General features: G+C 37.0%; 3 protein-coding genes across 6 annotated transcripts; 1 reads left to right on the forward strand and 2 right to left on the reverse strand.

The window, feature by feature from the left end:
• Window positions 1–19,211: 19,211 nt before the first annotated feature.
• LOC130998413 (uncharacterized) lies at window positions 19,212–25,007 on the reverse strand. Its single transcript, XM_057923828.1, has 2 exons — window positions 23,757–25,007; window positions 19,212–23,678 (listed from the first exon to the last, which is right to left on the reverse strand). Exons 1-2 carry the CDS (start codon window positions 24,690–24,692, stop codon window positions 19,251–19,253), a joined length of 5,364 nt encoding a protein of 1,787 aa, XP_057779811.1. The 5' UTR covers window positions 24,693–25,007; the 3' UTR covers window positions 19,212–19,250.
• A 21,205-nt stretch (window positions 25,008–46,212) lies between these two features.
• On the forward strand, window positions 46,213–49,290 carry LOC130996574 (uncharacterized). Of its 3 annotated transcripts, XM_057921869.1 has the most exons (7): window positions 46,213–46,370; window positions 46,875–46,970; window positions 47,269–47,346; window positions 48,235–48,300; window positions 48,391–48,456; window positions 48,535–48,786; window positions 48,902–49,290. In XM_057921869.1, the coding sequence occupies exons 1-7, from the start codon at window positions 46,266–46,268 to the stop codon at window positions 49,130–49,132; spliced, it is 894 nt and encodes a 297-aa protein (XP_057777852.1). In that variant the 5' UTR covers window positions 46,213–46,265; the 3' UTR covers window positions 49,133–49,290. The 3 variants fall into 3 exon arrangements, with proteins under 3 accessions (XP_057777852.1, XP_057777851.1, XP_057777854.1); XM_057921868.1 differs by having other exon boundaries at window positions 48,535–49,290; XM_057921871.1 differs by lacking the exon at window positions 46,213–46,370 and adding an exon at window positions 46,674–46,799 and having other exon boundaries at window positions 48,535–49,290.
• Window positions 49,291–49,321: 31 nt separating this feature from the next.
• LOC130996573 (uncharacterized) lies at window positions 49,322–55,214 on the reverse strand. 2 transcript variants are annotated; one of them, XM_057921866.1, is made up of 14 exons: window positions 54,908–55,214; window positions 54,689–54,812; window positions 54,561–54,601; window positions 54,393–54,486; window positions 53,317–54,122; window positions 52,579–52,707; window positions 52,228–52,300; window positions 52,003–52,042; window positions 51,798–51,870; window positions 51,018–51,083; window positions 50,325–50,399; window positions 50,069–50,247; window positions 49,806–49,852; window positions 49,322–49,728 (listed from the first exon to the last, which is right to left on the reverse strand). In XM_057921866.1, exons 1-14 carry the CDS (start codon window positions 55,186–55,188, stop codon window positions 49,387–49,389), a joined length of 2,370 nt encoding a protein of 789 aa, XP_057777849.1. In that variant the 5' UTR covers window positions 55,189–55,214; the 3' UTR covers window positions 49,322–49,386. The 2 variants fall into 2 exon arrangements, with proteins under 2 accessions (XP_057777849.1, XP_057777850.1); XM_057921867.1 differs by lacking the exon at window positions 54,908–55,214 and having other exon boundaries at window positions 54,393–54,481; window positions 54,689–54,814.
• Window positions 55,215–72,089: the final 16,875 nt, after the last annotated feature.

The following is a 72,089-nucleotide window of genomic DNA, read 5'->3' on the forward strand; positions in this document are numbered from 1 at the left end:
TCGGTTCGGTTTTCGGTTATCACTTAGGTCCTTAATCAGTTCGGTTAACCGGTAAATCGATTCGGTTATAACCGAACCGGACCGATTACCAGCCTTACGTGGGACAAACCAAAAAGGAAAGTGGGTCATGCTTCGTGGGACGGAGGGAGTATAATTAATGTATAAAATAAGTTGGTGCAAAGATGATATTTAAATATTATTTGAAGTGAATTTGTATATAAAGTGAGGTGAATCCATCACTTAATAAAATTATAGTAAATGATTAATTTTTTACTAAAATTGATATGAGACATTAATAGAGGGATGTCCCAATATAGTAATCGAGAAATTACTAATGGGACGGAGGGAGTATATAGTTTTAGCTCGAATTCAATACGAATGAAAAGAAGAAAAAAAAAAGAATTCAGGTAAATCTTATAGACTATTGCAAATTCTCTTATGAGATTGAGTGTAAGGGTGAGACAGATCGGATTGGGTTAGGCTGGAGCGGGGGTTGGTGACTCATCCAAAAACACCTAGCGGATGGACTCGAATTTGTACGAGGTCGTCCTAGGGCGGTAAGGTGACTCAAGTCGTCTCACACGGAAGGCTTAGCAGGGCTTTAATTGTATTACTCACACGAAACGGAAAGGAAACCTAAACACTCTAATCGGGTAGTTGGGTCTGGCACTATCTCTCCGATTAACTAATGCATAATTAGAATAAAGCATATAAATCTATCTAGGCGAAAGATAGGAAGCAGATTAAGAACGCAGGAAACTAGTAAACCTAGGGTTCTAAACTAGCAATCTAGAAGGCACAAGTTAATTCAACAATCATAAAGCAACGATTATCTAGGCGAGATAAAAGAACAAACAATTCATTAAATCAACTCGAAGCAACAATAATCTATGCAAAGGAAATAAACTAGCATTCAATCCAATAAGAAACATAAACCGAGTTCTTACAGCGAGTACGATCTAAATCTTCAATCCAATGTAATGGAAGCTAACATAATCTTCAATCCACAAAGCCAAAAGATGTTTGTTGATATTTTAACTACTCTAAATCTAGGAAAACAAAGGTAAAATCGCCTGGAGGCTACTAGGGTCGAGAATGGGGTGAAAAACCCTAAAAATGGGCTTTTAAAAGGAAAAAACGTAATTGCCGAACTTCCAGGGACGACGGCCGCCGTGGGTGCCCTTCGCTGCTCACTCCAAGGAATTGCACGGCGCGCGCTGTGGGACGGCGGCGCCGTGAACGGCGGCGGCCGTGAGCTCGACTTCGAAACATGCTCCAAACGATGCCAAGATGCTCAAAAACTCCCGAAACCTGCGCACGACAGTAGGACACCCAAATAACATCGAGCAGGTGAAGGATAGAGCAAAAAGATACGAAGCATGCTCGAATGCACAACAAAAAGACCCATAAAATCATCACAAAATAGGGCTAAACAGTTGGAGCGGGTCCAACTATCCAATATATATGTTGAGAACTTAATGAAATATCATATCCCTAGTTTTGATGATACCAAAACTCCTAGTTCTTATTGTAATAGACTAGAATTTTTCGAACTCAAAGTGTTAGAATTCATGTTTTCTAGTTAGACTGCTGAAGACTGAAAAAAGAGGACCTCAACTGAAGATAGGTGTGAAAAGACAAAGATAAATACTGATGATGTATTGAATGGACGAGAATCTCACTGAACTATCAGTGATGACTGAAGTTTTAATGCGGACCACGTGGAATTAGCGGACTGATACTCATGACAAGTATCAGTTGACATTCTTCATCGGACTGAAACGATGAAACATGCATTAAATGCTCCTACAATCGCATTAAATGCGGAGATTTAGAAGATCGTCCTTTCTCTGCAGAGAGTTCCTATTTGGTGCAAACTTTTCAGAGGCGCCCTACCTGTTGTACCTTGTGACACCGTCCTTCACCAAAATAGGAACCTCGAAGATTGTAGCCTCAGCCAAATTCAAATTTACTATCACAACGGACGAACTCTTGAAGATCATCTCAGCCAACGGATCTATTCAAGACCTCGTCTATAAATAGAGCTCGAAGAACACTGCAATCTTTACCGATTCAAACGAACAAACTGAACCTCTGCCAAATTTGCAACTCAGCCTGCAACTGCCTTCAAAATTTTGAATTGAAGAAGAGAATTTTCAAAGCTTAAAACAGTCTACTGATTTCATATATTCTCTTATTACCAACCTAACCACTACCTCAGCAAATTGTCTAGCATATAACACAGTTGGAAGCATACGAACATTCTCCAAAAAATCAATCATATTGTATTTGGAGAAGGAAGAGCGATCTACCTTGCGCTCCGAAAAATATGGACGTGTGCTATAGCATTTCCATCGCCGTTTATGCTCCACTGTGTCAAATAGCCTAGTTTTGGCTCTGCTGGCGTCAACCTTGGAGTCTGATTTCGAGGCTTTCTCTGCTGGACCTTTGGCTTTTGAGGTTGCTGGTTCGGTTGTCGGGCTAGATGATCCAACATCCTTGCGAACATTATTCTTTGGTGATCGTTTGTAAGTCTGTAGAGAGGCTTGAGGAATCTCGACTTCCTCTTCAGTCTCGGCTTCATCTTCTTCTGCAGCAACTTTTTTCTCACTTTCAGTGTCTTTAGCTTCTGATCCACTACCCTCACCTAGGATTTCTTTCTCTTCCTTTGCTTCCAAATTCACAAGAGTTGGTTTTTGCTTTTTGTTCGGATTATAGACAGGATATACTCCTTTAGAGATAACCTTATTGGAACGCGTTTGAGGAATAGAAGAAGCCACCAAAGCTTTCCATTTCCTCTTTTTCGGAGTAGCGGGAGCTTCTTTCTCAGATTGGGCTTTTTCTTCAGCCCTTATCTCGCTTTGGCCTTCGGCCGACGAACCTAAAACCACTACACCTTGAATAGGTGAGGGTGGATGAGAAATTGGTCGTGAGGAGTGATGCATCTTCGACTTTTGGGCTATTTGACCCTATTTTTTCCCTTTCACTACACCGTAATAAACAGCCAGCCAAAGCCAGAAAGGAAAGTCCAATCTAGAAGATTTGATGGAAGATTGCAGGAGGATGAATGAGAGACTAGAAGGATTGAGAAAGTGATGGAGTTGACTCATAAATGCAGTTGGAAGAGTATCTTCAATCAGATCAATCAAGGATTGGGCTAAAGAATGAAAGAAGATCATGATCAAGATATAGAAGCCAGAGCAGCTAGGGTTTGCCCTTCACCAGTTCCCAGTATTTAAGGAAGAGAAGAACACTTGCCAATGAGCTTGGTACTTAGTTACGAACTTTTGCACCACTTGTTTTTATCACATTGCATCTAGAAACAATTTCAATTATGTTTTGCTTTAGTTCTTAAACACTTTATCGTTTTAAGTAGTTGTAATCGCAAGGACAATATTCTCGGGCATCTTTGTTCTGAGTATTTTATTATCTATTATCTTTCTATGTTTTTCTATTGTCATGAATTCATTTCAGTTTGTGTTTGTGCATTTCATTATGTGTGAGTACTGAGTAGTTCTTTTGGTGAAATTTGAGGGAAGGAAATGATTATTGTCGATATGTAATTGTTCGAGAGGCAATTATGCCTTCGATTGGGTCCAGTGGTTCTGGAAGGATCTGTGCCGAATCATGGACAGTAGGGGCCTAACGGGTGATCTCTTTTCGGTAAAAGACTGTCTATGTTAAGCAAAGGCTAGGGTATACCAGGGCGTGACAACCGGTATACCCACGACCAAGTTCCTAAGCAGTGTCAACAAAAAGTATTGTAGATCCGAAAGGCGAGGAAAGAATTTATGGGATAGATTGTCCTTCCTCGGTCTTGGGCTTCTCTAGCAACTACCCGTCAACTGTGACAAGGCATAAAGCCATGGTTATCAAACAAGGAAAGCACCGAACGCATCTGTAGGTGTATCTATGACTGGTTGGACGCAGTTCCGGAAATAAATAGCCTAGGAGATATATCTTCTGAAGGTGCGAAGCCGGGGACCTTGGGCGAGAAGATTGGTGAGGGTCATACTTGGAGGATATCGGGTATGACTATTACCTAAGGAAAAATGAAGCACTGCCTTGTGACCGAGGAATGTGTGACATTCGGACCAAGTGACTACAAGGGACTCAACCATCCCAAGTGTGAAGTGTAATCTCTTGAAATGCCCCAATGTCTTTAGGCTACGTCTTGAGATTATACGGAGCATGGAAGGATCTTTAGCATGCCTATGACCGAAACCAATATCGACAATAGTCAGGACCTAACTCAAATCTTATCCCTTGTTATATTTGATCTTTGTTAGTTTAATTGCGCAGGTTTACACAGGTTGAGAATTGTGACACCTCAATTTGTACGCTGAGAACAAAGTGGTTCCTCACTCCTTGTGGGATTCGACCCTACACTTAACACTAAGACTAGCCAGTCAGTTGTGGGTATAGGAGCGTGTACTGTCCGTCTAGGGCATACACAAGTATTTTGATCGTACCATACAACGGGTGCGTGTCAAGGAGGTGGTGGTTTGAAGAGACTCCGGAGGGCTTGAGGTGTGACACCCAAATCCATTTTAAATTTACATGACAACGCACGCGGAAAAATCATGACTATAAATAAATATTTAATGTGAAAATAAAGAAATAAATATTTTATTTAAAATACTTTACTCAATAACATCTTTAAGTAAAACTAAATTCTAAACATTTGATTCGCCATTCGACCTTCCACGCGCCTCCGGTCTTTAAAACCTGAAAATGTTAAATATGGGGTGAGCATACAGGGTACACTCAGTGTGGGAACATGCAATCATTGTCCACGTTAATAAAATGAGAATCACATATGATCAATACATTCGTAACTGAAACTCGCACGGTGGCATACCAAAGACCTTTCCGTCCTGGACCGATTTAGCCGGCCCCTGGCGACTGGTTGCAACCATAACTTTAACATAATATCGCATTGTGGCATACCAAGGATCTTTCCATCCTGGACCCATTCAACGGGCCCCTAGCGATATAATTTAATGCAACTCACATATGGTAAACACATAATATTAAAATGGACAAAGATTAACCACAGCATGTACTGAAATAAATCTCACACCTGATATTTGAGCTTTAGAAAATAACTCGAGCAAATTCAAATCAAAGTCACATCGCACGTAGTTTCATAAAATAGATAAATAATTTATAAAGATAATTAAACTTAAATATTTATATGTGTATATATATAGTAGAAAGTTTTCTGATCGAGGATGAGAAAATACAAAACTAACGCCATGTATATATAGGAAAGAAAAGTGAATAGTATGTAGCTAATATGAATCAAAAGTCTACTGTGTAGGCTTAATTACTCAGCATTTCATTTCCTCATATGTATGTGACACGTGGGAGGGTTAGGCTATAGCCAAGACAACTCTTAAAATTTATATATAAATTAGTTGATCATTATTTTGATTAAAATAATAACTATGTCTACATATATTGTAATTCCATTTATATGTATTTCCGATACTAAAATTCAATGAATGCATAAATCGAACAAAAGTATTAATTTAGTAATGGTATATGTGTGTGTGTGTGAGTTTCGTATATATATATATATGATTCAACTTATATAACTTAAAAATTCAATTTATATAATTTCAAATTTGAAATGCTATGAATCGTACAAATACATAGAACTAAAATATTTTCTGCAAATTTTATAGCTTAAAAATATAATAATTTTCAAATAAATTATATAAGGAAAATAAATGGTTTTAGGCTGTGACATGAGGCTTCCTTGCATGTAGGGACATCCTTCGGCGATGAAGTCTCGCTCCTCCCAAGTTGTACTTCCAGCACCTGAGACGGTGTAGGGAGTGGAAAAGAAGGATTTTGGATCGTGTTTGGGGAAGATTGGGAAGGTGAACTGGAGGTACCCAAATGTAAGAGTTCAGGATGACTCTGGGCGATAGCTTTGAGGATATTTGCAAGAAAATCGATTTGAGAAGGGTCATGGGGATCAACGGTGAGAATGAAAGGAAATCAGAGAAGAGTGGGAAAAGAGAAAAAAACTAAATAATGAAGATGAGGGGTTTTAGGAAAGAAGGGATTGAGAGAGAGAATGTATAAACACTTTTGGAAAAATGTGCATGGACAAGATTTGAAAAGAGGATATGAAGAGATTCCGTCATATTTTATTTTTCAGCCCTTCATGATCAAAGATTTGAAAAATAAAATATGACAACAAGTTATATGCCAGGCAACATATTAATTCATTGTTCAGTAAATTGTTCCAACATTTAAATTTAACATGTTATTAATCCACTAATACGAATAATGAATACATAATTGCATAAAATCTTAAACTAATTCAGAAGCAATCACAATTTCATATAATTTTGTAAGGTAGTATTGTTTGTTACAAACTCTTACCCCTTACTACTTAGATACTTTTGTATTCAATTTTAAATTTTTATGGATTAAACACACATTTAAATTTAAGTTAATTGGATATTTTACGCGAATAATAAACTAATATTATTATGAACAAGACATGTAAGCAAAAAAACAAAACACACACGTTCTGTTAACCCCCATTTATCTATCTATCTATATATATATATATATATATATATATATATACTTATTGTACATGTCGTTGTATTCCAGACAACATTATAGTAAGTATACGTAAAAGGAAAAATTCTAAGCCACAAACATTTCTTAAAAAATAAGAAGTTTGGTGAAAAAGATATTAGATCAATATAACTTACATGATCAAGCTTCACCACTTTCTTTTCCAAAAAATCGAGGTTGATATCCTTCGAGTACCAAAACTTTGGATTGGTTGTGCGGCTATATAGCAAATTATCCTGTTCATCATTGATCGATACAATGTTGGATCAATGTCTTTAACATCACTATGCTTGGACATTTTCTGTGTTGTCCTCGTTATTGTTTGCAAGTGCTTTGCATTTTCAAGTTCAATTTTACAAGATTCTTAGCATATTTGTTTTGTTTAACCTGCAATTCAAGAAAGTAATTGAGCTCACCCACTGTATTCACTTTAAATGTTGAGAACATTGCTTCAACAAATTCGTCCAACATTTGCTTGTTGGTGTATCCGAAAACTATGTCATCAATATAGGTTTGAGCTATCATCATGTCTTCTTGGATGGTCTTGGTGAACAAGGTTCGATCCGCCATTCCTCGTATAAAACCAAACTCGAGCAAGAACTCCATTAGCCTCCCATACCAAGCACGAGGGGCTTGGTTGAGACCATAAAGTGTTTTGTTTAGCTTGTAAACATGATTTAGTTTATGAGGATCTTCGAATCCTTTAGGTTGTTCGACGTATGCTTCTTCACGTAGTATGCCATTGAGGAATGCGCCTTTTACGTCCATTTAGCGAAGAGTGATTTTGAGATGACACGTGATTGCAAGAAGATGTCGGATTGATTCAATTCTTGCAACAGAGGCAAACGTCTCATCAAAGTCGACTCCTTCGACTTGTGTGTATTCTTGTGCTACAAGGCGTGCCTTGTTTCGTGCAATGTTGCCATGTTCATCAGTTTTATTTTTGAAGATCCATTTCGTACCAATAACATTCTTATCATTAGGCCTTGGGACCAATGTCCAAACATTATTGTGTTCGAATTGGTTCAATTCATCATGCATGATGTTATCCAGAAGTGATCAATCAATGCTTGTTTAATATTTTTGGGTTCCATTTCGGATATATAAGAAGTATATCTCACTTCATTGCACGTAGAAGTCATACACACTAGTTTCACCCATTCTTGTTGATTCATTAGCGCTTTCTCTCTTGTTCGTACTCCTTGCATGTTTTCTGTTATTTGAGAAATAGGATGACTTTTGCTGATTTGCTCAGGTGGATCACGTCTTTGGGTATTTTGAAGTTCTTGAATGATATCTTCTTCATTGGAATTTTCTGCCTCCTCCACTGTTGGCTCAGAAGTTGAGACATTGGTGTCAACATTTGTTCTTCCTTCAGTTTCTGGACCTTGGGCACTTTCTACTGGCCTTCCTCTTTCAACATAGTCTTCTATGTTGTCTTCATCTATTCTACCTGCCATGTCAGTGTAATCATCGAAGACAACATTTACCGACTGTACTACAATCTTAGTCCTAAGTTGAGGATACGATAGGCATGACCTTTGAGGGAATAACCAACAAAAATTTCTTTATCACTCTTAGAGTCAAACTTCAAGAGATGATCTCTATCATTAAGAGTATAGCACACATCCAAATACATTGAAATACTTGAGATTGAGCATTCTTCCATTTAAGATTTCATGAGAAGTCATGGAAGTCCCCGGTCTTAAGTTTATCCTATTTGAGATGTGATACATGGTATTTGTCCGCTTATTTTTTTACACGACGCAAGTGCACATGTGCAATTGTGTATAGGCAAGTAAGGTCGAATCCACAGAGACTAATTAAAACTAATTATTATCCTAAATCGCTATTCTCTATCAGGAAAATAAATAAAGATGGGTTTTGATTTAAAGCAATGTAAATAAATAACTGGAAAGAAAAATAAATCAAGCTGCAGGAAAAATCAAATGGAAATAAATTATCCCAAGGTAAATGTTTCAACAGATTCAGATATCCAACAGATTCAATTCAATAATCAAGATAAATTCTCCTAAGACAATCATAATGCTAATCTATACCCACTCCCGTGGCATACAAACTGTTGATTACATGCAAGGCTATCGTCCCCGGATCACACTCTTAAACATGCAACTCCCAAAAGTTCTTAGGATTAATGTCCTCACACTTATCTCAACTTTATCTCGAATATCAATAAGTATGTTTTATGCTTTTAGTTCAGGTAATAATTATCATCTTCCGATATCAAATTAAAACCTAAGATTATGCTAAATTGGTGGCCAATCAATTAAAGCAAACAACAAGCATAAGAACATAAAAAGGAAAATAAATCTTGATAAATTAAATCAAATAAAGTTGGGAATCCAAATTTGTTTACTTCCTAAAACTCTAGGATAAAAATGTTCTAGCCACACGTAGACATATGAACTAGAACAAAAATTTCAAGAAAATAAATAAGCATTCAACAAATAAACCGTAGTGAAAATATGAGAATCTTCAGTTCTTGCTCTTGAGGTCTTCTCCGTCTGTCTCTGCACCTCTCCAGAAAATAAAATAAAAGTGAAGTCCCGTTCAAAAATATTTTGGGGTTCTTTTATATGCCATAGGTCTTCTGGCTCTTTTTGCACTCCAAAAATCATGTTTTAGTTGAAAAATTTGGACTTGGGCTCGAAAAGGCACTGAACCCGCGGTCGCAGGCTGGACCGCGATCGGCGCCGAGTATCGCGGCTGCAGCCTTAGCCAGTGTTGTCTCCGGAAATTCCCTGAACTACGCCGCGGTCGTGGCAAGCGGCCGTGGCCCTTGCCCGCGAGACCTCGTGAGGCGTGGTTAGGCATGCAGTCGCGTGTCTTCGCGACACGCGGACTTCCCGATGTCCGTTTTCTATCGTCCGACATCCGATTTGAGCTCCGTTTGCGCATATTTCAAATACTATCGTATTTACCATTTGTTTTAGATTCACCCATATTTCTACAAAAAACCAAGATTCTCATCCAATACTTTATCCTTTAAAAAAAATGATAAATATAAGTTTTTAGCCCATCATTTGGGCATTTTCTCAAATATATCCCACCCTAAGTATAATTACAAACAATACCCATCGTTTCATTTATAGCCAGCAAAAATATTCCGATTATCGGTAAATGACGTGTTCCAACCAAGTGCCATGTCAGTAGTACACGTGGAACTAAAATAAAAAATAAAAAAGACACGCACGTATAATAGAAAATGTGTTCTGCTTTAACAAAATCACGTTTTCATCCTATTCCCCCCTAATTGAACCCTAACCCACCAGCTATCTCCTCCACTACTGATTCATCCCACCCCAGCCATCTTCTCCGGCTGTTCCTCCCTCCCCCGCAGGTAATGCTTCCTTATTGTCGATTTACCGCAACTTTATAAGAATTTCACCAATATTGCACAAGAATCAAATCAAACACGACATAACAGATTTCACCAATACTCCACCAAATCAAACACGGCAGAACAGAATTTCACAAATACTCCACCAAATCAAACACGGTAGAATAGATTTAACAAGTTGTTGGGGGTTTCACGTCAATTAGTGGAATAACTAAAAGTAATCGCCTATTGAAACCTTCTTGTTGGCGACAATGCTCCACTTAAGGTCATCGATGATTCCATCACAGTCATAGGGTATCTACTCATCTGTCATCTCTCTCTTGATACTTCATCTATCTAATCTCTACATATTAACGCGGTAGAACAGATTTAATACGCAGAATACTTATAAAAAAAACACCAAAATTCAAACACAAACTGAAAGGTGTCGCTCACAAAAGTTGAAGGTATCCAAGAAGTCAAATACTATTTATTTCGTAAATTAATGGGCAAGGTTTCCAAACTTACATGGTTATATACGCGGATGGCGGCGGAAGAAATGGTGGTGGTGGGCAGGGGACAGCGAAGGACATGGCAGTGGGTGGGCAGGAGGCGGAGGAGATGGCACCTTCAAATGGGGCGAGGGAGATGGCCCACTACAAGAAACAGCGCCTGTAACGACCGAATTTAACGACCGAAATTTTCGGTCTTTAAAAAGGCAGTCGTAACTACCGAAATTAAATATTAACGACCGTTTTCTTTAAAAAAAATTTTATCTACGACCGAATTAAACGGTCGTTAACTTTTAACGGCCGTATCAACGACCGATACGGTCGTTAGTTATTTTTTATTTAATTTTGATATAACGACCGTTACAAACGGTTGTTAACTTAATTTCAGATATGATATTTTTATTTTTTTGGAAATATTTAACGACCGTTTATGGAACGGTCGTTGTTTTTTAATTATAAAATTATTTAATATTTACGACCGAAATTCGGTCTTTATATTAGAATTAAAAAAAAAATTAATAATTATTTTTAACGACCGTGTTTCGGTCGTTGTAAACCAAAATTTTAAATATTATAATTAAAATTTTTAACGACCAAAAAACGGTCGTTATATTAAGATTCGGTCGTTGAAGTTGCCGATTTAACTTAGGTTTTCTAATTTTTTCCCCATTTTCTTCTCCACCTTTCCTCCTCCGATTCTTCGCCTCCCGCCGCCGATTTCGCCATTACCGACGAGATAGTCGCCGTTCCCGACACCGTCGCCTCCGTCCAACGAACGCCCACCTCCACCGACGCCGCCGCTGTTGCTCCTCTCCATCCGACGCGACCGCTGCTGCTACATAATTGAAAATAGGAATATAAATTCAAAACAAAAAAATAGTACTTAAAAAATGATCGAAATTCCGGTCGATAATTGGAAAACGGTCGTTACGAAATAACGGCAAAAAACAGAAAAAACGACCACTAACAACCGAAATTATAGAATTAACGATCGAATTTCGGTCTTTAAACAACGACCGGGGGAAAAATGGTTGTTAAAGATCTCAGAAGATCAACGACCGTTATATAACGGTCGTTGAACTTCTGAGATCTTTAACGACCGTTTCCTCCCGCTCGTTGTTTAAAGACCGAAATTCGGTCGTTGCATCCAGAAATTAGTCGTCACGGAAAGCTTGGCTACGGTTTTAAAGACCGAATAAACGGTCGTTATAAATAAATTTCGGTCGTTAAAATTCAACGACCGAAATAAAACGGTCGTTGTAGGCCGCACGACGAACAAAACGGCGACCACAGTTTTCGGTCATTAAGTCTGTAACGATCGAATTTTCGAGTTTAACGATCGAAAATTCAGTCGTTAGAGCCGCGTTTTCTTGTAGTGGCCCGGGGGGTGGAAGAACCAACAGAGGAGATGGCGGGGGAGGGAGGAATCGACGGTGGAGAGGGAAGCGGCGGAGGAGGAGTCGGGCTAATGTGTTGATCGACATAGGGGTTGATTCAGATGGAAAAATACGCATGGGGAAGAAGGACGCAATTTTAAAAGATTAAAGATGAACCGTTGTCTTTTAAATGGCGTGTATTCTATAAGTATTTTTGTTTTATTTTTTAATTTCGCGTGTACTACTGACATGGCATTTGGCCGTAACACATCATTTATTAATAGTCGGAATATTTTTACGGGCCATAAATAAAAAAAAATGAAACGATGATTATTATTTTATAATTATACTTAGGGTGAAATATTTTTTAAAAAACGCTCAAACAATGTGCCAAAAACTGATATTTACCCTTAAAAAATTACTAATATATATCAATAAAAAAGTCACTGTGCCTGCATGTATTTCAATAAAGTACTAGAAATTTATTGTGTATTATTTCTGAGCTATTTGTGGTGATTAAATTGTTGCATCACTCTCGCGAATCTATATCTAAATAATATAGCAACGTATTTGGACAAATATCTATTACCTCTCATCCTACCTTTATTTTCCACCATAGAATACGAGTAAGAAAGTTAAACAGAATCCTTGTCGGTTCTTTAAATCTTTATTCCCTCGAAATGATATATGATCTCACCGAATATATTGTGAAGTAAGTTTAGGCATCAAATCCACAAGTTGCTTTGATTTTTGAATTTGTCGTGTTACTGTTCCACAAACTTAATTGAGGAAGTGTGAGTATAAAATGTTTTTCGAATTTAAAAGTTGTTTCGATATTTGGGTTTGATTTGTTGATCATAACTTATTGATGGAACAATGCTTTTTAAAGTATTGTGTCCTGAACTAGCTGATAATGAGTTAATTTGTTTGATGTGTATCTGTTTAAATAATTTTAAATTAATTGAAATCTTATGGACTGAAAGTTGGGTTCTCAATATTTGCATTATGTCCTTACTTGCTCCTTCTTAATTAGTCTACTTTTAGAAGCATTACTATAATAATATAAGAGAGGAGAGATTAAGTTAAAAAATTAACTAAATGAAAAGCATGTCGGGTATACTACAGGCCATATAACAATGCCTCTTAAATACCAACATTTTAAGAACCTCCATTCCACGTTAAAGAATAAGCATGGGACATGAACATATGTTCCATATTATATATATAGAGAGATGGAAAAATTTAAAATATAAATTTGAAACTGTTTACAAGATTTAGATCATCAAGATTTACGATTAATTTATCACTTTGTTAGATGAATTCAAAAATTTTGGTTCGATATAGGGAGCAAAAAATTTAATTTCAAAATTCAGACATTTATGTAGCGAATTCAGATGTATTATACTCCCTTCATCCATCAATTCGTGTTCTAGGAGAAGGGGGCATAGATTTTAAGAAAAAATGTACTCCCTCCGTCCCAAACGAAATGTCATGTTTTCCTTTTTGAGCTTTCCCAAACGAAATGTCTTGTTTCCTTTTTTTGGCAATACACTCTCTCTCTATACTTAATATTTAAATAATTTCCATCAACCCACTTTATCTACTTTATACACATTTCTTAATCTCCATGCCGAAAAGAAATAGGACATTTCGTTTGAGACAGAGGGAATTATTATTTATTTGTTGAGTGGAGAAAATGACACGACTTTTTTAAGAAAAAATAATTTATTTGTTAAGAAAATAATTACTAAAAATAAGTATGACACGAATTGATGGACAGATCAAAATGACAAATTAAAACACGAATTGGTGAACGGATAGAATATATATAAAATTGAAAGAAATTCAGAGGTTCGTAATTTGTATTTCAATAGGGATTTGTAGCCTAACCCCGACCCTCTTTATATATATACACGTGTATACATATTCCAGTTCTTTACTAACATTATCCCCTTCTATCTTGAATAAAAAGCATTTAATTCATTAAAATATTAATTTTAAAATTAATCTTAAATAATACTCTATTCGTCCACAAAAAAAATAGTTTATTTTTATCATTTTAGGATGTTCATAAAAATTAGTCTCTTTCCATTTTGGAAACTATCTATTCCATGGTGAATCCTATTTTTTACTCACAAAATAATTAATTATCATTATATATAAACACTACTTTTTAAGTAAGATCATTTTTCCACTCACAATATAATAATTATTTTTATTAAAATTCGTATCATCCCTTACTATGATTATTTTTTGTGAACGAAGGTAGTATGCTATAAATATACAAGTCCAATCACAACATATTAATGTTTTCTTTTTTTGAAAATAACTAGCCTGTCAACTTCGGCAATTAATTACCAAATATTTAGAAGAAAAAAAAAACTAAAATAACTCTTGGTCAATTTTCAATTGAGTTGGCAAATCGGAATCACGCGGAAAACAACTAAACTGATAAAGCAATTTGAGATAAATCTTGTTTTTTGATGAAGATAGAAATAAAGATTGATCAGTGATGCCAAACAGGAAAAAGAAGAAGAGAATGTGTTCGTGTGTTTTATGCGAAGAAAATAGAAAAAATTAAAGCCTCGGGGAACAACAATTTGCAGTGAAAAAGAAAAAAAGAAAAGAAAAAAGGAAAGAACAACTCGGGGAATGAAGAAATCTCACTAAAGAAAAAAATGGAGTATATATTATGGGGTCGATGAGCACTATTCTTGGTATTTTTATTACTTTAGTGCATATTGAAAAAATATGTTGGGAGAAATGAAGAATGAATCTAAGAATCTCATGTTTTTGTTTCTTATTACTTTGTTTTATATTATTAGTACATGTTTTCATATGGTGGCACAATCTTTTCCACAAAAAATGGTCGTGCAGTAGATAATTTGTTTGGATTTAGGTCAGCTTTATTAGGTCGTTGGATTATTCTATTATGGATAATTTGAGTTGTAATTTTTTTGAGTTTGAAATTTTTTGGGCTTAATAAATTATATATATATATATATATAATATATATTTATCTTAATAATTTTAAAATTATAACAAACGAATATTCACAATAAATGAGTATTATTTTAACACCGACTTACATAATAATTAATCGATAATTTTTAGAGAGATAAGAATACGTATATTTTTCCTAAATAATTATTATTTTTAAATTTTTACATCTAAATATTTTATTTTAAGCGTTAAAATAAAAATAGAGTATGAAATAATGAATATAACTTTTTAATATTGAATTAAATACATTTCCAAATATCTGGATTTATTTTTTATTTTTCCTAACTTTCAAAAAGTTTAGTAACATAGTTTGAAAACCAACCAATGACAAAAATTCAATTGATCGAGTCAACTCATTCATTTCCGGGCCTGCCCTATTAGATTAGGGTTATTTTCCGGCCAACACTATAGGATCGCGGGCTATTTGATTATGGGCTATTCGAGTTGTAATTTTTTCGAGTTACAAATTTACAACCCTAATCTTACAGAATTGTCGATCTATTCGGGCCAACCTACGAGTTTCAACCTAGATTGTCATTTGTACATAAGAGGCACCAAAATCTATTAATCATCTTATTGTAAAATTATATTTTTAAGGATGTTTGCCTTTTATGATTGATAAAATATATGATTAAATATTTTCTAGTGTGATTTCTTTAATTTCACATGTCCAGATCAACTTGCGCTCGCCCACGACCCTAGCCCATCCGATAAGGTATCATTTATTATTATTATTAAAAGTGTTATTTTCATGCATTAAAAGTATAATTTGTAATGTAATTTATTTTTATACAATGTATCATTTATTTTTAATATCAATTGCTGTTAAGAAAGTACCCCCCCCCCCTCTCCCCCGGTCCAAAATAAGTGTGGTGGTGTGGATGGGTTGGCACGAGTTTTAAGAAAATATTGTGAGATGTGTATAAAGTGTAGAAAGGATTCCACCAAATTGATTTGTTAGCTAATAACTAAATGGTTTGTGAAGTGAGTTTTTTGTAAATATTGTATGTGATTGAAAGTATAAGGGTATATGTCATAAAATAGAAAGACCACACTTATTGTAGACGGACGAAAATAGTAAAAAGACCACATTTATCGTGGACGGATGAAATCTCATTTTCTATTTGGTGCGTCGTTTTACACCAAAAATATCCGGCAGTCAGCCGGTATGCCCACACTGCGCAGACAGCAGTAAGCAAGATCGTCTCCCAAGGGACTGGCGAGAATTTCTCTAATTAAAGCCTGCAAGTAACCCACGAAATTTTGAGAAGAAAATATGGAAATTACTTAACTTAAAATTAAATAAATAAAATCCGAATAAACCAATTTTTCTAATTAACCAAAAGATGAATAAAAATTCCAACAATTAATAAAAAAATTCCAGCAATCAATTAAGTCCACCCTAGCTCAATTATTCCGATCATGGATGCAAAAATAACTTTAAATCATGCAAACAAACCAGTTATAACCACCGAAGACGCTTCTGACGTGATCTTATTTCTCCTTAATTATTCGGTAACCAGGAAGACGCTTCACTAATTACTATCCTAATCGACTGACAACCGTAAGAGACGCTCTATAGGTTTAATGAGCCGACAGCATTAATATCTAGAGAAACCCGATTCAAAACCAATAAACTCTGACGCAGGATTATTGAATTAAGACTGCTTTTCCCTTGACCCTGATGTGTCAATTTACCACTAATCAAACCTAAACCACAATTACGGATGGCCGGTTCAATTGGCTATATAATTAATTCTAATCCAATAAATATTTGCAACTATCTAATGGATTAAAACAATTAATATCATTAAACATGGAGAATCGCAGATGCAAGCATAAAATAAAGTATAAGAACAATTCGATCTCACAGAATAATTTCGCTAGTGCTTCCTTAATCGTTGCCGGAATAAACGAATTTAGCTAGAAAACATAATTAAATAACACAAGAAATAAATAAATAAATTGCAAGGGATGATGAAAGAAAATAAAAAGAACTTGAATTGCTCCAAAACTTGCGTCCAATCTGCTCTCTCAAGATTGGAGTGAATTATGATATGTCATGTCTGATATGAAAAACAAACTCACTCCTAATATATATATAGCTAAGAAAGTAAACCTAATAAGACTAAAATGGCGTGGGCCTTAACTAATTAAACAAAACTAAACACCTAAACTAATAAGAAAAACTAATCTAAACATAACTAAAGTTGGCGCTGGGACCAAACTAACAAAATAAAGTAACCAAAAGTGGCGCATGAAAGTCCACAAAATACCATCAAAATATGGCAGCCTTCATTGATTCATTTTAGTCAAACATGGCAGCCCATAATTCAAAATTCACCCGCCCCTCTTCTAGACAAAATTTGTCTTCAATAGTTGCAATTCAAACAGCAATTCAGGTTCTATTCTCCACAGCCTCAAGCTTCAAAATTCTTCTCAAAATCAAATCTTTTTCTCCAAAACCTATCAAATACCATCAAAATACATATAAGATCATAATCATATCCTAAAGATGATATTTAATACAAATTAAACATGGAAAACATAGAAAAATCCCCCAAATAAATGCGTATAAATACGCCCAATCAAATCCCCCCACACTTAAACAAAGCTCGCCCTCGAGCACCAAAAAGAACAAAACGACAGGGAAGGAACAAAAGAAGACTCAAAACAGCAAAAACAAAGCTTTGGCAACAATATGATAGATAATACTCAAAGTCTTGATCAAGATACAATCATCCATAAACCACTAACTATGCTCTTGCTCAGAAAATTATGCCATGTTCTTCATTCAAGTCAAAATTGTGCAAATTCAATCCTGCCTCACCAAGTTCACTCAATTTCTCTCAAAAGATAAATATGGACAGAAAAGATTCACACAATTCACAACTTAATGCCTTCAAACACAGTTTGCCCTTATGTCACTATCTCCACCAAAATATGGAACCAATGCACAAATCAAAAGGTCTTGCATTTTGGTTGTAATGGGGCTAGGGTACGTATAGGTGGGATAAACAAGGAAAAGAGATCAAAAAGGCTCAATATATGACTGAAAACATGCAACACACCAGACTTTCCATCAATAAAACTCTAGAGTAGCTCCTCAACATATCCACAATCCTCAAAAAGTATGCATCAACTCTAACATATACATATAGGACATAATCATGAATGAATGTATACACAATAAACCCTTTCTTTTCTTTGAACTTTTTTTCTGTTCTTTTTTTTTTTTTTTTTTTCAACAACATATATTCTTAATAAATCAATAAATCATCAACAACACATTAACATGATAGGAGTATTCATCTCGTTATAACCTAGTGCATTCACATGTTTTCAAAGGACAAAAGCAGGCTGAAATAGGCTTAGGCTCAATATATGTGAGGTTTTAATCAAACAAAAGAGGAGCAATTGAGGCACAAATGGCTCACTAAGGGAATAGTGAAGGTTCGGATAATATGTTCAGGCCAAACAATGGTTATTCCTAAATGCCTTAATCATTTTCATGCATTAAATTCTCAAACTCAGTTTTGATTATGGCAACAGGGCAAACCAGAAATTCAGCATAGAAGTTCGAATCAATCACTCATCAAAGAAATAATTGGAGCTATTCATGTGTGCTCATTAAGGCTCAATCCTCACAATTAAGTAGGCTTCAAGTAATTTTGATCAAATTTTGCACGTTTTTCTCATACAAGAACACCTACAAACATATGCATAATTCCATCACAAGAGCAACAGCCTATCATACCAAATCCAATATCCTAATTTCAACTCTTCACATCATCCATCATAACATTGCCAAAGGACTCGAAACTGACTCGAAGACCAAACCAACAGACCAACAGAACAAAAAGGCAAAAACAAACAAAACAAAGAACAAAGACACCCCCCCACACTTGGACAAAACAATGTCCTCATTGTGTGAGAGTATGACAGACCAAAACAGAAACAACAGAAGACAATTAAAAGAAATAGAAGCTTCAAAAATGAAAAGCAAAAAAGAGAGAAACTTCCCTGAACGGTAATCAAGAAGGTGGAGGAGGGTGCTAAAGCTTCCGGCGATGAAGAATGGGCCACCGGAGATGAAGGAGATGTGGCAGAATTGCGGTTTCCGGTGGCTGGTGTTTGGCACTGCTGTGGTGGAGCGACTCCGGTGGAGCGGGGTGGTGTTGGGGGAAACCAAATTGAGGGAATTTTGACTTTAGTCAAAAACCCTAGTTCCAGAATTTGCACCTTGGCCCCCAAACCTGCGAAATTGACCAAAACACACCCCAAGTTTTTTTTTTTTTTTAAATAAAGAAAAACGAAAATAAACAAAAAAAAACAAGGGAAAGAAAAATCGGGTTGCCTCCCGATTAGCGCCTTTATTTAACGTCCTTGGCTGGACAGAAAAGAAGTTCAAAATCCTTAGACAATGGTTGGAGACGTCAGGCTGAGCGCATTGAACGACTCCATCTCGACTCCAGCATAGTATGGCTTGAGTAATTGTCCATTAACCTTAAAACACTTTCGTGTTTCGAGGCTTTGGATTTCCACAGCTCCATGAGGACTCACACTAACAATTTCAAACGGGCCCAACCAACGAGATTTCAATTTTCCTGGCATAATCCTTAAGCGTGCGTTAAACAAGAGAACCTTCTGCCCAACTTCAAATGATTTCCTTCGAATGTATTTGTCATGTAGAAATTTGGTTCGTTCCTTGTAACGACTTGCATGATCATACGCTTCCAATCGAATCTCCTCTAATTCTTGCAGTTGAAATTTCCGCTCTTTGCCAACAACTTTCTCATCTAAACAGAATTCCTTCACGGCCCAAAAAGCTTTATGTTCCATCTCAACAGGTAAATGACATTGCTTCCCAAAAATCAGCCTGTACGGAGACATACCAATCGGTGACTTGAATGCAGTGCGGTATGCCCATACCGCATCGTCCAGTCTCAAACTCCAATCCTTTCGTCTCGGGTTGACTGTTTTCTCAAGGATGCTCTTGATTTCTCGATTAGAAACTTCAGCCTGACCGTTGGATTGTGGATGATAGGCCGTGGCAACTCGATGATGGACTCCATATTTCTTGAAAAGTGCTTCCAAAGTGCGGTTGCAAAAATGAGTTCCTTGATCGCTAATGATGGCACGGGGCACTCCAAATCTGTTAAAAATATTAACCTTAAGGAACCCTGCAACAACTTTAGAGTCATTAGTGCGGGTGGCCTTCACTTCCACCCACTTCGAAACATAATCAACAGCCAAAAGAATATAAGAATTTCCAAAAGAACTAGGAAACGGCCCCATAAAATCCATTCCCCAAACGTCAAAGATTTCACAAACCAAAATAGGGACTTGAGGCATTTCATTGCGAGAAGAGATATTACCTGTTCTTTGGCACTTGTCACAATTTTTGCAGAAATAGTAAGAATCCTTAAAAATAGTTTCCCAATAAAAACCACAATCAAGAATCTTACGTGCTGTTCGTTTGGGACCAAAATGACCTCCACAAGCATGAGCATGGCAAAAATTCAAAATGGAATGAATCTCCTCATCAGGGATGCAACGTCGTATCACTTGATCCGCACAGGTCTTCCACAAATAAGGATCATCCCATATGAAGTATTTTGCTTGGCTCCTCAACTTATTCTTACGGGCTGTCTCCATTCCCTTAGGAAAAACTCCAGCAGTTAGAAAATTAACCAAATCAGCATACCAAGGAGTGTTACCGTCGATGTGCAGCAGTTGTTCGTCTGGAAAATCGTCTGGTATGGGCATACCGTCCGACACAGTCTGCAATCTGCTCAAATGGTCAGCTACCAAGTTCTCGGCTCCCTTTTTATCTTTAATCTCCAAGTCAAATTCCTGCAAAAGAAGAATCCAACGGATCAAGCGAGGCTTAGATTCTTTTTTAGAGAGCAAATACTTAAGAGCTGCATGGTCAGAATAAACAACAACTTTAGAGCCAATCAAATAAGATCTAAATTTTTCACAAGCAAAAACGATGGCTAAAAGCTCCTTCTCCGTGGTTGTGTAATTGCATTGAGCCGTGTTGAGAGTTTTGGAAGCATAGTAAATCACATGGCTCTCTTTCCCAACTTTCTGCCCTAGCACTGCTCCAACGGCGTAGTCGCTTGCATCGCACATGATTTCAAAAGGCTCTCCCCAAATTGGTGGCTGAATGATGGGGGCAGAAGTGAGTCTACTTTTCAACAAATCAAAGGCCTCCTTGCACTTGTCATCGAACACAAAAGACACATCTTGATGAAGCAACCTAGTGAGAGGTTGAGCAGTCTTTGCGAAGTCCTTGATGAAGCGCCTATAAAAACCTGCATGGCCTAAGAAAGCACGAATCTCTTTCACATTAGAAGGATAAGGTAACTTAACAATCAAATCAATTTTCGCCTTATCAACTTCTACTCCTCTTGCAGAAATCACATGCCCAAGAACAATCCCCTCTCTCACCATGAAATGACATTTCTCAAAGTTCAACACCAAATTAGTGTCGACACATCTCTGCAAAACTTGTTCAAGATTAGTCAAACAATGGTCAAAAGAGTCTCCATGCACAGTAAAATCATCCATGAAAATTTCTATGCAACTCTCAATCATGTCAGAAAATAGGCTCATCATACAACGCTGAAAAGTACCAGGAGCATTACATAATCCAAACGGCATACGACGCCATGCAAAAGTGCCAAAAGGACAAGTAAAAGTGGTTTTCTCTTGATCTTCCTGAGCTACAAAAATTTGAAAATATCCAGAGTAGCCATCAAGAAAACAAAAGAATTCCTTACCAGCCAATCGCTCAAGCATCTCATCAATGAAAGGTAATGGAAAATGATCTTTCCTAGTAGCATTATTCAACTTCCTAAAATCAATGCACATACGCCAACCAGTTTGCAACCTCATGGGAATCAACTCATTCTTCTCATTCTTAACCAATTGAAAACCAGACTTCTTAGGAACCACATGAACAGGACTGACCCATGTACTATCAGAAATCGGATAAATAATCCCTAGATCAAGCAATTTAAGAATTTCTTTAAGCACAACTTCTTTCATGACAGGGTTCAATTTTCTTTGAGGATCCCTAGACGGCTTACTATTAGGCTCAAGTAAGATTCTATGCATGCAAGTAGAGGGACTAATACCTTTGATATCGGCTATAGTCCATCCAATGGCAGATTTATGCATCTTAAGAAGACTTGCCAACCTTACATCTTGTTCTGCACTGAGTTCATTGTTGATGATCACTGGCAGCGTGTCATCCTCTCCTAAAAACACATATTTCAGATGCTGGGGCAGTACCTTCAAGTCCAGCTTCGGTGGCTTCACAACAGAGGGCAAAATCGGTTCTGTGTTGGTCGGTATGGGCATCCTGCTCGACAGGTGCCGAACTGGAATTTCCTCCGTTGAGTACAGCTGCATGATAATCTCTCTAATGGCTTCATTCTCCTCAGTTTTGGAGTTCTCTTCAGTTAGGGAACTGAAAATAACATGCTCAAGCTCATCCTCCCTGAAATTCTCAACAAATTCCTCAACCAAATGGTCAATAACATCAATCATGAACACAGATTCAGGATCCTCAACATGCTTCATAGCCTCAAAAATATTAAATGTGACAACATCTCCATCAAATTCAAGGCTAAGCATTCCACTATCCACATCAATTTTTGCTTTAGCAGTTTTCATGAATGGTCTCCCTAAAAGAATCAAGGATTGCTTAGCAGAATCATCCATATCAACAATATAAAAATCCACAGGAAAAATCAAATCATTGACCTTGACAAGGACATCCTCAACAACACCTTCGGGATATGCAGTAGACCTATCAGCTAACTGAATGATAACACGAGTGTCTTTCAAAGGTCCTAATTGCAAATCCTTATACACAGAATAAGGCATGACATTTATGGATGCTCCTAAATCTAGCATGGCTCTCTCAACAGTCTTATTACCTATAATGCATGGAATAGTGAACATACCAGGATCTCGACACTTTTGGGGCAATTTTCTTTGCAGAACAGCAGAAACATTCTCACTCACTCGAATTCTCACATCATTCCCAAACTTCATTTTCTTAGAGCATAACTCTTTTAAAAACTTTGCGTACCTGGGAACTTGCTTAATTGCATCAAGCAAAGGCAAGTTTATTTCTACCTTCTTGAAGATTTCCAGAATATCCTTCTCTTCTTCAATTCTCTTGTTCTGAGCCAACCTAGAAGGAAAAGGTGGTGCAATCAGTGATTGAGGAATTGAAACCTTAGGTTTTCCACTTACCTTAGAAGAGATAGGCTCGGTGGATTCTGGTGACTTCTCACTAATTGCATCGTCCTTGGCTTCATCGGGCTTATCTTTGTTCTGCTGCTTAGGTTGTGGCTCAGCTAGAATTCTCCCACTTCTTGTAGTTACTGCACTTGCATTTTCCTTGGGATTCATCTCCGTGACAGAAGGAAGTCGGCCTTGATTCGCCTGCAGCTTGTTCACCTGAGTGGCTAACTGCGTGATTTGTGTGCCCATATTACTCAACGCTGCCTGAGTTTCATGCTGGAACGCCTGCTGACTTTGCACCAAATTCTTCACAATTTCACTGCTCTGGGCGAGGCTCTTCATGATATCGTTCATATTGGGTGCAGAACTCGGTGCAGGACGTGCGGTATGGGCATACTGTCCAGCCTGCGGCGGATTCGGCGCGTACATCCCTGGTTCCTGCTGTCTCCACCTAAAATTTGGGTGATTTCTCCACCCTGGATTGTAGGTGTTGGAAAAAGGGTCGTTTCGCCTTTGCCTTTGTGCGTTCATCTCTTGCTCATCAGCGGATCCCATGCACGCTTGCTCAGTATTATTATCCTGCAGAGATGGACATGCATCAGTAGGATGATTATTTTCAAAGCAAATTCCACATTGAACGTGTTGAGTTTTAGAGACAGCAAGTCCTCTAACTAAAGAGGTGAGAGCATCAATTCTCTCGTTCATGTTGGAATCTTCTACTTTCTGCACTGGCCTATAACGATCATCATCCTCATCCTCATATTGTTGGCCATTTGAAACCATGTCAACGATGAGTTGCTTTGCTTCGTCCAAAGTTTTATTGGTCAAGCTTCCACCACAAGCAGCGTCAACAATTTTCCTATCAAAAGAAGACATACCACGATAAAAATAGTTAGTAAGCAATTGGTAGTCAGAAAATCCATGATCAGGACACTTGCGACACAGCTGTTGGAATCTCTCCCAATAATCGGCTAAACTCTCCGCCTTCTTCTGTTTAATGCTGCTAATGGCCATTCTCAAATTTGCAGCTCTGGACTCAGGAAAGAATTTTCGCAAGAATTGTTCTTCTAAATCTCCCCAAGTTCTAATCGAACCAGGAGGAAGATCAAAAAGCCAATCTCTCGCTCTACCCTGCAAAGTATGAGAAAAAGTCAATAGCCTCAAATTATTTTCAGTAAAACCATGAGGGCGTAGAGTTGAGCAAACTAGATCAAATTCAGCCAGATGCTTGTGTGCACTCTCTCCAGGTAAATCACCGAATTTGGGTAGCACTTGAATGAAACCAGGCCGTATTTCAGCGTTGCCATTAATGGCAGGAAGGACAATGCACAAAGGGCGATTGCTTCTATGACGGCCTAACTCTCTGATCAGTTGAGGTGGTTCCTGTCGAGGATCAACGATCTCTCTATCGTTCTCCTCATCCCTATTATTACGGTCACCCATTGGATCTTCAATTTCTTTTTGATCCTCAAGACTCGGTGGAGCAGAATTGGATCTCTTTTTCCACTCCTTAGCTTGCTTCTTCAACTTTCGTGCGGTCTTCTCGATTTCTGGATCAAAAACTAATACGCCTGTACGAGAAGAACGGGGCATAAACTAAAAATAAAATAACTAAAAATAAAAGACAGACTGAAATCAGTAAAATCCTGCTTAAAACCAATCCCCGGCAACGGCGCCAAAATTTGGTGCGTCGTTTTACACCAAAAATATCCGGCAGTCAGCCGGTATGCCCACACTGCGCAGACAGCAGTAAGCAAGATCGTCTCCCAAGGGACTGGCGAGAATTTCTCTAATTAAAGCCTGCAAGTAACCCACGAAATTTTGAGAAGAAAATATGGAAATTACTTAACTTAAAATTAAATAAATAAAATCCGAATAAACCAATTTTTCTAATTAACCAAAAGATGAATAAAAATTCCAACAATTAATAAAAAAATTCCAGCAATCAATTAAGTCCACCCTAGCTCAATTATTCCGATCATGGATGCAAAAATAACTTTAAATCATGCAAACAAACCAGTTATAACCACTGAAGACGCTTCTGACGTGATCTTATTTCTCCTTAATTATTCGGTAACCAGGAAGACGCTTCACTAATTACTATCCTAATCGACTGACAACCGTAAGAGACGCTCTATAGGTTTAATGAGCCGACAGCATTAATATCTAGAGAAACCCGATTCAAAACCAATAAACTCTGACGCAGGATTATTGAATTAAGACTGCTTTTCCCTTGACCCTGATGTGTCAATTTACCACTAATCAAACCTAAACCACAATTACGGATGGCCGGTTCAATTGGCTATATAATTAATTCTAATCCAATAAATATTTGCAACTATCTAATGGATTAAAACAATTAATATCATTAAACATGGAGAATCGCAGATGCAAGCATAAAATAAAGTATAAGAACAATTCGATCTCACAGAATAATTTCGCTAGTGCTTCCTTAATCGTTGCCGGAATAAACGAATTTAGCTAGAAAACATAATTAAATAACACAAGAAATAAATAAATAAATTGCAAGGGATGATGAAAGAAAATAAAAAGAACTTGAATTGCTCCAAAACTTGCGTCCAATCTGCTCTCTCAAGATTGGAGTGAATTATGATATGTCATGTCTGATATGAAAAACAAACTCACTCCTAATATATATATAGCTAAGAAAGTAAACCTAATAAGACTAAAATGGCGTGGGCCTTAACTAATTAAACAAAACTAAACACCTAAACTAATAAGAAAAACTAATCTAAACATAACTAAAGTTGGCGCTGGGACCAAACTAACAAAATAAAGTAACCAAAAGTGGCGCATGAAAGTCCACAAAATACCATCAAAATATGGCAGCCTTCATTGATTCATTTTAGTCAAACATGGCAGCCCATAATTCAAAATTCACCCGCCCCTCTTCTAGACAAAATTTGTCTTCAATAGTTGCAATTCAAACAGCAATTCAGGTTCTATTCTTGTCACAGCCCGCCTTAACTAAGGATAGTTAAGCCGAGTGATCTACGACTAGGGATGGGGTTAAAGAATAAGGGAAAGAAAGGGGCATCATTTGAAACCGTAAATCTTACTCAACCTAAGAAAAATCGTCGTATTTACTCATTAATACTCTTTTGAACAGTCTATGAAAGACAACATAAAACTTAATTAATATCATTAATCAAGTTATACATCATATGAAACCATTCTCTTAAGACTCAAAGTATGACATAACATACTATAACATCAACAACATCTTGCAGCGGAAAGTAGCTAGACATATGTATGAAGACATATTCTAGACAGGTTAACTATTTATTAACAACCCTGGAGACTCCGTTCATTGCAGCACCATCATCACATCAGCTCAACCTGCACATTTAGAAAACATATGCAGGGCTGAGTACAAAAGCACTCAGTGGGCACGTATGCCTAGGTATAAAAATACATGCTTCAAAACTGTAAATTGTCATGCCATCATAAACAGTACAGCAAGGGAGTTTTTCGCTAAAAAGGCCCAAGCTTACTAAGTTCATTTGTGATTCTTAAAGTTCGTCTGATCAGACTAAGTTCTTTTGTAATCTATCATATCTGAAACTGTGTGCCGGAGAGGTGGCCACCTCTCACGGTCACTTGACCGGCCAACCCGCTAGATGACTCACGGTCACTGGTGTACACTAGCCCTGGCAGGATAGCTATCAACTGCTCAGGACCCGAATTCGATTGCATCATTGGCAAAGCCAAAGCAGATAGATATCATACTAAAATTTAAACATTTTATGGCAAGACAACAGTTGTAATATTTTCCAGTTCAAAGATTTGTAACGAAATAACTTGTTCAAAGGTAGCATTAAACTCGTTTGATAGATATATATAAAACTGAAATTAACAGTTAAATCATCTCATGCATTCATTCGTATAAGAGGCCTACGACACGCAGGGGATCTCTATATACGTATAGTAAAAGTAATGCCCACCTCGTTGTGTCTCTGTATCAATGAGTAACGTCACTCTCTCCCTCAAGTCGTTACTTCCCAAAAGGACCTTCATCGTTATGAAGAATTGGTGAGAAGTTATAAAAGAAACCTCGATTAATAATCTAATTTCTTTTATGAAACATTAGTATCTCTAATGTTCATCTCTCTTGATTGTTAATCAATATAACAATTATTATCTCTCGTCATTACTCATTAATTATAACATCCTTATGTTATAATTAGCAGCGCTTCAATTAAAAGAAATATTTAACACATCGAAAAGTCCACTTTCTTAGCAGATCTATTCGCTCTCATCTCGTCTAATTAACCAATTAGAAAGTTAAACTTTCCATTAGGCATGTATTTGAGTCACGGGTCAACAAGAATCGACTATGCTCAAATTCTAATTTCACTAAAAATTTCGACATGACCTATTCATATATAATGTCAGCCACGAGATTTCAACGCGTGAATCTCACTACGTGAACTCGTCTCTCGACTCAAAACTTAACATCTTGACATCTTTTCAACGCAAACCAAACAATTCAAAATCATCAAAACTCTTTATCAGTAAACTATCATTTATACTCGACACCAATTGTTCGAGTGTCAGATACCAACATTTATGTGCGTTAATCATAACTCTCACAACTCACACCATTTAGTCATATCGTATCATCCATCAAAACAAATATAATCAAGTTATTTTCTAGAAAGTTTTGCTGTTTTTGTGTCATCTTTAAAAATTCATAACAACCAACTCAATCATCATAAACTCTCATACCAATTGATCTCAAAAACTCCATGAAGTGTAGTTCACTCTAAAAATGGTAGTTAACCAAAAAGGTTAAAGGTTTTTGGAGATATTGCTCTTTTAGTGCAGGCTGTCAAAGATTGACAGTTTCTGCCAATTTTGTTTAGGCCATTAGAAACCAAGGCAAACCTTAATAAAATTCCATCAAATTTAATAAGCCAAAACTAAAGGTATCCTTGAAGATTTGGTTAAAATTTCACAAGAGAAAACGTTCATATGATCTGCCAAATAAACAATGAAACTCATACACTTTTACTGTTGGAAAAATATGACAGCAGAACAGGGCATTTTTGAAATAATAAACTGCTCTGTTTCAGAGGTCATAAAAATCGAAATATTATGTTTTTAGAAAAGTATTGACGTCTAGTTTCGTTTAAAAAAAACGGTGATGCAAAATCCTTCATGGATTAATAGATATAAACGTTTTTGTGAAGTCTACCAACAGTTGACAGATTCTGTCAAGGATTTTTTCAAAATATCTTTAAAATACCAAACATCATCCAAAAGACATGAAATTTTGCAGCGACGAAATACACATATCATAGATAAACATACTAAAATTTCAGAGCCATCAATCAATGAAAACTCATCGAAACATAAGCTTGAAACTGCTGTAAAATTTTTACAGAATTCCAGTTTTAATTTCGTTCAACAATTATCATCCATAAATTGTAAATCAATTAGCATGCTCATGTGATATCGTAGAACACATATACGCAATAATATTCATTATGCAACGTCCCAAACTTCACAAATTTAAATAATCATACTCTAAAAACTTATACAATTTTCGTGCTTGGAAAAATATGAATTTAATATATATCGATTCTAGCATACCCTTAAGCACAAATATCAAGTCAAAACGATCAAACAAAAATCGAAAGACAAGCTAATATGTGAAAAACGGGGCTGCCCTCATGGGTTTCATAGCTACGGTTCGTTCCGTTCTTACTCCCTTCATTAAACATGCTCAACATCTACCCAAGAACAACATACTAAAATTTCACGACGATCCGACGTCGTTTCAAAATAAAGTCGAGAATCGACGTTTTTCGACGTCGACGAAAATCGAAAAGAAAACCATCAAAACGTAGGTAGAGATCTTACCTACTTAGATACGTGTTCGAAAAGATGATCGGGGCTCGTCTTCTTGCTCAAAACGGAGCTCAAAAGCTCCAACTCCTCAACAATGGAGATATGCGTGAGTTGTGTGTGTGTTTAGTGTGTGTGAGATAATTAAAAATTAAAAGTGAGGGGTGTTGGCTGCTAACAGCCGTAAGTAAGTGAGGGGAAAGGGGTTTGGGCGGTTGGGGGGTGGTTAGGGGTAGGGTAGGTTAGATATTTAGTCGTTAAATATCTCGTTTCGTCTCGTCTCGTCTCGTCTTAACGACTAACTACCCATACTCTTCGTTACTCGCCCTCTCAACTCCTACTCACTTTCATTACACTCGTAATTCTATATAAATATAGAAAACGCATGCCCGTTCTCGAAATTCTGATAAACGAGCTCGGTTCGTTTATCGAGAAATCCCGATTTACTATTCACTCGTCGTCCAAAAATAAAAACTTTCATTATTGGACTCGTATCGAAAAACTAAGAATATTTCTCGACGACGTGCACGTAAGATTTTGAAAGTCGACAAACAGACGAAATAGCAGTATTTTTACTATTCATCGTCAAAAAGTCAAAAATTTCAAAAACGTCTTAACGGACTCAGATTTCACTTCCGAGTTCACCGTTCTCATTCAAATAATTATCTCGAATTATTCAAATACTCAAACTCAATTACGGATATAAAATCCCACATCATCCAAACATCATCAAAAGAACATCTCAACATCTTTTAAAAAAAAAACAAGAAAACTTCATATAACTCCTCATCTCTGTACAAGTAATCAAACAAAGGATACCCTAATTACTCAAACTCAAGCAACTAAACACGTCATCAAAAGCCCGGGTATTACATACCCTCCCCCTTAAAATAAATTTCGTCCCGAAATTTGTACCTCCTGTAAATGTTTCGAGTAGTTCTCTCACATCTTATCCTCAAGCTCTCTTTCCACTTCTTTCTAACTGTCATATCTCCATTGGACCTTATCCAATGCAATCGACTTATTACTCAATTGCCGAATTTTATGATTTAGCATCATCTGAGGTCTCTCTTCATAACTCAAGTCTGGTTCTAAGATCATTTCTTCTTAGTAAACCACATGGTTTGGGTCGAAAATATATATCCTCTCAATTGTGACACGTGAAACGCGTTATGCACATTTCCAAAGCTAGGTGGCAAAGCCAACCTATACGCTATTGGACCTATCTTTTGCAATGTCTCGTAAGGACTTATAACTCTGGGTCTAAGCTGTCTTTTAACTCCAAATCTATTCATCCCCTTTGAGGGTGAAACCTTCAAGAAAACTTTGTCTCCTATCTCGAAACTTTGTCTCACATCTTATAGGCAAACTCAATTAGTGGCAACACATTCTCCCGATTTACTCCTCTATCAAGGATAGTAGTTCTTATCATATCTTCTATCGCCTGCTATGCTAAAATTCATCCTTGTACCCAACTCTTTCTGTAACTCATCCAAAAATGTGATGAAATTTATTTATTTTCTCTTTCTGAGGTGATCTACACCGGTACTCAATGCAATCTTATAATCTCACGAACGTACAATTGTGCTAACTTATCTGGTCCATACGCGATTAGGATCGGTAAGAAATGTGCAGATTTTGTTAGTCGATCTACAATCACCCAAATTGCTGTATTTCCTCTTTGACTTTTGGGTAAAGCTGTCACAAAATCCATCGCTATGTGATCCCATTTCCACTCGGGAATCTCCAACGGTTTTAACTTCCCATATGGTCGTTGGTGTAATGCTTTCACTTGCTGACAAGCTAAGCATCGCTCTACAAACGAAGCTATGTCTCATTTCATTCCGTCCCACAAAAATCTATTTTTTTTTTACAACCTGATACATCTTTGTGCCTCCTGGGTGGGCGGTGTAAGGCGTGTCATGAGTCTCACTCATGATCGTATTCTTAAGTTCATCATCGCGGGGAATGCATATTCTCCCCTCAAATAAGATAGCATTGTATGATGCTTTTTTTTGGTAACTCTTGAGATCTCCTGCTCTTATCCTTTCTCGTAACTTGTTCATTGTCTCATCTTTCCTTGTGCTTCAATCACCATTTTCCTCAAACTAGGCATCGTCGCAACAATACTCGCTATCGTCCCTGGTGGTTTTATCATCTCTATCTTCATCTTGTCAAAGTCCTTTATAAGCTCATCCTCTCTCGTGAGAAGACATCCTAACTTTGACGAGACCTTTCGGCTCAATGCATCGGCTACTACATTGGCCTTGCCAGGGTGATAATTAATGTCGCAGTCAACATCATTTACTAATTCGAGCCATCTCATTTGCCTCATGTTAATATCCTTCTGCTCGAAAAAGTATTTCAAACTTTTGTGGTCCGTGAAAATCTCACATCTAACTCCGTAGAGATGATGTCTCCAAATTTTCAGGGCATGCACAACGGCTGCAAGCTCTAAATCATGCGTTGGATAATTTATCTCGTGGGGTCTAAGTTATCGTTATGCATAGACTGTAACTCTTCCTTCTTGCATCAAAACACATCCTAGCCCATTCTCTAACGCATCTGTGTAGATGGTATACTCTTTATCCATTTTCGGGACTAGCGGCACTGGTGCTGTAGTCAATTTCCTTTAAGCTCTTAAAAACTCTTTTCACACTCCTCTTTCCAATTGTATTTAGCTTATTTTCTAAGTAATTGTGTCATCGGTTTTGCTATCGTGGAAAATCCTTCAATAAACCTCTGATAGTATCCTGCTAAGCCTAAAAAGTTGAGAATCTTGTTAGGCGTAGTTGGTGATCTCCACTCATGTACAGCTTGTACCTTGACGGGGTCAACTTTAATTCCTTCAGATGATATAACATGTCCTAGTAAAGTTACTTTGTTCAACCAAAACTCGCACTTGGTGAATTTGGCAAAAAGCTTCTCAACTCTTAGTGTTTCCAACATCGTTTTCAAATGTTTTGGAGCTCCTGCTCATTCTTCGAATAGATGAGAATATCATCTATGAAAACTAGGACAAATTTATCCAGTTATTGATGAAAACTCAATTCATGTGATCCATGAAAACTACTGGTGCCTTCGTCAAACCGAATGGCATAACTATGAACTCATAGTGCTCATACCTCATTTGAAAAGCTGTCTTAGGTATATCATTATGTCAAAATTTGAACTGGTGGTAATATGATCTCAAGTCAACTTTCAAGAAAAATGCGCTCCTCGTAATTGATCAAACAAGTCATCTATCCTCGGCAAAGGATATTTGTTCTTGAGTGTCGATTTATTCAGCTCTCGATAATCTATGCACATTCTCAACGTGCCATCCTTCTTTTTGACAAAAAGGACTGGTGCTCCCCACAGGGATACACTATGTCTAATAAAACCTAACTCGAGCAATTCTTGTAGCTGAATCTTCAGCTCTTGTAGCTCCTTAGGCGCCATTCTATAGGGTGCCTTCGACACTAGTGCTGATCCAGGTTCTAGGTCGATAGTGAACTCCAACTGTCTTGTTGGTGGCAATCCTGGTAAGACCTCGGGAAATACATCTCTATATTCCCTTACCACTACTACATCCTCAAAGTTTTTACTTGATTCTCCTTCATCATTCAAGTAAACTAGGTAAGCTTGTGCTCCTTTCTTCTTTACCAATTTCGATGCCTGAAGTGCCGAAATGATTGAAATTCTCTTCTTTCTATCAATGTCGTGAAAACATGTCTGTTCCTTCCCAGGTGGTTGGAAAGTTATCTGTTTCTTCTTACAATCAATCGGGCCAAAGTTCTCTGCTAACCATTCCATCCTTAGAATAATGTCTACGTTCCACATAGGCATTAAGTGCAAGGTTCTTGCTTTCATCTTTAGTGATCCTAACTCAAGCTCTAAGTTAGAAATCATGTGAGAAACCGTAGTAGCTCTTCCTACAGGAGTGATTACTCTCAACTCGGGACTAGCTTGTTTTTGGTTCGAGTTTGAAGGTAACATGCTTCAACCAATTAAAGAATGCGAAGCTCCTGTATTAAACAGGATTCTAACTGGTGCATCCAATAACTTGCCCATACTACCTTAAAGTCCTGCCTTAAACCGGCACTTAAAACTCAAACATCTCTTCATCAGTATCCATCTTCTGATGAGCGAACGTGTTAGCTCACAGAATTCTCGATTATACTCTACAACCGATTTCTTTCCTTGCATCAAACTTCGATAATCAGCCTCTCGCTGCTTACTGTACTCCTCTGTACATACTTCTCAAGAGTAGTCTTCAATTGTTCTCAAGTGTAGTTTACCAGTTGCTCAGGTGTTAAAGTCCTCTGACGTGCCTCTCACTAGTCTTATACATCAAAAGAATCTACTAGGATAACTCAAAAGTTGTAAGGGTTCAACCCTAGAATGACATCAAAACAAATTGTTCAAGAGACTCAAATGAATGACCAGAGGGTGGAATGAAGTAACTACCAGGTCGAACAAAAATGACCTAGAGTAAGAACCCATCTGGCTTTTCAACAGAAAGTTGAAACACGTGGGTTTATAAACCCAAAACACGTCTACTGAGATTTGGATCATGCGGACTGGCCAGGTCCAACATAATCACTCCCCAGTCACACGGGATATACTATCCCGAACTTGGAAATTCTGTGTCTTCTAAACCCTCAACATACTATACATAACAAAACTTAAGTTCACACCAGCAAGCTAAAAGCTTAAACTCAGGGTCCTATGTTCTAGACTCTTGTTTCGAAAGTTCAATATTTTTTTACTCTCCTCTCATGTTGCGGTGGTGGTGGCGGAGTATTATCCCGCCTATCCTTCACATCACACTCTTGATAACATCTTTGAGGCATTTTTGAAATCACAAAAGGAAAACTCAACTCGACCAACGCTCTAAGCATCCTCAAAACTCAAGTTCAATTTACTAACTCAACTTTGAGGAAACCCTCACGGTCACCTTAACATTCATCTGTAAGGCAATAAGCACTCACGAAATGCTAACAAAAAGACCACTCTGGTCAACCTAATATATCCATCAGTAGAATGCCTCTTTTTAGAGGGCTTACATAAAGGGGTTATTTAAACCCTACAAAAACCATAGTATCTATCGTAATGTCCCTTCTAAACCGACACCATTAATAGTACTATGTCTCGGTCTGGACCTCCTACGGTAATTGCTACCAGTTAACTCATCTAGTTGCTACTTTAGCACACTAGGAACATCCATCTACTTAACATCAGTAGGGTACTATATTCGCATGCTTATCTATCATCATGTCAAAATCTCAAGTACCAGTATCTCCTAAGTAAGTTATATACATCGCAATGTAATTGCAACTAATCAAAAACGAGGGTGTACCGCGCATACTCTCAAGATCATCCTTAGCTCTAGCCTACATCGACTTCTCTTCTCATCCTCATCAACTCTAGCCCTCCTCGGCTACTTCTCATCCTCATTATCGTTTATCATTTTATCATCTTTGGTAACTGATACTCAAGGATCGACTCGATATCTACTACACTCTTCTAGAGTCCCTGGTAGAAAACAAGCATCCGGTCAGTAGATCCGCATAGAAAATCTGGGTATCTGTAACAAATCTCATCTCCTGTGGGTCCAATGCTCAAGACAACATGTCCCATCATATTGAGTGGCTTTCTTCCTTGCTCAATCCTACCACTCGATTGGTAGCACGGGGACTAGGTGCACGATGCCATCCAGTCTAGTAACAACCATAAGGCTTTCATCCTTTCATAGTCTATGAACATGTGTTTGAAAATCTGCTAGGGTATCTCTGTACCACATACTGTACGCCTCGTCCTCGTATCCGATCTTTCCTGAGTTCGATCTCACAACAGTCCACTTTCGTGCAGTGCCAACAGTCCTGGCCAACCTATAAGGAGAACTTAAAGGTGACTCTAGGAACTAACTCTACTTGGCTCCAGCAACAGAAATAAACAAAACATAACTTAGCAAAACTCCTATTAAGTAGTACTGTTATCTTAAAACTTAAGCTCAAAACATCTAAATTCTCATCTCGTCCCATCTTTACATAGTAGGTAACCTCTCTAAACAATGATATTAGATCCCTTAATCTAAATCATCGTGACTCAGTAAGACAACTCAACAATTCTCTCTCAAAGCCATCTCCAAAGACTATGGCTCATGATACCTCCTCAAGTACCATTAAGGTTGCGTGAGCAAAACTCGCGTCACCAAACAACTCAACATATCGTACAATATCTCATTGCAGCATGCTAATAACTCATCATTAATCATGCTATTATACTCAAGCTCATAACTCAAACTCATAACTCAAACCAACAAGTACTTAAAGCAATTGCTAATTCTCTCAAGCTTTAGCTCTAAGTCCTCATTTCATCCTTCTACTTAGTAAAAAAATCTCTCTTAACAATGACATTAGATTCCTTCATCTAAATCATCGTGACTTATCACAACTGCTCAAACAATTCTCATCACAAAACATCTCAAATACATCACATCATAACTCATAATTATGCATCCTCAATCATATAACATCATATGATATAAACGCTCTCATGATTCATCATGTAACATCAACATCATACTCTTACAACATAATAACTCATTATTAATCATGTTGTCATCCTCAAACTCAAATTATGCACCTTTAAAGTGTAACATCATAACTCATCATATAACCTCAACATCATGCTCTTCAAAATTTAACGTCAAATAAACTTTGAAATTTTACATACCTCGTTGAGCCTGGTGTGATGGTGCGCTGAGCTCACGGTTGTTAATAACTATTAGTCTAGTGACTCATTCTAGACTAAACTCAAGACTTCTAATTCAGAGCTTTCCTTCGCTCTGATACCACTCTGTCACAGCCCGCCTTAACTAAGGATAGTTAAGCCGAGTGATCTACGACTAGGGATGGGGTTAAAGAATAAGGGAAAGAAAGGGGCATCATTTGAAACCGTAAATCTTACTCAACCTAAGAAAAATCGTCGTATTTACTCATTAATACTCTTTTGAACAGTCTATGAAAGACAACATAAAACTTAATTAATATCATTAATCAAGTTATACATCATATGAAACCATTCTCTTAAGACTCAAAGTATGACATAACATACTATAACATCAACAACATCTTGCAGCGGAAAGTAGCTAGACATATGTATGAAGACATATTCTAGACAGGTTAACTATTTATTAACAACCCTGGAGACTCCGTTCATTGCAGCACCATCATCACATCAGCTCAACCTGCACATTTAGAAAACATATGCAGGGCTGAGTACAAAAGCACTCAGTGGGCACGTATGCCTAGGTATAAAAATACATGCTTCAAAACTGTAAATTGTCATGCCATCATAAACAGTACAGCAAGGGAGTTTTTCGCTAAAAAGGCCCAAGCTTACTAAGTTCATTTGTGATTCTTAAAGTTCGTCTGATCAGACTAAGTTCTTTTGTAATCTATCATATCTGAAACTGTGTGCCGGAGAGGTGGCCACCTCTCACGGTCACTTGACCGGCCAACCCGCTAGATGACTCACGGTCACTGGTGTACACTAGCCCTGGCAGGATAGCTATCAACTGCTCAGGACCCGAATTCGATTGCATCATTGGCAAAGCCAAAGCAGATAGATATCATACTAAAATTTAAACATTTTATGGCAAGACAACAGTTGTAATATTTTCCAGTTCAAAGATTTGTAACGAAATAACTTGTTCAAAGGTAGCATTAAACTCGTTTGATAGATATATATAAAACTGAAATTAACAGTTAAATCATCTCATGCATTCATTCGTATAAGAGGCCTACGACACGCAGGGGATCTCTATATACGTATAGTAAAAGTAATGCCCACCTCGTTGTGTCTCTGTATCAATGAGTAACGTCACTCTCTCCCTCAAGTCGTTACTTCCCAAAAGGACCTTCATCGTTATGAAGAATTGGTGAGAAGTTATAAAAGAAACCTCGATTAATAATCTAATTTCTTTTATGAAACATTAGTATCTCTAATGTTCATCTCTCTTGATTGTTAATCAATATAACAATTATTATCTCTCGTCATTACTCATTAATTATAACATCCTTATGTTATAATTAGCAGCGCTTCAATTAAAAGAAATATTTAACACATCGAAAAGTCCACTTTCTTAGCAGATCTATTCGCTCTCATCTCGTCTAATTAACCAATTAGAAAGTTAAACTTTCCATTAGGCATGTATTTGAGTCACGGGTCAACAAGAATCGACTATGCTCAAATTCTAATTTCACTAAAAATTTCGACATGACCTATTCATATATAATGTCAGCCACGAGATTTCAACGCGTGAATCTCACTACGTGAACTCGTCTCTCGACTCAAAACTTAACATCTTGACATCTTTTCAACGCAAACCAAACAATTCAAAATCATCAAAACTCTTTATCAGTAAACTATCATTTATACTCGACACCAATTGTTCGAGTGTCAGATACCAACATTTATGTGCGTTAATCATAACTCTCACAACTCACACCATTTAGTCATATCGTATCATCCATCAAAACAAATATAATCAAGTTATTTTCTAGAAAGTTTTGCTGTTTTTGTGTCATCTTTAAAAATTCATAACAACCAACTCAATCATCATAAACTCTCATACCAATTGATCTCAAAAACTCCATGAAGTGTAGTTCACTCTAAAAATGGTAGTTAACCAAAAAGGTTAAAGGTTTTTGGAGATATTGCTCTTTTAGTGCAGGCTGTCAAAGATTGACAGTTTCTGCCAATTTTGTTTAGGCCATTAGAAACCAAGGCAAACCTTAATAAAATTCCATCAAATTTAATCAGCCAAAACTAAAGGTATCCTTGAAGATTTGGTTAAAATTTCACAAGAGAAAACGTTCATATGATCTGCCAAATAAACAATGAAACTCATACACTTTTACTGTTGGAAAAATATGACAGCAGAACAGGGCATTTTTGAAATAATAAACTGCTCTGTTTCAGAGGTCATAAAAATCGAAATATTATGTTTTTAGAAAAGTATTGAAGTCTAGTTTCGTTTAAAAAAAACGGTGATGCAAAATCCTTCATGGATTAATAGATATAAACGTTTTTGTGAAGTCTACCAACAGTTGACAGATTCTGTCAAGGATTTTTTCAAAATATCTTTAAAATACCAAACATCATCCAAAAGACATGAAATTTTGCAGCGACGAAATACACATATCATAGATAAACATACTAAAATTTCAGAGCCATCAAGCAATGAAAACTCATCGAAACATAAGCTTGAAACTGCTGTAAAATTTTTACAGAATTCCAGTTTTAATTTCGTTCAACAATTATCATCCATAAATTGTAAATCAATTAGCATGCTCATGTGATATCGTAGAACACATATACGCAATAATATTCATTATGCAACGTCCCAAACTTCACGAATTTAAATAATCATACTCTAAAAACTTATACAATTTTCGTGCTTGGAAAAATATGAATTTAATATATATCGATTCTAGCATACCCTTAAGCACAAATATCAAGTCAAAACGATCAAACAAAAATCGAAAGACAAGCTAATATGTGAAAAACGGGGCTGCCCTCATGGGTTTCATAGCTACGGTTCGTTCCGTTCTTACTCCCTTCATTAAACATGCTCAACATCTACCCAAGAACAACATACTAAAATTTCACGACGATCCGACGTCGTTTCAAAATAAAGTCGAGAATCGACGTTTTTCGACGTCGACGAAAATCGAAAAGAAAACCATCAAAACGTAGGTAGAGATCTTACCTACTTAGATACGTGTTCGAAAAGATGATCGGGGCTCGTCTTCTTGCTCAAAACGGAGCTCAAAAGCTCCAACTCCTCAACAATGGAGATATGCGTGAGTTGTGTGTGTGTTTAGTGTGTGTGAGATAATTAAAAATTAAAAGTGAGGGGTGTTGGCTGCTAACAGCCGTAAGTAAGTGAGGGGAAAGGGGTTTGGGCGGTTGGGGGGTGGTTAGGGGTAGGGTAGGTTAGATATTTAGTCGTTAAATATCTCGTTTCGTCTCGTCTCGTCTCGTCTTAACGACTAACTACCCATACTCTTCGTTACTCGCCCTCTCAACTCCTACTCACTTTCATTACACTCGTAATTCTATATAAATATAGAAAACGCATGCCCGTTCTCGAAATTCTGATAAACGAGCTCGGTTCGTTTATCGAGAAATCCCGATTTACTATTCACTCGTCGTCCAAAAATAAAAACTTTCATTATTGGACTCGTATCGAAAAACTAAGAATATTTCTCGACGACGTGCACGTAAGATTTTGAAAGTCGACAAACAGACGAAATAGCAGTATTTTTACTATTCATCGTCAAAAAGTCAAAAATTTCAAAAACGTCTTAACGGACTCAGATTTCACTTCCGAGTTCACCGTTCTCATTCAAATAATTATCTCGAATTATTCAAATACTCAAACTCAATTACGGATATAAAATCCCACATCATCCAAACATCATCAAAAGAACATTTCAACATCTTTTAAAAAAAAACAAGAAAACTTCATATAACTCCTCATCTCTGTACAAGTAATCAAACAAAGGATACCCTAATTACTCAAACTCAAGCAACTAAACACGTCATCAAAAGCCCGGGTATTACAATTCTCCACAGCCTCAAGCTTCAAAATTCTTCTCAAAATCAAATCTTTTTCTCCAAAACCTATCAAATACCATCAAAATACATATAAGATCATAATCATATCCTAAAGATGATATTTAATACAAATTAAACATGGAAAACATAGAAAAATCCCCCAAATAAATGCGTATAAATACGCCCAATCACTATTATATTTTTTATTTGCATAATTTCATTTGTACAATTGATAAAAATATCATTTGTTGTTAGTAATAATGTAATTGTTAAATGTAACAGAGCAGGATGGAGCGAACGCAAATTGACCTACTTTGTATCGTGAGAAATATCTGACATGAGACTTAAGTTATTTTTTTTTAATCTATCCAAACTAATTTTCGAGAGTAAATAAGCTTTATTAAAATAATCTGTTGTTATTGAATCTGATGGGAAGCAATTTTGTAAGTTGTTTAAAACTGGAAAGTAGGAGTATTAGATAAGTACAAAGAAAGCAAGAGGATGAAGTTATGTAGCCATAAGGGATAATTGCGTGAAAATACACAAACTTTGCTAAAAATTCATATTTGACGCGAAGTTAGGATTTTACATTTTAATACACCAACTTTTGTTGTTGTCCAAATTTGACACGACTTAATTCTTAAAAATTCAAAAAACAACCCTTTTTTATAAATAATTATACAAAGACTCACTTATGTTATTATTTGGGACATTTAAACCAAAATAAGATATTTTCTTATGATGTTTTCTTTTAATCTTTGATCCGCACTTAAAATGGTTTTAAAAAAAATATCATAAGGAAATACTTGTTTTGGTTTAAATGTCTCAAATTATAACATAAGTGTGTCTTTGTATAATTATTTACAAAAAGGGGTTGTTTTTTGAATTTTTAAGAATTAAGTCGTGTCAAATTTGGACAATAACAAAAATTGGTGTATTAAAATATAAAATTCTAACTTCGCGTCAAATATGAATTTTTGGCAAAGTTTATGTATTTAGGTGCAATTTTTCCTTGCCATAAAAGCAAATATTATGTGTAGGTCAAATGGAATTGCAGAACAGAAATATGAAAAGGGGCGCATCACTGACAACCGGTGCGGGTTTCGAAACCTCATAAGTATTTGTTTATATAATGGGCCCATATGTTGTGAACTTAGACTTTCTCTGTATCTAAATTGGACCCCCACTCCCCCCCAAGGCCCCCACCCCAACTTTTTCTCTCTCTAACCCTTGTCTTCTCAGCCGACGTCCCTTATTTTCTTTCTCATAATTTAAATAATCAATCTCTCTCTGTATTGGCCTAATATACAGGGCACACCTCCCAAATTTCCAATTTATTTATTTCCAGTTTATTTATTTTCTAAATTTTCAGTTTATTTATTTATTTATTTATTTTTGAATTTTCAGTTTATTTATTTTCTGAAAAATTTATTACCAGTTTATTTATTTATTTATTTTCTGAAATTTCAGTTTATTTATTTATTTATTTTCCAATTTCCAGTTTATTTATTTATTTATATTCTGAATTTTCAGTTTATTTGTTTATTTATTTTCGAATTTTCAGTTTATTTATTTTCTGAAAAATTTATTTCCAGCTTATTTATTTATTTATTTTTGAATTTTCAGTTTATTTATTTTCTAGTATATTTATTTCCAGTTTATTTATTTATTTATTTTCTGAATTTTCAGTTTATTTATTTTCGAATTTCCAGTTTATTTAATTATTTAGTATTTACTGAGTTTTCAGTTTATTTATTTATTTTCGAATTTTTAGTTTATTTATTTGTATATTTTCGAATTTTCAGTTTATTTATTTTCTGAAAAATCTATTTCCATTTTATTTATTTATTTATTTTTGAATTTTCAGTTTATTTATTTTCGAATTTCCAGTTTATTTAATTATTTATTTTCTGAGTTTAAAGTTTATTTATTTATTTTCGAATTTTTAGTTTATTTATTTATATATTTTCGAATTTTCAGTTTATTTATTTTCTGAAAACTTTATTTCCATTTTATTTATTTATTTATTTTCTGAATTTTCACTTTATTTATTTATTTATTTATTTTTGAATTTCCAGTTTATTTATTTATTTATTTTTTAATTTCCAGTTTATTTATTTATTTTCTAAACTTTCAGTTTATTTATTTATTTATTTTTGAATTTTCAGTTTATTTATTTTCTGAAAATTTTATTTTCTAGTTTTCATTTTAATTATGTTTCAGTTTTTAGTTTATTTAATTAAAGAGTAAAAAAGAAGAAGAAAGAAATAGCTTATATATATATATATATATATAGGGGGCGGTTATTCAATAAACCACCATTATTTTAAGAATTACGAACCAACAAAAATGCATGAATTTTATGTATAACACGCATGAATAAACTGTATAAAGGCATGAATTGCGAAAAATAATTTTTTGCTACCTTTGGGATTCGAACTCAGGACCATGAATTTATCCAACAAGGTGATGAATCAACCGTAGATCTTGATGATCTAAGGGCTGAAAATGGTTTCTAATTTATATTTTAAGAAGCGTCCTTATTTTAGCCTTCCCCTATATATATATATATATATATATATATATATATATATATATATAAACTTTAAGTCAAAGCATTAAAATAATGTCAAATAGCTAGTGAAAGATTAGTAAAAGTAATCACAATACATTAACACTACCCTTTTAATCTTTTGCACCACATTTTTCAGCTTTCTTAGTTTTCGTGTCAACCACCAAAAGTTGATTGGTGGACGGAGGGAGTAGTAGTTATATTATTATAGCATCCATATTTATAAAGGAATTACTTGAGTGAGAATACTGAAAAAATGTACGTATGCACACCTTTTTGTACTCCCTCCGTCCCAATAAAAATGGCCACTTTTTTTTGGACACGAAGATTAAGAAGGAAATAGTTATGTTTAATTAATTGTGGTCCACCAAAATTAAGGATTTAATTAAAACTTCTTCTTCATCTCACTGCATTTGGACGATGGTGACAGTGGCGCCGACGCCGGCTGTCGGCCCTCACCGTCCTCTATCTGCCGTCGAACCAGCCGCCTGAAATCATCCCCAAATCAGACTTCCGGCGATGGCAGAATTCATCCACAAAAATGAGGAGTTTTTTTAGCCAAATCAATTTAACAAAAAATCAGCACAAATCATCCCCAATCCACAAAAAATAAGCACAAATCATCCCCAAAAATGAGGCAAACCGCAAGAAATGAAGCAAACCATCTCAAATCTTGCAAAAATCTTCAAAAAATGAAGCAAATCTCAAACAAAAAATGAAGCAAAATCTTAAATCCCACGAAGATGTCGACTTCGTCTGAAGTTACAGAGCGGCGGAGAGGCGGTGGTTTTTGAGACGAGATCTAGTGCTCCTCTCGTGGGCGTTTCTATGGCGTAAGGCCTGAGAAGAGAGGCAATGCCGACTGGAGAGGCGGAGCGGCAGAGAGACGGCGTCGACTTCTGACGGCCAAATCGACGGCGGCGGCAAAGCCCTAGCCCCAAATCGGCGGCGGCGGCAAAGAGCTAACCCGCGCCGCCCTCCGATTCATCGACTTCCGACGGCCAAACCAGTGCAAACCCTCGCCGCCGACGAGGTGAGAGACGAGAGAGGGAGTTGAGAAGGTGACAGGCGAGAGTGTTATGTTTTTTGAGGGAGAAGAGGTGAGAGACGAGAGAGGGAGTTGAGAAGGTGACAGGCGAGGCCGCGAGGGGTGGCCGGCGGTCGTGGCTGACGGCGGTGCTCTCCGTCGGGGAAGAAGGAGGCGGTGCCGGTGGTGTGTTAAGTATGGTGAATGATAAGTGAGAGAGAGATGAGTGAGAGAGTGGTAAATAAATGAGATTTAATTAGAGAGTCCTAATTTTAATTAAGTGAGCTTAATTAAATACTAATATTACTACTTTTAGAAAGTGGCCACTTTTGATGGGACAAACCAAAATGGAAATGTGGCGACTTTTATTGGGACGGAGGGAGTAATATATAATATATATATATATTATACTTACATAATATGCAAATAATTTTTTTTTGATATAAAATAAATAAATCACATAATTTGGTAATTTAAAAAACTGAAATATGGTTCTAATTTCAAGTAAAATATCCTTACTTTGTGAAGGAAAATATCATTATTTATAAATATAAATTATTTTATGCATTAAAGCTTTAAATTATCATAACTTACTGATAACACTCATGTTTGTGCCTGAATATTGCTAGAGAATTATTAGGATTACTTAGAGTATTATCGCTTAACAGTCTATGTGGATACGATACTCGATTGCTATATATGCTACAATTGCACCGTGTTAGTTGCATGATTTTTGTTGATAAGAAATTAGTGATCACTTACTTATTTTAAATTTAATTTTTGCATATTATCTATATATATATATATATATATATATATATATGTATATAGAGGAGGGCTAAAATAAGTACACTTATTAAGATATAAAATAAGAATCATTTTTAACCCTAAGATCATCAAGATCTACGGTTGATTCATCATCCTGTTGGATGAATTCATAGTCATGAGTTCGAATCTCAAAGGTAGCAAAAATTTATTTTTCGCAATTCATACCTTTATACAACGAATTCACACGTGTTATACATAAAATTCATACATTCTATGTATTGAACATATCAGCAATTTTTAATATAAATTTGACTTTATTTAAATGAACTTGCCCTGATTCTGCTCAAAATTAGTACAAATTATAAGACTATTGATGTTGAGTTTAGAAATTTATTTTTTGCCTGCTATAATGTACTTCACACTTAATTTATTGAACTTTTCGCCCTCTGTAATGAACACCTTACAAAAAATAATGAACATCTTCAAAATTGTAATGAACTTACAGGAATTACTAACTAAACATAGGGTACATAAGAACAATTACTTAACAAACAAATATTAAAACTAAAGATCTCCTTCGTCTCACCCATTTTTCTGCTGCTGCTGCTTTTGCTGCTTGAAACTATGGATCGTCTAAAAAATCTTTAAAATCCTACTGGAACAACAATTTTCAGATCTCTAAAATCAATTATTTTTCAAGGGAACACCAAGCAGTGCGACTTTCTGTGTGTGAACAGTGAGGTCCTGAATTCAAACCCCACTGCTCCCCCTCCCCAAGTACCTCTAAGTCAAAAAAAAAAAAAAAATACCGTATTGCTGCTGAAGCATGCATTTTTGGTTTACGTATCACAATTCATTTTTTATGATTTAGATGTACACTCCGGAGTCTATTAGGTTTTCATTTAATGAGGGAGAGTCTATTAGCTTTATAAATTCTGTTGCAGTCTACTGAAACTCACTTGTAAAGCTGTTAAACTTGATAACTTACTATATTAGGCCCCTGTTTGGTATTTATATTTAAAAATAGATTTATTAACAATAGTAAAATAAGTAGTACAAAAAAATAGTGAATAATTATTGTATCGTTAGAGCTGATTGTTAAAATAGGACTGTAATTTTTATTGTTTTTAAAAGGAGCATTATATATTACAGAATATGAAAATAAGAACTATAACTTTCATTTTTCACATCTACGCTCCTATTTCGGGCCGAAAACCAGTTATTTGGATTTTTGGTGACACGTAAAGCCTATCGCTGACATGGCTGTGCTATGTCACTTTTTTGGTATTTTTTTTTTCCTTTTTGTATTATTGGTTTTTTTAGTATATTTCTAAAATATAATTTTAATTAAAATTTATTTATTGTTAGTTAGAATTTTCTAATTAGAACTGATCAATTAATTTAATGAAAATAAAAATAAATAAATAAGAAGAGCATGTGCACTATATTGAAATAAGAATATATTTGAACATATTTCTTTGTATTATTGTTGAGACAATTTAAGTGTAAAAAATAATTTTTTTTAAAAAAAAGTAATCTCCAAAAAAGCAAAAAAAAATGGAGTATAATTTTATTGTTATTTTAAGTTGAAATGTGCTAAAAAAGTCGATAATACAAAAAAGAAAAAAGAATATCAATTTTGTGAAATGGCACGAAGCACCACGTTAGCAACAGGCTTTAAGTGTCACCAAAAGCTCAAATAATTGGTTTTGGCCTAGAAATAAAAGTGTAAATGTAAAAAAAGGAAGCTATAGTTATATTTCTGAAAACACTAAAAGTTACGAACCTATTTTAACAATTAATTGTGTATCATTAAGATTAATTCATCTCAATGATGAAGTTGAATTGTTTTCCAAATAGGAATAATCAAATAAAAGAGTGCATTAATTTTATTTTAGGTGCTCTTAATTAATAATTTGAGATACCAACGATATAAGTAACCTTAAAATATTTAATTATTCAGTCTCATAAGGTTTACCAAACATGATGTATTATTAGTCGCTGTAAATAGAAACAAGTGTGATATTTGTATTTTTTTTCTTTGGTAGAACATAGAGAGAGATAGTCTCCACACGCTTGACCCCTGAATCCGGAAGGACCATGGAAAGAAAAAGACAAAAAGTTGTCCAAGTTGGCGATGGTGGCACGTCCCAGAAGTTGACACGTGGAATCACATAACTCTTGCGTCACAGCTGACGTGGACAAGGAGTGACACGTGGCAGTTGGGCAATCCTGCTTGTCCACCTTGTTTTGCTTATGGTTTACTGCTTTTAAACTCTGCGTTTCTGAAAAACATCCTTTTCTTTCACAGCAAATCATGGAATGCGGTGCCGCTGCGGCGGAGGACGACGACGCTGCCACGCTGCTGGAGGCGGCCCAAGCTCTCGCGGGGATGGGCCAGCACCCGCTGCTTATTTCTCAGGTTTCAATTCTAATTTGATCATCACTTTTTGGCGGTGAACGAGGCAATTAATGGACAGCGGTGTCGTAGTTTTAGTAATTGAGGATTTGGAGTTGGAAGAGTTGGGTGGTTATCTGGGCGTTAGTTGGTAAAAGGTGATGGGGAGAGGGTATCTTCTTTAGCAAAGGAAAGCATGGCCTATATTTAGTTAGATAAGAATGTTATTTGAAATGGACGAATATGTCTTTAGTTTTGCTGCTTCATCTCCCTTTTTTTACTTGGTGGTGGTGGGCTCTATGCCTTCTCTTCATTTCTGTGGTTGAATTTGAGAATCGTGCTTTTTTGAGGGGATTTATTTCCTGGCTCAAAATCTTGCTCACTAGATATATATATTTAACTCACTCTCTCACATTTGTATTTCCAAGGTTTACATGAATCTCAAAGGCTTTGGTAGTTGCATCTCGTATCATATGATATTAGGATGGAATTTGCAGGAATTGAGCAATGTGTTTTTGTGTGTATCAGGAGCAACAAGCATCAACTGATTTTGCACCAAGCCCTCAAAAAATCACTCATCAATCCAATCCTCTCATGATGAAGTTCAGGCGGAAACTCACGGAGGTATATTTTTTCTCATGTTTTTTTCTCAACTAAGGGGACGTTTACTTTGGAGGATTAGCATTGATAGATAAAAATAGTAAGGTTAATCCATTGTTTACTTTGATGGGTTGCAACTTTGGGATATCCCAAGGCCCTTGATTATTTTTATCATTCAAGCTAATTTTGCTTGATTCTTATCCCATGGAAAGGGTGGGATTGGAGATATCCAACTCTTGAGGATAAAAATAGGCAATCATGCATATAATCAATCATGCAAAGTAAACGCCCCCTAGACATACTGATTTTGTTCTCCATTTAGGCCGAGAAAGAGGAAAGGAAGCTTCGCCATATAATGGCGAATAGAGAGTCTGCTAGACAGACAATTCGACGCAGACAGGTAAGCCTTGTACAGTCACAGTGAGAGTGGAACACTATATGGTTTTGATTGTTATCAATGCTCTTCTAGTTTGTTTGTTTGTTTGGGGCAAAGGAAACTTAAGTCATGGGATAAAGATAATACTCATCATGAATTTTAAAGTAACAATGGCGCCAGCCAGTTTCTCCCATTTTCTCCATAATAAGATTCATTCTTTAACATTATAGTATTATTAGATACTTGACTTGTAGGCTTGATTTCCTCTACTCCTCCCCGAAACAATCTCCAGTGAGCCATATGGCGATTGATTCGTTCCCTGGCCTAGTACATCCATCTATGCTCGATGAATATGGTTATGAAGTTCGGGGTCATAGCCGTCAAAGTCCAAAGCAAACAACAAACATGGTGCCAGGCTTAGCCATGGATAAGACTCTTTAACCAAAGAAAACATGCAAGTATTTTGAATGGTACATTTACACAATTTTAGTTTCTAGCTCCTCTTCAGGTGAATGTCGAAAAGGTTATGAGAGTGCTCGGACGGGACAACATGTTATGTCCAAGATTCATGTCACTTCTGCCATCGATAGTCGTTGGAAAAGAAATATTTAGTCGTGTTCCTCATATACCTATCTACCTTGTTAGTTTGAACTACTTCTAAGAAACATTGATGGCAAGTTAATGGTCACAAAGAAAATTGGATCTTTTCCTTCCTTAAAACCTAGGAACATTCAATTTGGAAAATTGGTGAATGCCGTGTGTAAATATGTTGTGGATAAAAGGTAAGTAATTATCCATGTAATTTATCTATTTCTAAGGGGGTAGATCATGAAGAAGACAGATATAGTATACTCCGCCCATTATGCAATCTTGGTTCGTAGGCGTTATTTTCTTCTTGTTATTTTTGAGCAGGCCATGCATTTGGAGTTAACCAAGAAAGCAGCCGATGTGTTGGAAGAGAACGAGAACTTGAAGAAGGCATGTTAACATTTCTTGCTTTCCTGTTTCTCTGTTAGTTTCCTCTACATCTTTATTGAAAATTGCTAAAAGCTACATTTTGGTGAAAAGCATAAGGAGCTGATGGTGGAGGATTTCAATTCTTTAAGAGAAAGAAATGAATTTCTGAAAGCACGGGTAAGAAGGTGATCTGGATTTGGGATCTTTTTATTGTTTGAAAATGTATTCTTCATTACTATTCTCTTGCGTTTACAGTTAGCTGAAGCTCAGAAGGTTGTAGCAGGAGATACAAAAGAAGAACCAGATTCGTCCGAGGCAGAGAAAACTTGTTCTGCTGCCACTGCAACGACTCCCATCTTTCATCAGAACCAGCCACCCTCTCTAGCCCCTTGTTTTTGGCCCTTTGCCGTCCCATCTTCAGATGTGTTCCCCTTCCAATGTGTGTCTCATCCTCATCTGCTGCAACTCCCGAGGCCACCGGGGGATACACCATGTCTGCACTCCACGGTAACACCCTTGTTTATAGTCCCCGTCCCTTGGTTGCTCCCGTTAGTCGCTCAAAGCAGCACAGGCGGAAACATGGGGGCAGAGGCTTATAACCCCATGCAAAATGTGAGTGCAGATAGTGATCCCAGAGCACACCAACCCCCTGCTGCCATCGTCGTGCCCGGGCTGTTCAGCCCTGTGCGACGCCTTGAGAATCTCGACCCTCCTAGGACTTGCCAGACAGGCGACATTGCTGATCTCAAAACCGTTTCTGGACACGAAACTGTGGGAGACGGTTTGTTTCGGGGAAAGCCCGAGGATATGGTTGTCGCAACAGAGGCGCGTAGGAGGAGGAAGGAGCTCATGAGACTGAAGAATATAAATTGCAAGTAATGCGTTTGCAAAACTTTGTATGTACATTTAGCTTAGACAAGGATTTTGGAGTGGTGGAAATAAACTATGATGTACGAGAAAAAATTCCCCTAATTGTTGGTTTGTTAGTTTTAAGCCTTTGATTGAATCTAACTGTGTTTGATGTTAAATTTGATGCTTGACGTAATGCAAAGAAACTAGATTTATTCCTGTACAGAAACACAAACTTAGTTGTATGGGTACAAATAATTAGTGGAAAATAGAAGAATGAGGCTGGTGACATCGTACTAAACCAGCAGCTCCTCCAGAGCAGAGCCACTTCTCGCCACCTTTGTTGACATTCCATCTCACTGTGTGCATTGCCACCATCTTGGGAGGAAGAGCTTCCATTTCCTCACCTCGACTTTGGCTTTCTTGAACCTTGAATCTCCTCTCTTGTTCTTTTATCTGAGTACGCTTCATCTCCGGAAATTTCATCGTGTTGGGCAGTGGGGTGGCTACCACAACGGCCGACTCCTCTTCCAAAATTGATCCGCAGATGTAATGGGGTACACGGTTTCGTGAAGGATCTTTCAGTGATTTCTTGGTCGCCTGCTTCAACCCAAAGCCTAAATTATCGGAGATTATGCATTTAAAATGAAATCATGCAACAATCAGTAAATGTTCACCTGGAAGCAGATAGTAGAACCTTCCTCTCCACAATATGCAACCATGCCTGACTCAAAAGTCATGATAAGGGAAAGAGTGAGAATGTGTGGGATTCCACAATGCACATTACTAGTTTACTACACGAAGATACACAACCGCACATATATAGCTTGAACAACAAAGGCTAGGAACAAAAAACAAGGAATAACGCAAAAAAGGAGGCTAAGTTTCGAAACACCTTCAATCTGAAGAAAACGAAATACATTTACGTTCAAGGACAAACCTGTCAGCCGCGAAGCTTGCAGACTCCATATTGCAAACAAGGAACAGTGAAAACTGTGGAACCCATGGCCATGCTTCGATGCCACATATTGGCATTTTCCTGTAATTGGGATATCAGGTGCTGCCCTTTCTAAACTGAGTAACCACATTGATCCATCCTCCATGGCTCCGTAGATACATCTAGAAGCAGAACAACATTTGAGAACTCATATATGATACAAAGAGATAAGATTCCTCCATGGATGGTTAACCTATACCTTGGATTTGGAAGCCAATCCAAACCATAAGTGGTGCCCATAAAAGGATGAACCCACAATGGACAAAACGGATCACTGGAATAAAAAGTAGGAAAAATGCAAACATTGATCAATGGAGAAAGTAGCCGTATACTGTTATACATGTTCTTAGGAGAAGATAAATAATGTTTTCACAACTCTATCAAAGATTCCTTCACCCATAAGATCAATATTTAGGTGATCATATAAGAGTAAATTACACAATAAATCCCAACTTGTTTCGGTTTTCACAATAATGTCACGAACTATCGATAGTTACAATTAAATGCTCGAACAAACTAACAACATTATGTCCTGAAATTCAAATTCCAGCGAAGGAAGCATGATGTCACTCGTCAGCTGTTGAGGTGTAACCAAATTGTGGTCGTTATTGGTAAGATAAATAAATAAATTTAGGGAGGGTCATGCATGCAGAACGACGTCGTTTTGTCATTTCTATTTTGTTCTTCCACACACCTCAGCATCCAGCTAGCCACGTCATTTTCAAATTCCAGAATTTGATTTTTGGGACATATTTGTTAGTTTGTTTAAAGTTTAAGCATTTAACTGTAATTATCTCCTGACCTTTTCCTGAAAACTGGAATACGTTAGAATTCAAAAAGTTAAAAATTAATCAATAAAAATATATAATTGGAGTAACAAAATCATGCATACCGTATGTCCCAAAACTTAAAGCCTTTACTTCCTGCTGTGATAAGTATATTTGCACCCTCATGATTACTGCAAATGTTATACACAACCATTTAAGCGATAATTGAAGAACTAATACAGCATGTACTGACCAAAAGCACAGAGACACTGAAGCCATTTGCTCATATTGATAACATTTACTTCTAAAAAAGATGTATCCAGTTATCCAATTATCACTTATCAGTCTGAGAAAAACTTTTGAGCTGCACTACAATTTTCCATCCTCCGGGACCGGGTATTAATGTTCCCAACCTTTTAAGTGCAAGTTTCCTATAATTATTATTAAAATTAAAAGGTCATTCAGAAAAAGAAATCTAAGTAGATTGCACTTTTAGCATAAATTATAATTACAGTGTATTCCAACTTGATTTTAATATTGAAATCTCTATGAAGATTGTTTCAATCTTTTGCAGATTACGCAGTCTTTATGCATTGAGTAATTCAGATGCCTAAGAATATATGCAAGCACAGCCTTTATAGAGAGTTCGCAAACTAATGCCAAGACTGCATACTGTGAGAATGAACAGCAAAGTGAATTAAGCAAACAAAAGAACTCATGAAAAAAAATGTAAGTGCTTGTAGGAACAAAAGTTGGGTAGATTCTACTTCTTCACATCCTTGGAAGTTATTATAGTCAGTAAATTAAAGAAGCTTGAAATAAAAGAACGTAACTAAATAGAAAGAATTTAGTGTACCTACAGTAAACCAGATACGAGCAAGGAATCAGGAAAGCAGCCAACTAACCTTTGGATTGGTGCCCAAGCCAGTGTTCTAATAGGACCTGAGTCTGCATTGATGTAAACCAAGGGTCTGGATTCTGAAGAAAAGAAGAAGCCACGGTCATATCCTCGAAAAATGTTTCGAAAACCACATTTAATCAGAAAACAATGACTTAAAGCCAACATACATGCAAACATGCATCAAAGGGAGAATGGTTCAACTTCACTACCTGTTAATGAATCACTGACAGAGAACTTCCATATTGCAACCTGCATTTATAGATGAAAGAATGGTTTACAAGCCTAAGAACCAGGTAAAAGTGACCACAAGAAAAACTATGTATTTTGCAGGAAACCATAGAAAGAAAAAGACAAAAAAAGAAGTAATAACTAGTGTTGGTCCAGAACCCTGCTTTTCATCAATACGAGATTGGCAAGGACATAAAGCAAATTACCACTCCATCATGACACCCAGCCGAGATCATATCGTGGGGAGATGACACAGACCACTCGACCGTTAGAGGAATGCTGTTACCAAAGGAGTGGCAAGATACAAGTCAAAATCCAAAAGTAATTACATACTCCAAATTCAAATATGAAGTAGTGAAAGAAAAGCGAGTGATGGAAGCATTCAATTGCCAGTTCATAATTTATTTGAAACAGCATTGTCTGAAGTCAGTTGGACTGGAGTTTGAGGCAATAATCATTTTTACTCCAAGAGACAAATCAGAGCACGGACTCAGTAAGAGTTTGTATTAGGCCAGGACCGATGCTTCCATCAACAGTATCTACTACTGTTAAATTACCTTTGCCTATCACCACACTTCAACATCGAAGATCTAAAAACTGGCTGCAATTTGATGAAGCGAGGATCAGTATGCTCCTGCAAAGGAGGATATACAAGTTTCACTGCATGAGGCAAAGGGACCTCCCACCTGCATGCCATATTCAACATCAGAATAAACATTGCAGAAATTACCACATTAGATTATCACTTAAAGCTGGCAATAATTCTGACAGAAGAGGCTCTGTTAGTTTCTGATCAGCAACAACTACCACATCTGCGTTAAGCATCTAATATTCTTATCATGGCCAGTCTGAGACATAAAGGAGAATAGTTATATGTCTAACAGTCTGCATAGACCATCCTTATTTGAAAGCACTAGGACATGTTCCACCTAACATGCAGGATTTCAGAATGTCCAGCGCTGTTTGTCTTCTAACTCATGGGTCCTCTCAATATGTAAGAAATTGTCATGGAGTAAGATCTGGGATGTTAAGCCGAATGATAAATTTATAGTTGAAAGAAAATCTATGAAAATGAGTGAATCACATGTTGGAAAGCAATTAAGGACTAAATGTTGAAATTTCAAGGTACCAGACGTGGAAGAAGGGGATCATGCAACCAATTCAGATTAGTTTTCTAAAAAAAAAAATTGTTTCTTTTGATTCCACTAAGAAATTAACAGAGATAAGCAATCAAATCTGGATGCAACATGCCAACATCAAAACAGAAAGGAAGCAAATTTAAGGAGAAATCTTACACTTCCAGAGAACCACTTCCAAGTAATACAGCAAGATAACCCAAAATATTTCTGGATTCAGCGAAACAAGCACTGACTGGCCGCCACTTTACATCCCACACAACCTTTCCGTTGTGAGCTAAACACATCATCATTCTAGGCAATGCAACATTAACTGGAATGGGGTTCGCAAAGGAACTAATAGAAGCTATATCGTTATCTGGTCTCTTAGAATCTAAACTGAAGCTTGCTAATGTTAGTGGATCCACAAGAGGTGGTTGTCCTTGCTGACAATGCCTGAGGATGTGCAAGCTGTTATTTTGAATCTGATTTCCTTGCTCTGCCTTCCGTTTATTTCCTCTGCCTTTAGGACCAGTTAACAATAATGCATTAGGATGTCCTTCACAGTCTTCAGGTTTACTGGCATTTCCAGAAGTTCCTTCTGAAGAATTCAGTCCAGGTGAGCCCATTGGGCATTCAATAGCAAGAGGTTGAACATGCTGGTTATCACTATCTATCTTCTCCACAGTATCACTAAGAGGTTTATTTTTCGGCCTTCCTCTTGGCCTTGGAACGACAGTTAGTTCAGTTTCAGTAAGAGGTTGCTTCCTTGGTCTTCCTCTTGGCCTCGGAACGACAGTTAGGTCTTTAGGTTTGACTGTTACTTTTTTCTTGAAAATTGGTCTTGGTTTTTTCTTCCCTTGAGAAGGTGCATCCTTTACATAGATAGTCAAGAAACACCAGATCTGGACAGCTCCTCTTCCAGTTAGAGTGGCGCCAATCTTGTGATATGAAGAATCAGGAGGATGTGCAGCAACAGCGACAAACTACTGAACCAAAGTTTAAAAGGAAAGAAATCAAGAACAGTATGAGTAATACCATTGTCTCTAAACGATGCAAAGATATGTCATAAATCAAGTTCTGAGTCAGATCTTGCTTTTTCGTCACATCAAAGTTCATTAGTTTGTAACCTTCCCAGTAAATCTATTCCTTTCTTTCCTTTTTCCATGGTTACAAGTTAAAGTTTTCTTGAGACATAAAGGAAATACATGAATAAGAAGAAGAGATGCAAGAAAAAGTTTTATTCATGATAATACCTCAGAATTAATGCAATTCTCAGGATTCCGATCAACTCTAGGGCACCAGTCTAATGCCCAGACTGAACCTCCGACATGCATTACAAAATCTTTGCTGAAACATTATAAGAAATCAATAGTAACTAAATAGATAACAATATCATACAAGCTAATTCCAGGATAGCTTACATAATTTCCACACCAACTTCACTCCCATTCCGAATATCCTTCTGCAGTATAGAAAACAGACAACTCAATATGAAGAAAATAAACCAAAACATGAATTAGAAAACAGAAGAACTGAAGTGCAGAAGTACCTCAGGAACCGCTGCAGCTGAAAATTGAGGTAAGGTTACCTCGCCTATAACATCTTTCTTCTCCGAATTATGCTGACAAGCAAATCTCACAATTCGCGGCTTATAATTAAAATCTCTCCAATGTCTGCATTGGAATTTCCAGACCGTTAAAAGTATAAGAAAGAAGAATTCAGCTAACCATTCAAAAAACCACAAAAGAAACTAGAAATACTGTAATACCTCAAGAAATTTATAGAATTGGACAAGCGCTCAATCTCCGCTTCATTAACGTTGAGTGTATCGGCATATCCACACAGTCTGGAGATGGTATCAACGGCTTTGAAGTGATTCTCGACGGAATAGTCGAATTCAGAAACTAGAATCTTCGGCGGAGCGTCATCGGCGGGAGGCAATTGGGCGGGATCAATATCTTCGGGCAGTTTCTTATTCTGAGCAAGTCTCCTGTTTCGCTTGAACGCGTTGAGCGATTGAACAAGGGGAGCATCCTCGTCGATTTCCATGGCTCATTGGATGGAGCCAAAATTCTGAAATTTAACGGGCTTTTAAAGAACAGATATGGTATCGGAGTCGGGTCAGTTGATGTTGGGCCGGGCCCAGATACCTATATATTCTATCACTATCTATTCTATAATAACTACTGCACATTGCGCCTTTTTTCATTGTAAAATTTAAAATAATTTATGTTTTTTCATAATTTAATGTATGTTATTTATATTTATTTTACGATTTAACTTTTATAAAAAATAATTAAAAATCTTATATTGATAGATTTATTAAAAATTGTGAGATGATAAGAGAAAAATTAATAAATGTGATACACAAAAACTCCTGTGAAATTTTCCTCAAAAAAAAAAAAAAAACTCCTGTGAAATCGTTTTTTTTTTAAAACCATCTTCACAATGACACTACTTCAACATGTATATGAAACTTTATATAACTATAAAGTTTCATATACATGTTGAAGTAGTGTCACTGTGAAGATGATTTTTAGACAAAAATTGGTTTCATAGGAGACCAAAGACCACCTCAATGTGATATTAAAAAATTAAATTTTATTATTTATAAATTTTAAAGTAGAATCACCCTTGGAAATTTTCATTATGCATTTATATAGTATTATTTGAAATGGTGTATACATATTCTTTATATATATACACACAATTCATTCTTATATTTTCAAGGTATATATTATAATAAAAAAAATTGATTTGAATAATTAATTTTACATACTCTCTCCGTCCCAATTTAATAGGCCATGTTTCCTTACTCGGACACCCAATTCAATAGGCCATTTTAAAAAATATCTCCATACAATTCATTATTTACACCAAATGTCATTGTACTTCACACATAATTATCTTTTCTTCATTTCTCTCTCCTACTTTTTGAACACATATATCCTAAAGAAAAATTACTTTCTCTCTCCTATTTTATTATAAATTATTCGTTTCTTAATATATGTGTCCAAGGCTTGTGGCCTATTGAATTGGGACGGATGGAGTATTTTAGTTGGTAAAATCCATATAAGCCTAATTAACAGTAACTATACGGATCAACGGGCTTGCCCAATGAAGCGGTCCATGCCTAGGGCTGTAAACGAGTCGAATCAAGTCAAATACTAGCAAGTTCGAGCTCAACTCGTTTAAATATTTGGGTGTTCGAGTTTGGCTCGAACTTGATTTGAGCTTCTGTCTTGTTGATCGAGTTCGACTTGTGTGATACTCAATAATGTTGAATTCGAGCTTGAGCTCGAGCTCGACTCGTTAGATGTTTACAGAACTTGTTCAAAACTTTGGAAAAGCTTAATAAATGTTTAAAATGTGCTCTTGATCTTAATTAATAGTCCTCATGTCCTATAAATACATGCATAGTATGGGACGGCACGGGTTTTAAGAATCCTGTAAAGTGTAGCGTGAGTGGAGAAATCATTCCACATTGATTGTGATGTTTAGTGGGGGAATTATTACTATAAATGGGTTATGCATGTTTTTATGGGACAGACGAAAAAGAAAAACTATGCATATTTTAATGGGACGGAGGGTGATGAGGGGAAAAGTGTGTGCAGAGCTGAGATCATGACACGTGGACAAAATAAGAGGAAAAATGATTATATATGAGGTTATTAGACCAGCGCTGGAGATTCCAGCAAATAATGACGTGTGGAGAGAAACAGCTCTGGAAGATTCCGGTAATGAAAAGCTTCCAGACGTGGAAAAGTTGCAGATAAGAGAAGACTTCATCCTTGAAATCTTTTCCATTACCCCGAAACTCGAGTTCCAGCTCTGAAGCTACCTGCCAAAAGCCGACACATTCTGACAATCGAAAGATCTCACAACACAAATCATACATGCGGAACGCATGGTTTAGATAGTATTTTGACCTTTCTACCCCTCCTGTATGTAGTCTATACATACTTCATTCATCTCCTTTGTAAAAGGTGGATTCCGAATATACGAAAAAAGCTATGTTCCCCTCTATTATTTTCTAAATACGAGTTTCCTATTTGAATTGGTTTTTACAGGTAAATATGTCATGATCCAACGACCCACGAAAATCTACACTTTTTATATCTAACAATTGGCGCCATCTATGGAAAAAATAATGTTAAGACGTGAGGTCGCGAAGGAGTTGGATGGGTTGTGTATTTCTGGAGAATTTCCATGAATGTTTCCGTTGTGGACGTTATTGTTGGATGTTTGCGATTTTTGGTTTTGATTATGAGTTTGCCTGCATTTTGAGTTTGATGATATACTGTTGGTGGTCTATTTTCATCATAACTCTTTTTAGCACCTTGTCTTGTTATACATTAGTTTTGCAGGAACTAGAACTAATTCTCGTTGATTTTCTGATTTGAAGATGTCTATACGGATTTTCTTGTGTGTTTTCTGGTGATTTGGGTGTATTGTCATATATTTATCGGATTTCTCTAACAAGTGCGATAGTTTCTTCTCACGTCATACTCATATGAGTTACGAGGGGTTCACAGGGGACAAGGATATTCTTTAAATTCATGGGAAAATGTGCAAATAGGCCCTTGAAGTAGTAGCCTCTATAGCGTATAGCTCCCCTTACTCACTGTGTGTGCAAATAGGACCCCGAAGTCTTAAAAATCGCTCAATTAAACCCCTTTGACCAAACACCGTTTTCTTTTGTTAGTCAACTTTTATTTTTTATTTAAATGTGGGGCTTGCCTTCACCATTCTCTCAATCTCTCTCCCCGACAGCCCCCCTCTCGCCGGAACAAGGATTCCTCTTCCCCATCGCCATGTCCTTCGCCGACACTCTCAAGAATCCATTATGATCAATCTAGAACCGGACTCTTGAGAGTGTCGGCGAAGGACATGGCGACGGGGAAGAGGAATCCTTGTTCCGGCGAGAGGGGGGCTGTCGGGGAGAGAGATTGAGAGAATGGTGAAGGCGGGCCCCACATTTAAATAAAGGGTTAGGGTGCAGATACGCCCCTCAAGTGGAGGCCCTTAGAGCGTTTCAATCCCCTTACTAATTGTGTGTGCAAATTGGCCCCCGAACTCAAAAAAACGGTGCAGATCGGCCCCTCTGACTTAACGCCGTTAGTCAAGGGGGTGATCTGCACCGTTTTTTCGGAGTCCAGGGGCTAATCTGCACCTTTTAACTTTTTAATTAATTCATCTCTCTCGCTCAAAATTTGACCGTCGTTGTTGCTGATTCAAGCTCCGGCGAGGCTGGCGGAGGGCGCCGCCCCTTTCTTTCTCTCTTGGGCCCTAAATCTCGGAGCTCGCTCGACTGCACACGCTTAGCGTCAAGGACGAGCCCTAATTCTCCCATTCCGTCGGAAAATCGCCGCCGCAATATTCGGTGAACCCACCGCCTGGCTTTTCTTGATGAGGAGTCACCTAGCTTTTCTCGATAAGGAGTCGCCTCTTTCTCTCAAATCCGGTGAAATCCGGTGATAAAGGCCGACGATGCCCGTCGCCATCTACACTATCGGCGTGCTGTTGAAGAAGGACGCCTTCAAATCAGAGACCATGGCCAACATGATCACGATCTCGATTGGGGTCACGATCACCGCCTACGGCGAGGCGAAGTTTGATTCGTTGGGGGTGATTCTGCAAGTGGGGGCGGTGACGTTCGAGGGAGAATTTGAGTTTCCATTTCGATTATGTGATTTTCGGGAGCAATGACACCGATTTGGAATTCCCGATTTGGGGCTTGGGAACTTGATTTCGTGATTTTCCTCATCTGACGGCGATTGACGCCGGAAAAGTTGGTCGGAGAAGATGAGATGTGATTTTTTTTAATAAACGGTGTGCAGATTAGCCCCCGAACTCCAAAAAGGGAAAAGGTGCAGATTAGCCCCTGAACTCTAAAAAAACGGTGCAGATCGCCCCTTTGACTAACGGTCCATAACGGTGTTAAGTCAGAGGGGGCGATCTGCACCATTTTTTTGAGTTCGAGGGCCAATCTGCACACACAGTTAGTAAGAGGACTGAAATGCTCTAAGGGCCTTCACTTGAGGAGCCTATCTGCACCTTAACCCTTAAATAAAAAATAAAAGTTGACTAACAAAAGAAAACGGTGTTTGGTTAGAGGGATTTAATTGAGCGATTTTTAAGACTTCGGGGGCCTATTTGTACATACAGTGAGTAAGGGGAGCTATACGTTATAGGGGCTACTACTTCAAGGGCCTATTTTCACCTTTTCCCTAAATTCTCTCCACAAAGGATAGGAATCACTACCTTGTTTTCTACCAAGAGCATAAGCTGGTTTTCATGACTTACATCTCTGTTGAATTGGTTTTTACAGGGGATTTCCATAGACCCGATGATGGTTAATCGGGATCTGGGATCATAATTCGAAGGAGAAACACCACCGGTTCATAAGCTAACCAAAGGGGGCTCTGAGGTTCCCACTACTGTACCAAACATGATAATGCCAAGATTCACTATGCCTATATCTGAGGTACCAGGTACCAGTGCTGTTCATGCTACTGCAGGGCCGAGCTCGACTATACCAGGGCTGGCTACTTCTGGTAATGGGTTGATCAATGTCACTATGACAAAATAGATGCTCTCTATGTTCAATTATACTGTTATGCATCATGCCATGAGAGTTCATTTCACTCCGATATCCTCACCAATGCTAACCATGGGAGGAAGGAATACCCTCTACAACGGGTACAGAGAATCATAATATCCCAAATGCATTACGGCTACTGCACAAGGTGTACATTCCCCAGCACCTAATAAGACTACTACTCTCGCCACTGGGACAAAATTCGGATAAATCACTCCGAAATGTGGGACCACTTTTTTCGGGAGACATGTGTCATATTGAGGACGTTGAAGACACCACCAGCAAAACCATGCCTATTAGCAGGCAGGCAGGGAAATCCATATGCAGGAATGATACTGAAATACTATCCAAATGAACATCACGAATGAAAGAACACATAGAAGAGCCGGAAGCAGCCATGGATGAGAAAGACCGTAAGACCGAATGATTATTGCGAGAAAAAAGAAAGAGCAAGAAATGAGGTCATTTCCCTTGGGCAGAGTGAAAAGACAGAGCTGTGAGCAGCCACTTTCGGAATCAAGAAGAAGTGGGAGATATAGAAACATCAAGTATACAGGCATGGCCCCGCGATTGCGACCTAGCCCCTTTTCTGAAGACATACTAGCAGACATGTTACCTCGCAACTATAAAACCATCACTTTGGACTACGATGGCTTGGGCGACCCAGAGGTGCATATGGCAAGGTTCAAAGGTCTGGTGATGCAACATCAATACACCGAGGGAATTAAATGCCGAATTTTTTCTACCACGCTGACAGGTCTAACCCAACAATGATTAAGAACACTAGAGCCTCAATCCATCTATTCTTTCGAGGATTTACATAACCTTTTTCACTGCGGCAATTTGCCAGTTCCAGAAGGGCAACTAAGACGGCTATGTCACTCATGGAAGTCCACTAGGAACCAACTGAAACTCTACGAGAATATACTGCTCGGTTCAATATGGCGTCGTTGGAAGTAGTGAAGGTAGAATCTCAACTTAAGGGATATGCCTTCGTACGGGGGTTAAAGCCAGGAGCCTTCTTCGATGCTCTATAGATTACTCTACCAAATTCCTTTGATGATATTATGAAACAGTTACCAGGATGTATTCAGCTGGAAGAGGCAAAGGCAGCAAGAAGGGTTGAGTAAGAACGAACTAAATCAAGGAAAATAGAGCCCAAAGGAGATACATGAGAGGTTAAGTACAACAACAGAGTTCCGTTTAAAGGATTACCACCCAGAGATGTGACAAGTGCCCCACCACCGAGATCTGCCCCAACCAGTGCTGCTCAGGAACAACAGGGATATCGAACGGTACATGTTGTGAACAGTCTCACTGACATTACACCTCTGACAAAACCACATGATGAGATCTTTCATTTGATCAAGAACGCACCCTGGTTCAGAGCACCATATGGATACGTTGAAGGGACTCCAAAACCAGGACCGAATGGCTAACTCTGCGAATACCATAATTCATATGGGCATCCCACACAATACTACGGGCATTTAAGAAACCAGATCGAAATATTGGTGTGCAAGGGACATCTGGATCAGTTCGTACAGAGGACATCTCCGCCACATCAAACTGACAGGCAAATTCCCAGAACTGATTCGGAACAGAGAAACAAGGATGACAGAAGACTCGATCAGAACACAGAGACAGAGAAGACAGACAGAGTGGTTGTCCACATGATTATTGGAGATGAAGGCACCCCCACCTCAAATCGCGCTAAAAAGCAGTTCATTTGGGAGGCCAAAGGTCAAAGTAGGATATTATAATCAACAAGTCATGGCGGTGACAAAGGAGCCGGATGATCCTGTTATCAGTTTCGGGCCAAATGATGGTGAAAACCTTATACATCCACATAGCAACGCAATGGTATTTTCAGCAAAGATAGCCAACTGCGTGGTTCACCGCATATTTGCTGATTCGGGCAGCGCTGTGAATATTATTTATTGGGAGTGTCTCATAGCAATGAGCATATATGTTGATATCAAGCCGACAGGCGCACCTCTGTATGTATTCACAGGGGAGTCCATCACACCACTAGGTTCTGTGGAGCTCCCCATGACGTGGGGCGAACCCGGAGCTACGAAAACAAGAATGTTAAAGTTCCTAGTCGTGGATATCCCCAAACCACATTATAACATCATTGTGGGATGCCCAGCTCTGACGACATTCCGGGCAATAATGTCAATGTTTCACCTGAAGATTAAATTTACTGTGGATGGGGGAAATATAGGATAAATTCGGGCAACCAGTTAACCTCGAAGGAATGCTATGTGAGAAGCTTAACTCAGAAAGTAGGAACAAAACATGTCCTACCCGAAAGAACTGAAGTATCAAATAAGATTTATAAAGGGGGAAACACACCTGGAACACCTCTGGAAATAAAAGAAATGGCAAAATACAGTCAAAACCCGGAAAAACAGCCTATGATGACCACCAATGATCAATGCATGATGATAGAGCTCTTCCTTGGAAAGATAGGTTTTACCACAAAAGTAGGAGCAGAAATGGAACCAGAGGTGAAAAAACAGTTATAAATTACTTGAGGCGCAACGCAGATGTATTTGCCTTCTCCACGGCAGATCTGAAGGGCATCCACAGGTCTTTAGCAGAGCATAGATTGAACGTTGACCCTACGGTCAAACTGATAAAACAACGCACCCCACCCACCAATTTGGGGCGGAGAAGGACGTCGTCAGAAATGAGCAAATACGAGGACTCTTAGAAGCATGCCATCTTGTAGAGGTACAATACCCCATTTGGCTTTCGAACGCAGTAATGGTAGCAAAAAAAAAAAACATAGCGAATGTGCGTAGACTATCGGGATCTAAACCAGGCCTGTCCAAAAGATGATTACCCCTTACCTCGAATAGATCAGTTAGTGGACTCCATTGCTGGGTGTGAGCTATTGTCTATGATGGATGCCTTTCAGGGATACCACCAGATCAAAATGCAACCGGAAGATATAGCGAAAATTGCTTTTTATCGTATGTTGTGGTGTGTTCGGATAGGCTAGCATGCCCTTCGGACTCAAGAATGCTGGAGCTACATACCAAAGAATGGTGGATACCATTTTTCAACACCAGATAGGGAGAAACATGTCAGTATATGTAAATGACATGCTCGTCCGAAGCCAGCAAGTCATTAACACTACTAAAAAAATGGGCTATTACTACATAGTTATAATGACATTGAATATTAGATGTCATAATAAAATCTTTATTGTGACATCAACTATTTTATTATTGATTTTTGAATATTTATTAATGATTATTGCAACACTAAATTTTATATGTCCTAATATTAATTTATTATGACATTATAGAGTGTTGTTAGACATCTATTATAAGCTATTACAACACAACATATTATATGTTGTTATACTTATATAATTATAACATTATTATATGTTGGTAAAATTAATTTTGTAAGATAGCAATTTAATATTTTATTTTTGAAAGTAATATAGATTATTTTGTATATATATTAGATGATGCTAATAAAATAAACCTTTTTATATAATACATATGCATATTTTAATGTATAATATATAATACTTAATGAATTAATTAATATATAATATTTATTTACTTATTTCATCACTATATAATAGCACAAAATAAGAATACAATATTTCTCCCTCCCGGTAAAATATCACTTGGCGCCAATCACCATGTTTAGACGGTTATCAGAAAAAAAAAAAAAATCAGAAAACCCCTCGCTCTTAAACTCAGTGTTCTTCAATCTGAATTTCAGGAGTTCACCTCTAAATTCGTTGCCAATCTGAAGCCACCCGAAAGGTGAGACAATTACTCGTCCAAACTTTGTTCTGCTCTATGGAAAATTTTGAAATATCGAGTTCAACAAATTAACTTTTGAATTGTCATCTTCTTCTTTTTAGCCATCAGTTTGGGTGTAAATTCATAGTTTCCAGTGAGGTAAGGCTTTGACATGCTTTTGCTCTTTTTATTCCCCTGCGACTTGAATTCAATATCTGATATTTCCAAATCAGAAAACCCCTCGCTCTTTTTATTAATTGTTGCAGCTATCGACTTCGTTGTAAATGGAAAGTCACAAAGGAGGTAATAGGTAGCAGGATGATTAATTTTTAGGCTTGACTGGAAGATGCCTCTCTGTTTCATCCTAATTATAAGACATTGGAATTTTGGATTTCTCAAACATCATCATAATTCTATTAAACTGATTTCTTAGTTGGTGGGATAAACTAAATATACTGCTAGCTAATTTATTTTGTTCAGTTTCGTTATGATTTAATTATCTTATTCAATAACAGAATACGTCTCCTAGATGCAGTATGATTACTTAGGAATTCCATTGCATTTATTTCTCGTGTGAAGCTGAATGGTGTTGTTTCTTGAAAGTTATGTAAAGAGTTGGTGATATGTCATACAAATCAAATGTAGTTGAATCTTGTATTAATAACATATATACTATATTGTGTTGATGATATGTCATACTATATGTCGTAGTTTCCAGCTGATAATTCATGTTTGCTGATTGTATGTATTGATTGCTATTTGTAGTTGATGTTTGCTGATTTTATGTATTGATTGTTAGTTGTAGTTGATGTTTGGTTATCTCTGGTGACCAATTTTTTTTAAGAATGACCATTTTTTGATTCATTGTTGCCGAGTACCCACATCATTTATAAAGAGAATACACTATTAGTATATCACATGTATTTTTTACTAATTATTTTCGGCGTCATACATTCACCATATGAAGATGCACTTGCAGGTATGACTAGTAAAGCTTGAAAGCGTAAACAGACAACTTTTAGTTTGTCAGATGAGCTAGTGCACCAGCCACATAGTAAGATTATGCATCACCATAAAATATATTATATGTATGTAATTTCTCTTATTAAATAATTATATATAATTTTATCTCTTAGGTACAACAACTACAACTCAAGTGGGTAGACGAGTATCCAATGAGGCTGTTCAAGAAAGGCAAACTCATGGACAAATGTTGCCTAGCCCACATACTCGTGTCCAAGCTAATCTAGCGCTCACGGATCAAATAGGTATGATTTCAAATTTATACCTTAAAACCCAAGTACTTGTATTATCTAAACTACATTATATTTCCGTTGATATGAATTTATTTAATACTTCATTATCTAACTAACTAGGTTAATCTGTTTGTGTTATTAGTTTTCATTACTCTCGTATAAATTCTGGAATACTATATTGTTAGCATCTGATTATTGAAATATTTGGTATCTTTGAAATTTTATGAGTAATAGAGATTTGATTAATTTCGTCTTCTAAGTGGTTGAATGTGTATTGCAGTTGGAATTCAACAGTTTGTCTTTTAATTTTGGTTTGTGATCTGGAATTTCAAACAATGGCGGCTGATTTTGCAGTATCTATGTATAGTTCTTGTTTTTGTTAGTTTGATTTGCTTATATATTCCCAACAAATATATGATTTTTTAGCTTTTTTTCTGTTGGAAGAAAAAAGATTAAGTTTCTTGGTTAGAATGCCTTAAAATCTGCACCTATCATATGAATCTGAATTCGAAGGCGTAGGAATTGATGAATACTTTTCCACTTTATTGCTTCTATTGGGTTCTTAAATATGGAATATAATATGAAATGAAACATTTTCCTCATTTTCATCTTGTTTTTCACAGTATTAAGATTATTAATTAAGTTATATGTTTGGTAGATAACCATTTGGTAGGTGGCCAAACTCCTAGTTCACTTATGAAAGAGCCAATACAACAAAATACATGTGAGGTTACTAGTGGAACAGTCGGAGTACAAATGGAACTTGATAATAATCAAGAAAATGGTAAGTTCTTGTGTTTTAGATATTATTTTGACTTTTTAATGTTAATTTACAATTTTTTCAAAGTGATTTGATAATTATGAAATACAGATAAGAAATGTAGAGGTCTGACACACATGTTGGAAATATGGGGTAGATCATTAACCCTACCTCTAATCCAACTTGATTTTCATACTTTTGGGAGACCTATAGGAGCTAACCAAAGCAAATTTTGCGAATTCTTGGGCACTATAGCAAGAAATGGTATGTATTGTCCACTTAATATGGAAAATTGGCATAAAATGCCAAAAGAATACAAAACTAAGATGTTACATGTTTTTAAGGTAATAAAAATATAGTTTATTTATTTTAAATGTGTATATAATTATTAATTAATTCTTATTATGCAGTCACAATATGATATATCTCTTGAAGATGAAGGTTGGATTCTCACATCCATAAATAAGAAGTGGAGAAACTGGAAGAGCAATCTAAAAGTACGATATTTCCTCCCTGATAAAGAAGGCAGAGTTTTAGATGACCCGGATGAAAGAGTATTGCCGGACCAATGGACTAATATGATTGTTTATTGGAACAAAGAGGAAGTAAACGTGTATTGTGTATTTTATTAGATTTACGTTTACTTAATAAAATATTTATTTATTTATACTTTAACTCTTCTTTTTCATATTTAGGCGATAAGTGAAACAAATCAAGTTGCTAGATCAAAAAGAACCATGAATCATCTTACTGGAAAAATGTCAATCGCACAAGTTCAATACAAACTGGTGAGCTATGTTAGTTTGTTTAAAGTGCCCCATTATTCATTTTCACTTGATTTGCTAATGAAACAACATACTGTTAGGCGAAAGAAAAAGGTCATCCTCCATCTCGTACTGAATTGTTCGACTCGTGCTATATAAGTAAACATGGAAATACTCCCCCTATTGTGTCAAAGTATTTGGTAAGTTCATTATTATTGATAAACATAGTGCATGTGAAAGAATATTAGAAAACTTGTAGAAATACTAGTTATATAGTCAATAACATTTTTACATTATTTTGATCTTATTTTTCTTATCAGTACTATTTATCTTATCTATATTATTCTTAATTGGAACATGTATATGATATGAACAATAAGGAAATGACATATTTTGTTGAGATTATTCTATTTGCTCTTTATTTTATCATATACATTTATCTTCTCTAAGCAATATTTAAATTTGTATTTTTCTTAAAACTCATAAGAAGAAATTGATGAACTAAGACGCCAACTCCCTGAAGACTTCGAAGATCCTGTTGGACCTAATGATCTATATGCCCAAGTTAGTGGTCAAGACAAACCTGGTTGTGTTAGGATGTTTGGAGAATGAGTTTCCCCGTTGGATATGTGGGGAGAAGTTCCTAACAGGAACATGTGCAAACGTGTGATGTTGGAACAACGATCGAAAATGTTGAAAATGAAAAATGAGATTGCAGAGTTGCACGCAAAACTTTCTGCACAACAAAATGCTATGTCTCAAAGCTCTCAATGCATAACATCAGTGTCAAATAATCTGCCAAGAATGATTTCATTAAACCAACATCTTCAGGTACTTATCCTTTTTCATTTACCTCTACTTTAGTATGTACCTGTTAGGTCCCGGAAGGTCTAGAATAGGTGTAGGGGAGGGGGGAGGGGAATACACCTATAGGCTGTTTTTCAAAACACACAAAACAACCTTTTGTCGTTAACTGATATTGACAGTTAACGAAAACTCAGTTAAACAAAGGTTGAAGACTGATACTGAAATTACTTCAGTAAAGACATCAGTTAGGCTCAAGGCTTTAACTGATATTCGCGTAGAGCTTCAGTCTTGATTTTAAAATAGAGGAGTGTTATGAATCTTACTGATTATCCGAAGATTTATCAGTTAGACTAATAACACTGGCAGCAGAAAACTTATCTTTTGAAATAGCCTTTGATTATCACGTTGTCAAATTATGATTTCACTTTGCAGTTAATCAGTTTCAGTTAAAGAGACGTTTGTGCACAAATAAGAAAGTAAAACTGAAAGCGATAAACGATAAAGGATTTTTACGTGGTTCGGAACAAGTTCCTATATCCACGGTCAGTTGATCACACTGAAAAACACTGGGCTAGTGCTTACGGGTACACAACAAACCTTACAACTGAAAATCTGATTTTCAGTACCAACACACTAGGTTGAATTTCTCGCTCACTCTTAGCACGCTAAGACACAACAATGCATTTTCAGTGGATGGCTAATATCTCTTGGAGTCAGAACACTGGTCTGAACTCCGCTCTACTCAAACACTCTTTTCCCCAGTTGAAAAGAGGTTCGAAGTACCAACTAGACAGAGAGCAGGCTCTCTGTAATCGGAATTTAGGCTTTGGATATACAATGTATTTACCTAAGGATCTAAGAGAATGTATGAAATCAGTAGTCTGATTTTGGGCTTTGGGTATTCTCTTCTTCGACTCAAATCTTTGAAGGCTTTGAATGGCTGAGTTGCACTTTTGGCAGCGTTTCAACTTGTGTTTTTGAATCTCGGTGAAGGTTGAAGTGATCCTCGAGCTCTATTTATAGGAGAGGTCTTGAATAGATCCGTTGGCGGAGATGGTCTTCAAGAATTCATTCGTTGTGAGAGTAATTCGAATTTGACTGAGGCTTCAATCTTCAAGGTTCCTTGTTTGGTGAGAAACGTCGTCTCATGTACAGGTGGTAAGGCGCCTCTAAAAAGTAATCACCAAAAAGGGATGCTCTGTAGAGAAAGGACGATCCTCAATATCTCTGCTGTAACGCCCCGCTTTTCCCTAGCTAAATTTAGAGTATGAGACGATTCACGCTGGAGAATAAAAACGATTTATTTTTAATTCCAACAAAATAATTTACAAAGGCTTTGTAAAATCTATTTATTTAAATTCTTATGCATTGCATAGTTGTTTAATTTAGCATTCAAGCATTTTCACGAGCTTTTAATTAGCGAAACCTGAGAAATTACTACAGTTCCAATAATTCAATCTTGAGGGATTTTAAATGTCAAATCCTCGCTCAACTCAGTTACACTCATCTCTCCCATCAGCCATCCTACACTATGCTACTAACTTCAACTTTAAGCCATGCTTCCTCTGCCAACTCAAGACTATATTGCAGCCCAATTTTCATGCTTCCATCTTCACACAAATACTTCTCAATTCACGAAGTTCTCTCTTCCAAAAGAAAGGGGAACGAATTGGAGTTACAGAGCCTTAACAACTGCACATTTTCGGACCACACAACCCCAAATTCAGTGAGCTCCTCCTCAACACAATTATCACAAGGTTTCATTTTCTTCAAACTATAATACTTTGCTTTTACAGTATTGAATAAGGCATCTCCATTTACTTTCACAAACACACAAACCTCAGCTGCCCAACCAAGATTCACGAGCATACATACATGAAGCATGTTTTTGAAAAGAGAAAAGTCGGAGTCTTGAACTTGTTTGTTCTTGAGCCGTTGATGTTGTCGGGTGGGAGTCGTTGTAGTGTGTCGGGTCTGAAAAGAATCGAGGGAGGCGGCGACGACTCCGCCGCTGCCAGGAGAGGAGACGGCGCAGGGGGCGTCTGTGTGTGAGCGTGCTCTGTGTTCTGAGAAAGGAGAGAGTCAGTCAGGGGAGGCTAAGCCTAGGGCTCCGGCGGGCGGCCCTGTTGCTGTAAGTCGGAGCGAGGGACCAGGGTGTTCAGGCGGCGGTTCTTTTGGCGGCTCCACCGTTAGTTGTCCAAAGCAGGGGAATGAGAGGGAGGCGACAAGGCGGGGCCTTGTCGCTGCTGTCGGCGGAGAGAGATGTAGGCAGAGGGAGGCCAGAGCGCGGCGGCCTTGCTACTGTCGCTCGGCCACGGACGGAGGGAGAGAAGAGAGGAGGCTGAGGGCGACTGGATTGGAGAGGCTAGGGTTCAGGCGCAGCAGCGGCTCGTCGCTGTTGTAGCCGATCAGTCGAGGGTGAGGGAGAAGTGGCCGGAGCGACGTTCGTCGTCGGGCACGATGGAGTAGCAGCGGAGGTGGAGCCTATCGCCGCTCGTTTCTCCGGCGAGCGTCCGCGGCGGAAGAGCAGTTGAGAGAGAGGGGAAACTGATAGTTGCGCGTGACTGATGGAGAGAAAGGGGAAATAGGAATGGGGGATGTTGGGCTAGGGTTGGGCTTGAGTTGTGGGCCGGTTTATTTCTTTTAAGTTGGGCCTTTGTTTATTTATTTATGTGGGCTACGAATTTTTAAGAAGTTAGCCCTTACATTTAATTATGTTGGGCAGTCCACATTTTAATTAATTTGACTATCACTAGTCGATTTATTATTTTAAAGAAAAATTGCATTATAATATCATATTATTATTATGTGCATATTTTGAGTAATCACTTATTATATGCTAAGCATGACATGAAATTGCATTTACTTTGCAATAAGAGTATTTATGATCTGATTGGTTTATTTATAAATCCAATTATTTAAGAAAAATCGAGTAAGGATATTGTTGGTGTCCTTAACTTAAGATTTTAGTTTTCAATATTTATTATTAAAATTTGAAAACCCGGCGTGATGACTCATAGAATGTTTAGTACACTCACTAAGAAGTAAGATTAGCTTCACGAGACCTATTAAGAATAGAATTTATTGTAAGCTTTGTGACCAGGGGGATTAGCGCTGCTTTCTCAAGACAGGTTTATATGTGATTAAGATCTTCAGGCTTTGCCTAACCAGGTGGGCTTACTTTCCAAATGTATAAAGTATGATTGAGTTATTAATCTCTAAATGTTTCAATAAAATGCAAATTGTTTATTTAATGAAATGCAAACTGTTTATCCAATAAAATGTTTATGTGCACTCTGCTCCGTTTAAGGCTCGGAACAATGAATCGATCGAGTTTCTCTCTTGACGTAACACGTTATTTGAGAATTGTGTACACCTATTAGCTGACCTGGTGGGTTGATCTCCATCGGGCACTAATCATGTATGAGGCGTTATAAGGGTGCTCAACGGGATGTGTTCCGGAGCATTGGGTCTCAAATGTGAACTTGGCTGGGTTACGCCCTCAGTTCAAGCAAGCGGGAGTAATGGATCCGTCGGTGGCTAAAAGGTCCGGGATCACAGCGAGTAACGGAAAGGGAGTGTGACATGTGCGCACAAATGAAAGAAATTATTTCAACATGCTTAGAAGTCCTTTCACTTTAAAACCTTCTAAGTTATGTCAAGTATGATTAGATAAACTGTCTTCACGAAAATATGAAATGTTTCAGAAAATGCATGCCTACTGAGTACATTAGTACTTAACCCAAAAATACTTTCAAATGTTTTCAGGTTGGCTGGCTGGTGCTGACGGGACTGAGCTGAGGCTAGGGTTCAACTTCCTTTTAAGACTTTCGCTGTAGCAGTAAATAATATCTTGTCTTTTGTTTTCTCAGCTTAAGACTTTCATATCAGATTTAGAATGACATCTCTGATTGAACCTAAACACTTAACTCCTAGTTTTATGCTAATGAATACTGGTTATCAGAAGCATGAAACAAAACTTGTGATCCAAAGGGGCCTAGCCCGACTTGTTACCTTCTTTTCGGTTTCAACAAGGATTTTCCCTTGTGTTATTTTCATGATTTAGTTGCACCTCGATTGTATTTATTCATTCAAGAATTGGGGTGTGACATCTGCATTTAATGCGGCTGTACTTGAAAGTACGTGGCTTCATTTTAACTCTGAAGTTTAATTCCGAGAAAGAATATCAACTGATACTTGACTTTAGTATCAGTCCGCTAAGTCCATGTAGCCAACATTTGATGAATCAGTCATAATTGATTCTTCAGTTGAGAAACTCATTCAGTCAAAACATCAGTATTTGACTTGGCCTTTTATTGCAACTTCAGTTGAGTTATTCATGAAGAATTAAATGACGTCCGTTGCCCGATATCTTGTATATTATTGCTACAACGATATTCCAACTGTCATGAATTAACAGTGCACCAGGGTAGGAAAACTACTTGAATGATGCACAGATGGTGATGATCGTCGATGTTCGACCCAGTTGATTTCTCGAGTATCCGTCAAAACGTTGGATAATGAGAATCAGGAACGTTTTGCCTCCCTCTGCTCTCAAACCCTAATTTTTTTGATCAGTGTGTTTTCCTGAGAGCTGACAGCTGTATTTAATAATACAGAAAAAGGGAGGAGGCGCCACTTTCTTAGTGAGGGCCGAAAATTCTGTCTTCTTGGGCTAGGAGACATTGGGCCAGCCCAGGGACCAGATACAAGGAATAAAGATGGGCCTCAAATAAATTAATTCATCCATGGTCAGCCCAGACCATAATTAATTTATAAATATCAGTTCATTCCACTAGAGAACCGATACTGACTTACCCCTTTATTGCCGGTGATGAGTCGGGGCTTGTATTTAGACTTATTAAATCTCCGTATTTAAAATATCCGACATCCATTAATTAATTAGAGCTCTGACAGCTTAAATTAATTAATCTCTTAATAATTCCTTAAGCAGTACCACTCAATCTTTATTATTACGCCTGAACTTAA

Source organism: Salvia miltiorrhiza, chromosome 8 (assembly GCF_028751815.1).
Source record: "Salvia miltiorrhiza cultivar Shanhuang (shh) chromosome 8, IMPLAD_Smil_shh, whole genome shotgun sequence".
NCBI classification, from domain to species: Eukaryota; Viridiplantae; Streptophyta; class Magnoliopsida; order Lamiales; family Lamiaceae; genus Salvia; species Salvia miltiorrhiza.

Bases quoted from the DNA above. Each gene is read 5' to 3' on its own strand.
- LOC130998413 (XM_057923828.1), bottom strand. From the start codon at position 24,692: ATGCCCCGTTCTTCTCGTACAGGCGTATTAGTTTTTGATCCAGAAATC. The intron at 23,679-23,756 runs GTCTCTAAAACT...CCATCTCTGCAG, and splicing joins CTTTAGTTAGAGGACTTGCT to GATAATAATACTGAGCAAGC.
- LOC130996573 (XM_057921866.1), bottom strand. From the start codon at position 55,188: ATGGAAATCGACGAGGATGCTCCCCTTGTTCAATCGCTCAACGCGTTC. The intron at 54,123-54,392 runs GTATTATCATGA...TTGGTTCAGTAG, and splicing joins AGAATTGCATTAATTCTGAG to TTTGTCGCTGTTGCTGCACA. The intron at 50,400-51,017 runs GTATGCATGATT...TTTTTATTCCAG, and splicing joins TTTAAGTTTTGGGACATACG to TGATCCGTTTTGTCCATTGT.
- LOC130996574 (XM_057921868.1), top strand. From the start codon at position 46,266: ATGGAATGCGGTGCCGCTGCGGCGGAGGACGACGACGCTGCCACGCTG. The intron at 47,347-48,234 runs GTAAGCCTTGTA...ATTTTTGAGCAG, and splicing joins AGACAATTCGACGCAGACAG to GCCATGCATTTGGAGTTAAC. The intron at 48,301-48,390 runs GCATGTTAACAT...TTTGGTGAAAAG, and splicing joins AGAACGAGAACTTGAAGAAG to CATAAGGAGCTGATGGTGGA.